This window comes from Podarcis filfolensis (genome assembly GCF_964270895.1).
Source record: "Podarcis filfolensis genome assembly, chromosome: 3".
NCBI lineage: Eukaryota > Metazoa > Chordata > Lepidosauria > Squamata > Lacertidae > Podarcis > Podarcis filfolensis.
This window is the reverse complement of record NC_139606.1, coordinates 122,143,912-122,213,275: the sequence shown is the minus strand read 5'-3', so window position 1 is coordinate 122,213,275 and position 69,364 is coordinate 122,143,912. Positions and strand designations below refer to the sequence as shown.

General features: G+C 51.0%; 3 protein-coding genes across 3 annotated transcripts; all 3 read right to left on the bottom strand.

The window, feature by feature from the left end:
- Positions 1–17,728: 17,728 nt before the first annotated feature.
- On the bottom strand, positions 17,729–45,366 carry LOC310758521 (uncharacterized protein). Its single transcript, XM_083605086.1, has 6 exons — positions 45,269–45,366; positions 22,048–22,928; positions 21,771–21,852; positions 21,227–21,309; positions 20,365–20,491; positions 17,729–19,793 (listed from the first exon to the last, which is right to left on the bottom strand). Exons 2-6 carry the CDS (start codon positions 22,507–22,509, stop codon positions 18,124–18,126), a joined length of 2,424 nt encoding a protein of 807 aa, XP_083461212.1. The 5' UTR covers positions 22,510–22,928; positions 45,269–45,366; the 3' UTR covers positions 17,729–18,123.
- LOC310758559 (uncharacterized protein) lies at positions 37,882–44,745 on the bottom strand. The gene is made up of 6 exons (XM_083605192.1): positions 44,062–44,745; positions 43,785–43,866; positions 43,156–43,238; positions 39,738–39,864; positions 38,540–39,152; positions 37,882–38,455 (listed from the first exon to the last, which is right to left on the bottom strand). Exons 1-6 carry the CDS (start codon positions 44,485–44,487, stop codon positions 37,900–37,902), a joined length of 1,887 nt encoding a protein of 628 aa, XP_083461318.1. The 5' UTR covers positions 44,488–44,745; the 3' UTR covers positions 37,882–37,899.
- A 13,808-nt stretch (positions 45,367–59,174) lies between the features above and the next one.
- On the bottom strand, positions 59,175–66,436 carry LOC310758586 (uncharacterized protein). The gene is made up of 5 exons (XM_083605265.1): positions 65,223–66,436; positions 64,946–65,027; positions 64,320–64,402; positions 60,902–61,028; positions 59,175–60,304 (listed from the first exon to the last, which is right to left on the bottom strand). The coding sequence occupies exons 1-5, from the start codon at positions 65,646–65,648 to the stop codon at positions 59,388–59,390; spliced, it is 1,635 nt and encodes a 544-aa protein (XP_083461391.1). The 5' UTR covers positions 65,649–66,436; the 3' UTR covers positions 59,175–59,387.
- Between the last annotated feature and the right edge of the window lie 2,928 nt (positions 66,437–69,364).

Genomic DNA, 69,364 nt, shown 5'->3' with positions numbered 1-69,364 from the left:
GGCGCCCCCAAGCAGGAGGAGAGCGCCTTTTGCCCTCTAAGGTAGACTGGCTCTGGCCCTGGAGGCTCCATGCAGGAAGAGCTCTGAGGAAGGTGCATCGCGCCAAAGGGACCCATCCGGCCCAGGATCCTGCGCCCACAGTGGCACCCAGGCATCCCCAAGCAGGAGGAGAGCGCCTTTTGCCCTCTAAGGTAGACTGGCTCTGCCCCTGGAGGCTCCATGCAGGAAGAGAGCGCCTTTTGCCCTCTAAGTTAGACTGGCTCTGGCCCTGGAGGCTCCATGCAGGAAGAGCTCTGAGGAAGGTGCATCGCGCCAAAGGGACCCATCCGGCCCAGGATCCTGCGCCCACAGTGGCACCCAGGCGCCCCCAAGCAGGAGGAGAGCGCCTTTTGCCCTCTAAGGTAGACTGGCTCTGGCCCTGGAGGCTCCATGCAGGAAGAGCTCTGAGGAAGGTGCATCGCGCCAAAGGGACCCATCCGGCCCAGGATCCTGCGCCCACAGTGGCACCCAGGCACCCCCAAGCAGGAGGAGAGCGCCTTTTGCCCTCTAAGGTAGACTGGCTCTGCCCCTGGAGGCTCCATGCAGGACTCCTCAGAAACCAGGGAGAGCTCTGAGGCAGCTGCATCATGCCAAAGGGACCCATCCGGCCCAGGATCCTGCGCCCACAGTGGCACCCAGGCATCCCCAAGCAGGAGGAGAGCGCCTTTTGCCCTCTAAGGTAGACTGGCTCTGGCCCTGGAGGCTCCATGCAGGAAGAGCCCTGAGGAAGGTGCATCGCGCCAAAGGGACCCATCCGGCCCAGGATCCTGCGCCCACAGTGGCACCCAGGCGCCCCCAAGCAGGAGGAGAGCGCCTTTTGCCCTCTAAGGTAGACTGGCTCTGGCCCTGGAGGCTCCATGCAGGAAGAGCTCTGAGGAAGGTGCATCGCGCCAAAGGGACCCATCCGGCCCAGGATCCTGCGCCCACAGTGGCACCCAGGCATCCCCAAGCAGGAGGAGAGCGCCTTTTGCCCTCTAAGGTAGACTGGCTCTGCCCCTGGAGGCTCCATGCAGGAAGAGCTCTGAGGAAGGTGCATCGCGCCAAAGGGACCCATCCGGCCCAGGATCCTGCGCCCACAGTGGCACCCAGGCACCCCCAAGCAGGAGGAGAGCGCCTTTTGCCCTCTAAGGTAGACTGGCTCTGGCCCTGGAGGCTCCATGCAGGAAGAGCTCTGAGGAAGGTGCATCATGCCAAAGGAACCCATCCGGCCCAGGATCCTGCGCCCACAGTGGCACCCAGGCACCCCCAAGCAGGAGGAGAGCGCCTTTTGCCCTCTAAGGTAGACTGGCTCTGTCCATGGAGGCTCCATGCAGGACTCCTCAGAAACCAGGAAGAGCTCCGAGGCAGCTGCATCATGCCAAAGGGACCCATCCGGCCCAGGATCCTGCGCCCACAGTGGCACCCAGGCACCCCCAAGCAGGAGGAGAGCGCCTTTTGCCCTCTAAGGTAGACTGGCTCTGGCCCTGGAGGCTCCATGCAGGACTCCTCAGAAACCAGGGAGAGCTCTGAGGAAGGTGCATCGCGCCAAAGGGACCCATCCGGCCCAGGATCCTGCGCCCACAGTGGCACCCAGGCGCCCCCAAGCAGGAGGAGAGCGCCTTTTGCCCTCTAAGGTAGACTGGCTCTGGCCCTGGAGGCTCCATGCAGGAAGAGCTCTGAGGAAGGTGCATCGCGCCAAAGGGGACCCATCCGGCCAAGGATCCTGCGCCCACAGTGGCACCCAGGCATCCCCAAGCAGGAGGAGAGCGCCTTTTGCCCTCTAAGGTAGACTGGCTCTGTCCATGGAGGCTCCATGCAGGACTCCTCAGAAACCAGGGAGAGCTCTGAGGCAGCTGCATTGCACCAAAGGGGACCCATCCGACCCAGGATCCTGCGCCCACAGTGGCACCCAGGCATCCCCAAGCAGGAGGAGAGCGCCTTTTGCCCTCAAAGGTAGACTGGCTCTGGCCCTGGAGGCTCCATGCAGGAAGAGCCCTGAGGAAGGTGCATCGCGCCAAAGGGACCCATCCGGCCCAGGATCCTGTGCCCACAGTGGCACCCAGGCGCCCCAAGCAGGAGGAGAGCGCCTTTGGCCCGCCAAGGTAGACTGGCTCTGGCCCTGGAGGCTCCATGCAGGAAGAGCCCTGGGGCAGGTGCATCGCGCCAAAGGGGACCCATCCGGCCCAGGATCCTGCCATAGCTGTCAACTTTCAGATTTGAAAATAAGGGATCAGCAGCCTCCCCTGTCCCGGGGACAGTCTATAGGTTATCTATCCAGGATAGCAGCCGGAAACGGGGCTGGAATAAGGGAACTTCCCGCAAAAAACGGGAAGGTTGACAACTATGGAGAGGTCTTGGGGCGCAGGGGGTTCTGTGGTCTATAAGCCCCTGAGACTTGGGCTGCCCAGCGGAAGGTCTGTGCTTCCAACCCCCATGACTGAGCTCCCCTTCCTCTGTCCCAGCTCCTGCCAACCTAGCAGTTCAAAAGCACACCAGCGCAAGTAGAGAAATAGGTACCACTGTGGTGTTTCTGTGCGCTCTGGCAGTTGTCACGGTGTCCCGTTGCACCAGAAGCGGTTCAGTCCTGCCGCCTAAAGCTGTCTGCAGACCAACACTGCCGGCTCCCTCAGCCTGAAGCGAGATGGGCTCTGCACCCCACTCGCCTTTGCCGGGACCTGACCGTCCAGGGGTCCTTGCCTCACCAAACAGAGGAAGGGAAGGTCCACATGTTGGTGTGAGCAGGAAAAGGGGGGCTGCCTCCCCTTCCCCTTTAGAGCAAGCGCCTCTGGGGCGCAAGAGGGGGGTGCTGGGTCTGCTACTGCCGCTCTCGCTACCCCTCTCCAACTTCAGCAGGAGCTGTTTATCCAGAGGGGGAAAGAATCCTGGGAGGAGACATTCGACTTATTTATTAAATTTATATACCGCCCTATGCCCACAGGCTTTCAGGGCAATTCACAAAATAAAAACAGGATATAAAACTGCAGAATATTCAAAATAAAAACAACAACCACCTGATAAACCCACCCCCCAAACACATTTTAAAAGGGCATAAGATGCCAATCAAATCAAAGGCCTGGTTAAAAAGGAACATTTTTGCCCAGCGCCTAAAGGTGTATATCGAAGGCGCTTGGGGGAACCTCCCTGGGGAGAGAATTCTTCACATGGGGAGCCACTGCAGTGAAGGCCCCGTTCCTGCCACCCTCCGGACCTCTCAAAGAGGAGGGACACGAAGAAGGGCCTCAGAAGATGATCTCAGGGTCTGGGGAGGTTCATATGGAGAGAGGCGGTCCTTGAGGAATTGCGGTCCTGAGCTGTTTAAGGCTTAATAGGTCAAAACCAGCACACTGAATTGGCAGCCAGACCAGGATTGGTGCAATATACTCAAACTGTCTTGCTCCGGTGAGCAACCTGGCCGCTGAATTCTGCACCAGCTGCAGTTTCCGAACCGTCTTCAGAGGCAGCCCAACGTGTAACGCATTGCAGTAAGCTAACCTTGAGGTTGCCAGAGCATAAACAGCAGTAGTTAGGTGATCCCTGTCCAGACAGAGGCGTAGTTGGGCCACCAGCCGAAGCTGATGGAAGGCACTCTGGGCCACGGAGGCCACCTGAGTCTTGAGTGACAGCAAAGGATCCAGGAGGACCCCCAAGCTATGAAGCTGCTCCTTCAGAGGAAGTGTAACCCCATCAAGAGCAGGAGATCTCCCTAGAATGGTATACTAAAAATGATGAAGTTAGATCAGTGATGGGCAAGAGACTTTGGTTATAATATACAATTTTTATCATGGGAAAAGTCATGGAATGAGGATTTGAAGTTTACGGCTTGCTGTTTGTTGAAAGAAAACTATATGAAAATGATGTACTGTTGGTACGTAACCCTGCAAAAATGTATAGAACCAGCTCAAATGTATAGAACCTTTTATCATATGTGGTGGTCCTGTGGAGTGGTAAAAGCGTTTTGGGAAATGATATATACTGAGTTGAAGAAAGCGTTTAAGAAAACCTTTGTCATCATCAACATGATCAATTTTAATTTGTATACTGTCTTTCTATCTTACAATACTCCAGGCGGTTTACAACCTGAAGAAACAGAAGATGTACATCTTCTAACAATCTAATGCAATGGAAAAATGTGATAATAATACATAACTTTAAAATTGGCAGCCTACATCAAAATAGCAACGTTCAACTATTACTTAGAATAGTATAACATAATGATAACATATAAAAGTTAAACGAAATCCACTCAACGGTTACAATAATATCTAAACTATAACGGCAAGCCACAGTACACAAAACAATACAATACACATTGAGAAGCAGAGGGTTGGGCAAGGCAGGTGGAAGGAGGCCTTGCCTGATGGAGTCTCTCCCCTCACCCTTTGTCAGAAAACCAGAGGCTTTTCTGTTATAATATGTGATGCATTACCAAAGAAAATAAGAGACTGTTTATGTACGCAACGACGGCAGAATGTTTTTGGCCCAGAGATGGAAAGAAGGTGAAGTACCGACTAAAGAAGAGCGGCAGACCAAACTGATGGAATGCGCAGAAATGGCGAGACTAAGGGGAAAGATCAGAAACCAGGAAGAACAAGTATTTTTAAAAGACTGGAATAATTTTACTGTATGCTTGAAAGACCACTGTAGACAGTTAAAATCATGGGCAGGGATACAAGGACACTTGTAATGTGAACTGAACTTTGGTTACTATGGTTACATAATAGATGGATAATGGTAAAAGATGCGGGGAAAAGGGAAAAGAGAACATCTTTAGAACTGGAACCCATGTGGGGGAAGGTCTGAAAGAACCTTGTTACTGTTTATGTTTCGGAAAGGTTACAGTTATTGTGTATAACTTTATGTAAAACCAATTTAAATTTTTTAAGAGCTGGCCATCTCCCAGCCATCTGGTCTAGGGCACCACCCACTAACTGGCCCTTGTGGTCTCTTCCAACTCTATGATTCTATGATTCTATGAAAGAAACCTATATGAAAATGATGTACTGTTGGTACCTAACACTGAGTAAAATTGCACAAATGTATAGAACCAGCTCAAATTTGTGCTGGAACTGTAAAAGGAAAGAAGGTACCTTTTATCATATGTGGTGGTCCTGTGGAGTGGTAAAAGCGTTCTGGGAAATGATATATACTGAATTAAAGAAAGCATTTAAGAAAACTTTTGTCATCATCATCATCATCAATTTTAATTTGTATACACTAACTGCCTGAATCTTAACTGGATTGAGTTTCAGTTTGACATTGAGTTTCAGACATCCACTCCACCTTCCTCCCAGGGAAGGCAAAAAGAGCAGAGACTGCTAGACTACTAAAAATGCTGAAAAACGGAGGCACACATTCCATGCTGGATGCCATCAGACGGTTGACTCATGTTCAGCTTGTGGTCCACTAAGACCATTAGACCTCTACAATTCTATGATTCTATGTAATATTCATAGAATCATAGATTTAAGGAAGTATTTTGAGGCAGCGTGTTGGTGCTGGATAAAAAAATGGATATTATTAAAAGATAATGAAGTCCTAACGTTAGAGGGCTGGGACAAAATATATGGATGGCGCGGTGTGATGGGATGGTGAGCTGCTTGTGCGTAAAATCCTGATCCCTCAGAGTTTGGCTAAGTTCCCAAACCTCTGTCTGTGATGGAGCTCCTTAAGCATGGCTCCATCAATCGCTCGTTGAATCGGACAGTGGGCGTTTACGGAACTTCTTCCAGCATAAAAGCTCCTTAACGGAAACGCGTCTTCTGGACTCTCGGCGTGACAGTTTCCGCCGAGGAGTGGGTGTTCCTACGGGAGGTCCTGAAACCTCTCCACTGTTCTCGCTTGAAGTATCTCTGAGCCCTCCCTCCGACTCACTTTCCCTTGTAACTCCACTTCTCCCCCTGCTGGTCCCCTCCTCCGCTGAGTGGTCTCTCTCACCCTCCATGAGCCCTTTCACCTCCTTCGTCTCAGATGACAGTTCCCTGACACGCGGCTACTTATTCTATGATAAAAAAGAACAACACAAAAAATTTACAAACCACATAGTAAGAAAGGCTCTATTGGATGTCTGGGAAAGAACAAAAGGAAAAATTATTGAGAAAACTCCCCAATGGGTTTCGCCAGTGAAAGCAACTACAACATTAAAGAGTAATGTAAAAGAGACTTGGCCAACATATAAGGAAATATTAGAGGAAGCCGATGGAAATATTAAATTAAAAACTTACAAACAATTACAAACATTTAGAATAAATTGGTTACAATATTATCAATTAAAAGCAACTTATGAAAAAGACATAAAAAGGGGGGGGGATTTGAAAATAAAACCTCAAAATTAGAAAAGGAAATACTACAGAGCGATCAAAAAAATACTTGCAAAAATGTATAGACTATTAATGAAAACCACCCTAGAACAAGAGACGAAAGGGGAAAACATGTTAAAATGGGAGCACGATTTGGGATATGAGATAGATCTGGAAAGATGGAAAACTTTTCGGGAGGAAAATGTAAATTTTACTGCTTGTGATTTATTAAGGGAGAATTTCAGAAAAATGCACCACAGATGGTACCTAACCCCTGACAGATTGTCAAAAATAAATAAAAGGAACAACGACAAATGTTGGAAATGTAACAGAACAAAAGGTACATTATATCACATGTGGTGGACATGCCCAAAGATTAAAATCTTTTGGGACATGATCCATGACGAAATAAAAAAATTGATAAGGACATCACATAAAAAAAAGGCAGAGGCATATTTATTAGGAATCTTAGATAAAGATATCCCCAAAGAGAAAATTAACTTATTTCTATACGCGACAACAGCGGCAAGAATTTTGATTGCTAGTAACTGGAAAGAGGAAAGAGAATGGTTGGGGAAACTTTGCGAGTACCTGGAATTAGCAAAATTGACAGATATAATAAGGAGAAAATCCAAAACTATGGTTATGAAGCAATGGGAGTGTTTAAATGATTATTTACAAAATCAGGGCTCAACTACAAAAATCTGGTTGTGTTTAGAATAATCTTGTGCGTAATATAACAAAAGATACAAAGTGAGACATTAAGGAAACCCAAAGGGAACATATGAAGAACAGAGGCTCTGAAGAACGGATTATTAAAAATGCGTGAGGTAAACGGTGGAAGTCGTTTTTTTCTTTTCTTTTTTTTTCTTTTTTCTTTCAAAAGAAACAATTTCTTTAAGGTAGATAAGGACAAGACGAAATTATACAATTGAATGTAAATATAGATGGGAAATGGCTATGTATTGTGAGTACTTATCTACTTAAAAAAAAAATACCTATATGTCAGGGAACTGACATCGGAGCCAGAAGTGGAGGCAAGGCTCCCAAGCGATGCCGGAGAAGGGCCCAGCAGGGAGAGAGGGAACTCATCAGCTGGGGAAGGAAATCAGCCTAACACCAGGGATAAAGGGGGGCGGATGGGGGAATCGGAGAGGGGGCTCCAGGACTCTTCGCCGGAGACAAGCGGGGAGAGCACAGGTCCTCCGCTACCCACGCCCTCCCTGCGCAGAAGACTTCCGCGCAGGGAAAGTAGGCGTAGACTTGGCGTCAAAGAACTTCTTTGCTGGAAGAAGTTCAAGAAACGCCCCCTGACGGATTCTGCTAGCGACTGAAACAGCCACGAAGTGAAGGGCTGTCCAGCCAGGAAAAGGTTTAACCAGGCAACCTAGCCAGGAGTGGCGGCAACTTACGCACGAGCAACCCCATATAACCATTACAGCAATCCGTCAGTCCCTGACGTTGCTTGTGCACAGCGACAGGCAGGCAGCACCATGAGCCAAACCGGAGGAGCCGGCGCCACGGAGCCAGCAGCAGGAGTGCAAAATCTGGTGGAGAGGAACCAAGATTTGGAACAGCATGTGGCTCTGCTGACGGCGCGGTTAGACGAAAGGCGGAATCAGGATGCACAGGTCAGACACACCCCTGTCGCAAGGAAGGTACCGGGACTGGTGCACAAGTTTGGGGGGAAGCCCCAGGACTATAACGCGTTCCGAACGGAAATAGAGTACGCTTTGGAACTGCAGCATAATGACTTTGCTGATGATGGGGAAAGGGTAGCCTATATTGTCGGGCATCTACAGGATGGGGCCCGGGAATGGATCAGGCCCCTAATGGCGACGCAAAATGCTGCCTTGAAGGACCTTAGGAAATTTTTTGGAGCGATGGATGCAATGTATTCCAGTGAAGTAGAGCAAAATGTGACTCGACGGGAATTGATGGGGTGCAAGCAGGGGAGCCAATCAGTTAGAGACCACTGGTCGCGTTTTGCGATGCTGATCCACCGGCTCGGGTGGGATCTGGACTCTGAACCCATTCAAATGTTGTTTGAGGAGGGGTTGTCCCCAACGGTGAAGGACGAGCTTTCCCGCGCGCCCCGCCCGCAGTCGATGGATCAGCTGACCAAGGCTGTGCTTGCAATAGGAGTAAGACAGGAAGCGCGGGCTCAGGAGAAGCGCGAAGGGAGAGGGGAACGTTGCCATGACTACCGCATTCCTGAAATGCCGAGGCAGCCTTCCCAGCCGGCTGAGCCAATGGAAATAGATGGCGCGCGCGCGCGCGAGGTTTCAAACTCCAGTGAAGGTCACAAGAGGGAGGGAAAGGATTGGAAAACCACCAAGAAGTGTTTCCTCTGCCAACGGCCAGGACATTTTGCCAGGGTCTGCCCTCAAAGAAAGGCATGGCAAGGGATGGTGGGAGATGCTGGCTGTGAGGAGGAGGGGGAAAAGGGGCAGGCGCAGGGAAACGCCAATGCTTGGCTGCCAATCAGCGGGCACAGCAGCCAGGCCAGCAACCAATAGAAGTGCCCCAGCCAGACCCCCCCAAGGCAGTTATAGCCATAGAAGTGGTGCTAGAACTCCCGAATGGGCACCCAGTTAAGGTGAAGGGGCTGCTAGATTCAGGCAGCTCCTGCAATTTCTTCAGCAAGAACTTCGCTCTGGAGCACCAACTCCACCTGCTGCCCCTGGATTTTCCCTTGCAAGTGACCACCATCGATGGCAGAGAACTTCTGGGAGGGGAAGTGACGCACCAGACCTCACCAATGAGAATGAGGGTTTCCAGGCACACAGAGACCATTGCCTTTCACGTAGCCACACTGGCAGGACCCCCACACTGGCAGGGGAAATTTTTTACCAAGCTGGACCTCAGGGGAGCGTACAATTTGATTAGGATGAGGGAGGGGGACGAATGGAAAACCACCATGTTCACCCCCCTGGGGGCCTTTGAGTACTTAGTTATGCCATTTGGATTTCAGTCGGGCTCCGCCCGTTTTCAAGCTTTCATGCACCACGTGTTGGGGCCCCTGCTGTACAAGAACTGCGTAGCCTTTTTGGACGACGTCTTAATCTATTCGGACAATGAGAAACAACATGTCAGAGACGTCAGGGAAGTGCTAAAGAGACTGCAGAAGCACCAGTTGTGGGTCAAGCTGGAAAAATGCCAATTTCACGCCAGTCGAGTTTCTGGGGTACAAGTTGTCAGACAAGGGCCTAGCTATGGACCCCAGCAAGGTGCAGGCAGTGCTGGAATGGAAGACCCCCAAAACCCGGAAGGACGTGCAGAGGTTCCTAGGGTTCAGCAACTTCTACCGGAAGTTCATCAAGAACTTCGCCCACTTGACAGCGCCCATCACAGATTGTCTCATAGCAAAAAGAACAGAAAGTGCCCAGCAATCCTTTGAAAGGGTGAAGAAGGCGTTCGCTTCGGAAGAGCAGCTCCTGCACGTGGATCTGCAGAAGCCAATGAAGCTGGAGACCGACGCGTCAGACCGGGCCATCGGAGCGGTACTGTTGCAGCAGGGGGACCAGCAGAGCTGGAGGCCGTGCGCCTTTTTCTCGAGGAAGCTGAGCAAGTCGGAGCAAAACTACACGGTGTACGACCGCAAACTGCTTGCAATTTATGCAGCATTTCAACGATGGAGACATCAGCTAATAGGGGCGCAGCACAAGATCCAGGTTTGTACGGATCACAAGAACTTGGAATACTGGAGGACTGTGCGAGTACTCAACCAGAGACTGGTTCGATGGGCACAGGAGTTCTCCAAGTTTTTCTTCGAGATCCGGTACGTGCCGGGAGAGGAAAACGTAAGAGCAGATGCTCTCTCCCGGAAGCCGGAGTACATGGAAGGAGAGGGACCGCCAGAAGTCAGACACGTGTTCCCCGAGAACCGATGGGTGTGTGGGGGAGTGTTGGTTGGGAAACGAGAACTAGCCGGGCTTACTAGAAACGACAAATTCGCTCAAACAAAAATCAGGGAACTCCGGGACGGAAGGGAAAACCATGGAGGGTTTGAGGAAAAGGAAGGGCTACTGTACTACAAGGGAGAGCTGTACGTACCGGGGGAGACCTTGAGGGGAAGGGTACTCAAACAACTCCACGACAACCCAACAGCGGGGCATTTTGGTCAACACAAAACCATGTTGCTTGTCACCAGGCAGTTCTGGTGGCCAAGGGTGAGGGAATGTACGGGAATATGTGCGGGGGTGCGACCGCTGCCAGAGGGCAAAGGGGGAGAGGGCGGCCCCTGCAGGGTTACTGGAACCCTTACCCACGCCGGGAAGACCTGGGAGGTGGTATCCATAGATTTTATGACAGATTTGCCCAAGTCAAGGGGGAAGACAGCAGTCATGGTAGTAGTCGACCTGCTAACAAAAATGTGCCATTTCATCGCTTGCTCGCATGCGGTAACGGCAGAGGAAACAGCCAGGTTGTTTGTAGATCACATCTTCAGGCTGCATGGGCTCCCTCGAGGGTTGTCTCGGATCGCGGGTGTCAGAGCTGCCCAAGGTCCCAGCTCACAAAGGACCAACGCTGCTTCGTTGTTAAGTACAAAAGTCTTTATTGAAGTTCATTTTCACTTCCAGAGCCGCAGCGCGCAGCTCTACGTCTCAACTGTCAGACCGCTGATGCTCCGTCTGAATCTCCTCCCCCTGTACACCAGTTTAAGACCCTCGCCTTGCTCCACCTTTTCCGCTGCTCTTTCCTCCTCTGGGTCCGCCTGCCCGCCGGGGTCTCGCCCTTTCTAGACTCTTCTGACGCTGATTCCCCTGAGCCTTCTCCCTCCCTCCGGTGGGCTTTAGGAGCTGGTTCCCCATCCGGGTCTCCTGCTGTCCCCCGCGCCTGCACATTTGAACTTGGCGCGCGCGCCCAGCCAACAGCTTTCCTCATGACCGTTTCACTGCTGCCGTCACTGCTTCCCCCTTCGGGGGGGCTAGCTGCAACTGACCTCCCCTCCATTCCCCCACTCTCCGATGGAGGCGTGGTCAGCCCTGACTCATCTCCTCTCTCCGCTGGAGGAGACGCTGGTCCTGACACATGTGACTCTTCCCCCCCACTACGCTCTGGTGGGGAAACTGGTCCCGATCCCCCACTGCTACTTTGGGGTTCCCCTCTGGATCCTTGTTCCGGGTGCGTCCCCCCTGGGACCCCCCTTGCCCTGACCATCGGCGCCCCCTTCTGGGAATCTTCTGATTCGCTGGAGAAGCTCATGGAATCTCTCGGGCCACTGTCATACTCTCCTACGCTGCCCTCGGATTCTTCCCCTTCGCTCTCCAATTCCTCTCTCCCCAGTGCTCCTGCTCCTGATTCCCTGACATCCATCCCCCCCTCGAAGCCCCCCCTTCCCCCCTCCCCCTCTTCGGGTGTGGGTTCCGGGTGCTCCAGTGCTGTGGGTGTGAGTGCGGGATACCATTCTTCCCCCCCGGTGTGCAGCCGGTCCGCAGGATCCGGCCAGACCGCAACGGGCTTGTCGACATTGATTTCTTCTGCTTCCATCTCCCTGCTGTTGTGCTCGAATCCAGGATCTTCCCCCAACACGTCCATGTCCTCCCCTCCCCCGGGTACCTCTGGTGAGACTGCGTGTAAAGGTCCCCGCAGCAGCTCCCTGCGCCACCCCACCTCCGGTTGAGTGTCCCACCAATAGGAGCGGTCTGTGGCAAACCCCGAGAATGACCCCTCCGGGGAACTTGTTTCCGGCGGCGTCTCTTCAGCTGATGGAAAACCCTGGAACGTACTGGCTGAAAGTGTGGGTGTGAAAAGCCAGTCGTCGAAATACTCTGCCGGCATAGGTCTGTGTGGGAAGAGTGCATGGAACTCGTCTTTGAGGTAGTGCTCCTCCACGGCATAGCACGGTACCCATCTGTTGGCGCTGGCTGGGCTACCTTCCCTGGCTAGGAGATATTCCACCCCCTCTTCCCCCCACCTCGAGTCCAAAATCTCCGTGACCTCATTGAGTGGCGTCGCCCTCCGTGACCCCTCCCTCTTCGGAGATTCGTTAAGTGGGTCTGGCGCGTTCCCTGGCGCCTGAAACCTGTGGGGTGCCCTGTAGGGTGTGAGCACTGGCCTATGAAAGACTGGATGCATTCTGGAACCCTCCGGGAGTGTCAACCGGAAGGCCACTGGATTGATTTGCGCCGCTACCTGGTAAGGCCCCAGCTGCTTGTGTTTGAGCTTCCTCTTAGCTAGCGTCCTGGCCGGCACTGCCTGGGCTGCTAACCAGACCCAGTCCCCCACCTGGATGTCCTCCCCGACCCTCCTGTGCTTGTCTGCCTGCATTTTGTAGGCGTGTTTCGCCAGTTCCAATTGCCTTCGGAGTTGCTCGTGGACCTCCTGTAACTCTGCTGCTAAGTGCTCTGCTCCCCTTGGCTCCCCCTCCCCCTTCGTCTCTAACCCCGGGAAAGTTCTGGGATGCCGCCCATTATTGGCGAAGAACGGTGTCACTCCTGTAGACCCGTGCTTCGTGTCATTGTAGGCAAACTCGGCCAGCGGTAGGTAGTCCACCCAGGTCTAGGGTTGTTGATTGGCATAGCATCGCAGGTACTGCTGCATGATGGCGTTGACCCTCTCCGCTTGTCCGTTGGTCTGCGGGTGTCGTGCCGACGCTAAGTGGATCTTGACGTTCAGGATGCCCAGCAGCTTCTGCCAGAAGCTCGAGACGAATTGGCAACCCCGGTCGGACAGGATGGACCGCGGCAAGCCGTGAGCTTTGAACACGTGGTCTATGAACAGCTTGGCGGTCTGTTCCGCTGTGGCCACCTTCGCGCACGGAATAAAGTGCGCCATCTTGGTGAACATGTCTACGACCACGAGTACCGCTGTTTTGCCTCGCGAACTGGGCAGATCTGTGACAAAGTCCAGGGCCACTTTCTCCCACGGTTCGAGCGGCGTCTGTAGGGGTTCTAGCAGACCCGCCGGCTTCCTGTGTACTGGCTTGGCCCTTTGGCAGGTGTCACACCTGGAGACGTAATCCGCGACTTCTCCCCTCACCTTGGGCCACCAAAAGTCTCTGGTTACTAATTCCGCCGTCTTGTCCTTGCCGAAGTGCCCCGCGCTGGGCGCGTCGTGTAACTGCTGCAGGACTTTTGCGCGGAGGTCGTCTCCGGGTACGTAGAGAGCCCCTTTGCGGATGAGCAGTCCGTCTCGTATCTGGAACTCGTCGTCCTTCGCTGTGCCTCTTCGCACCTCCTCCATCTTGGATTGTGCGAACGAATCCGTCTGCAGCGCTCGACGCACCGCGTCCAGGTCCACGGCGGCTGAAGCGCACGCCCACGCTTTCGGTGCGAAAATGTGTTTGGCCGCCACCGGTGCCGCTTCCTCGAGATACTGCGGCTTCCTGGATAGTGCATCCGCCATGACGTTGTTGTCTCCCGGGATGTATTCTATCCGGAAATCGAAATCCGCAAAGAACTCCGCCCAGCGGATGTGTCTCTGGTTCAGGAACCGCGCCGTGCGCCAGTACTCCAGGTTCTTATGGTCCGTGCGGACTTGCACTGTGTGTCTGGCTCCGACGAGGAAGTGCCGCCACGCCTTGAAAGCTGCATGAATGGCCAGCAACTCCCTGTCCCAGATGGTGTAGTTCTGTTCCGCCTTGCTGAGTTTCCTGGAGTAGAATGCGCACGGCCTCCATTCCCCTTGCGGATCTTGCTGCAACAGGACGGCCCCCACCGCTCTGTCCGAGGCGTCCGTCTCAACCCTCATTGGTCTGCTGGGGTTTACATGTAGCAGCTGTTCTTCGGACGCGAAGAGACGCTTGAGTCTCCGAAAGGACTGCTCCGCCTGGTCCGTCCAGATGAACTTCTTCTTCTTGGAGCTGAGGGTGTCCGTGATGGCCGCCGTCTCCTTTGCGAACCCCTTGATGAACTTGCGATAAAAGTTGGCGAAGCCGACGAACTTCTGGACCTCCTTCCGATTGCGCGGGCTCTACCAGTCCCACACCGCGCGGACCTTGGTGCTGTCCATGGCGAGTCCCTTGTCGGACAGCTTGTAGCCCAGGAAATCCACCTCCGTCATGTCGAACTGGCACTTCTCTAGTTTGGCGTAAAGTCTGTGCTCCCGTAGCCTCTGCAGGACCTCCTTGACGTCCCTCTCGTGAGCCTCCTGCGATTCCGAGAAGACCAGGATGTCGTCCAGGAAGCAGACGCACTTCTTGTAGAGGAGTCCCGCTAACACGTGATGCATGAAAGCTTGGAAGGTATGGGAGCCATTTTGCAGACCAAAAGGCATTACGCGATATTCATAGGTGCCTAAAGGTGTAAACATGGCCGTCTTCCACTCATCGCCCTCTCGCATGCGTATGAGATTGTACGCCCCTCGTAGATCCAACTTGGTGAAGAGTCGTCCCTTCCTCACCGTCGCGAGCAGGTCGTCGATCTTGGGCATGGGGAATGTTGTGGGCTTCGTCCTGGAATTGATGATCCTATAATCAACTATGAGTCTGCGTTGGGGCGTGTCCTTCTTCTTCACGAAAAACACGGGACTGCCCCCCACTGCTTTGGATTCTTGGATGAACCCCCGCTTCAAGTTGTGATCTATGAACTCCCTGAGTTCTTGCAGTTCGTCCTCAGACATGGAATACAGTTTTCCAGTCAAAACAAAAAAAAAATTTCCCCCCCCCTTCCAGTAGCACCTTAAAGACCAACTAAGTTAGTTCTTGGTATGAGCTTTCGTGTGCATGCACACTTTTTCAGATACACTGAAACAGAAGTTGCCAGATCCTTCTATATAGTGAGAAGGTGGGGAGGGGTATTACTCAGAAGGGTGGTGGGAATGGGTGGTTGGCAGATAGCTGTGATGAGCCTGTTGACGACTCTTAACGACTGCAATAGGTCTTACAGGAAAAAGCAAGGGGTGAGAAGGTGAAAAATGGCTTTGTCATGTATAATGAGATAAGAATCCAATGTCTTTGTTCAGACCAGGTCTCTCCATGGTTTTAAGTTTGGTAATGAGTTGCAATTCAGCAGCTTCTCTTTCCAGTCTATTTCTGAAATTCCTTTGTAGTAATACAGCTACTTTGAGATCTTGTATAGAACATGTCCCAGGACATTCTATACAATGTCCCAGGACATGAGCTTGTTGCAGGTCGAGGTGGGCTTCTTGACAGCGAGACACCCGGAAACCAACGGGCAAGCGGAAAGAGCGAACAGTATACTCCAGCAATACCTACGCTGCTACGTCAGCGAGAGACAGAACGATTGGGTAGAGAAACTAGCGCTGGCCGAATTTGCGTACAATAACGCTGAACATGTGTCCACGGGAATGAGCCCGTTCATGGCCAATTATGGGTGTCACCCCAGGGCCTTCCCGGGGAGGGGGGAGGAAGGGTGGAGCGTACCTGCGGCAGAGCAGTTTGTGGAAGAAATGGAGGCCTTGCACCAGCAACTTAAGATGAACTTGGAACGGGCCAAGGAAATTTACAAGAGGCAGGCAGACAAGCACCGTCGGGAAGGGGAGACCATACGGGTGGGAGACCGGGTGTGGTTGTCAACCCAAGGGTTACTTTTTAAGGGCGGGTGCAAGAAGTTGCGGCCAAGGCGGCTGGGACCTTTTTTTTTTTTTAATAAGATATTTATTAAGATTTTTTAAAGTATTACAATAAAGTGAAAAAGAAAAAAAACAGATAAATAACAAAAATACAGAATAAAAATAATTAAAAACACATAAATTTTCAATTGCTTATTTTCCTTTAACTTGTTTCCCGGACCTCCTCGTACCTCCCTTTTTTGTATTCCACCACAAATTGTTGGTTCAGCAAATCCTTACCATTATATTATTACCTATTTATAATCCTTTTTTTTTCATATTCTCTTAAAGCATTACAGCTGGAAACCACTTAATTTCAATCCAACACCATTCTAACATTCATTAATTTTACAATATTTCTGTAGATAGTCTTTAAATTTCTTCCAATCTTCTTCCACCGACTCTTCTCCCTGGTCTAGGATTCTGCCAGTCATTTCTGCCAATCCCATATAGTCCATCACCTTCATCTGCCATTCTTCCAAAGTGGGTAGATCTTGTGTCTTCCAATACTTTGCAATAAGTATTCTTGCTGCTGTTGTAGCGTACTCCTTTTGAGGTAACACAGCAGGTGAACCCCGTGGCATTCAAGCTCAAGTTGCCGGACAGCATGAAAATACACCCGGTGTTCCATAGGTCCCTACTCTCACCGTACAGGGAGGGGCGGGAATTTCCGGGGCGAGAGGGAGAAGTCACCACCCACCCGCAGGTAGAGGAGAGGGAACACCACAACTGAGCCACGGAAATACTCGATTCAAGATGGCGAGGGCGCCAGGTGGAGTACTTGGTAGCTTGGGAGGGAGAACCCAAGTCAGAAAACACGTGGGTCCCCGCGGAGGCTATCAATGATGGGTATCTTATGGAGGAGTTCCACAGCCTGTTCCCAGATAAACCTAAACCACTAGCGAGATTCTGGGAGGAGCAATTTGGAACCACAGATGATGAAGAGGATTTTGTGGGTTTTCCTGCCTCTGAAGAGGAGGGAGGAGAGGCGTCAGAGGAAGAAGAATCGGACTGGGAGGGCCACCCCGCGGGAAGAGATCGGAGCGGGTGGGAAGCGGAGTTTGAATCCTCAGAGGATGGCGACAGCTCCTTCCGGGGATTCCCCGCATCGTCGGCCGAGGAAAGGGACGAAGTTGGGTCAAAAGGTCGGGCCGGGGGTGGAGGGGGTCCTGGGGGGGAGGTGGATGTCAGGGAACTGACATCGGAGCCAGAAGTGGAGGCAAGGCTCCCAAGCGATGCCGGAGAAGGGCCCAGCAGGGAGAGAGGGAACTCATCAGCTGGGGAAGGAAATCAGCCTAACACCAGGGATAAAGGGGGGCGGATGGGGGAATCGGAGAGGGGGCTCCAGGACTCTTCGCCGGAGACCAGCGGGGAGAGCACAGGTCCTCCGCTACCCACACCCACCCTGCGCAGAAGACTTCCGCGCAGGGAAAGTAGGCGTAGACATGGCGTCAAAGAACTTCTTTGCTGGAAGAAGTTCAAGAAACGCCCACTGACGGATTCTGCTAGCGACTGAACAGCCACGAAGTGAAGGGCTGTCCAGCCAGGAAAAGGTTTAACCAGGCAACCTAGCCAGGAGTGGCGGCAACTTACGCACGAGCAACCCCATATAACCATTACAATATATGACCTGTTTTTTTTTTTACTTTTTTATTCTCCTTTTGTTCCCTTTTTCTTTATTCTGATATCTTACATTTCATTTCACTGTGTTATCATGAATAGCATTTTACAGAGGTATAAATAACTGTAAATATGAAAAGAGACAAAATATTCTCTAATTCCTTTTCCTTGGATAGATGTATTTGTTTTTCTCTTTTGTATTTTCTTTTGTCGTGATTATGTATGTATTTTAATGCGTATTGAATAAAAATTTATTAAAAGTTAAAAAAAAATACAATTCTATGATTCTATGTAAAACACCACGTTTGCCAGCAGCACATGTGAAAAGGATCTAAGGCTCTTAGGACACCAAAAGCTTAACGTGAGTCAACAAGGTGAGTCAGTAGCAAAATAAGCTAATGCTATTTCAGGCTATCTCAACAGACGTCTAATGTCCAGGTCATGGGAAGTAATACTATGTTCCCGTCTGCCTTGGTCAGACCACACCTGGGGTCCTGTGCTCAATTCTGGATGTCACAATCAAAGGAGGATATTGAGAAGTTGGAATCTGTGCAGAGAAGGGTGACCAGTATAATCAAGCATTTGGAAACCAAGCCTTTTAAGGAACGAGAGAAGGAGCTGGGTAGGCTTAGACTGGAAAAGAGGAGATTGAGAGGACATAGGAGACCCATCTTCAAATACCATGATTATCCCTGCTGTGAGTTCCTTGATGGTAAGTGAGACTTTTCTTCCATTTGAAGCTCTTTCCACATTCCAAGCACTGATATGGTCTCTCCTCACGGTGAATTGTTTGATGGGTCCTAAGGGTATCCTTCTGACTGAAGCTCTTTCCACATTCCAAGCATTGATATGGTTTCTCCCCTGTATGAATTCTTTGATGGGAAGTGAGACTATTCTGTCGACTAAAGCTCTTCCCACATTCCAAGCACTGATATGGTTTCTCCACACGGTGAATTCTTTCATGTGAAGTAAGGGTATCCTTCCGACTAAAATTCTTTCCACATTCCAAGCACTGATATGGTTTCTCCCCTGTATGAATTCTTTGATGGGAAGTGAGACTATTTTTGTGATTAAAGCTTTTCCCACATTCCAAGCACTGATATGGTTTCTCCCCTGTATGAATTCTTTGATGGGATATGAGATGGTACTTCTGACTGAAGCTCTTTCCACATTCCAAGCACTGATATGGTTTCTCCCCTGTATGAATTCTTTGATGGGAAGTGAGACTATTTTTGCGACTAAAGCTCTTTCCACATTCCAAGCACTGATATGTTTTCTCCCCTGTATGAATTATTTGATGATCTGTGAGCTTAGCTTTCTGCCTGAAGCTCTTTCCACATTCCAAGCACTGATACGGTTTCTCCCCTGTATGAATTATTTGATGGGAAGTGAGTTGGCAGCCCCTAACGAAGCCCCTTCCACATTCAAAGCATTTATATGGTTTCTCCACTCTGTGAATTCTTTCATGTGAAGTAAGGGTATCCTTCCGACTAAAATTCTTTCCACATTCCAAGCACTGATATGGTTTCTCCCCTGTATGAATACTTTGATGGGAAGTGAGATGACCCCTCTGGCTGAAGCTCTTCCCACATTCCAAGCACTGATATGGTTTCTCCCCTGTATGAATACTTTGATGGGAAGCGAGATGACCCCTGTGGTTGAAGCTCTTCCCACATTCCAAGCACTGATATAGTTTCTCCCCTGTATGAATTCTTTGATGGGAAGTAAGATGGACCCTTTTCCTGAAGCCCCTTCCACATTCAAAGCATTTATATGGCTTCTCCCCTATATGAATCCTTTGATGGTATATGAGACGGTCCTTCCAACTGAAGCTCTTCCCACACTCCAAGCACTGATATGGTCTCTCCCGACTGTGAATTGCTTGATGATAAGTGAGATGTCTCTTCAGTTTGAAGCTCTTTTCACATTCCAAGCACTTGTATGGTTTCTCCCCTGTATGACTTCTTTGATGGGCCTTGAGCACAGCCCTGTGACTAAAGCTCTTCCCACATTCTAAGCACTGATGGGGTTTCTCCCCTGTATGAATTCTTTTATGGAAAGTGAGACTATTCTTGCGAGTGAAGCTCTTCCCACATTCCAAACACTGATGGGGTTTCTCCCTGCCGTGAGTTCTTTTAGGGAAAGTGAGAAATGTGTTCTGACGAAACGTCTTACCATCTTCCAAGTACCGATAACGATTTTTCCCAATAGGATATATTTTATGGGAAGTAGAATGGGAGCTCAGACTATAACTCTCTCCACACTCCAAATATTTATACAACTTCCCCACTGTGTGAATGTTGTCACGGTTCCCCTTGTTCATAATTTCCAATCCATCAGCACCTGCATCAAAGAGAGAAACTGATTAGAGCCTCAGGAAGAAATGGAGCCCCAAATTATGGAAGACTGCTAATGAAAGTTTGTGATAGATGAAGAACGGAAGGGAGTTAGATCTGAGGTCTTACTACAGGGTTCACTGCCTTTGTTGACTCTCAATGACACACAGATTGATGGGAACCTGAGATTCAAACAGCCTGGCATCTTCCGGAAAAGATCTTGTTTGGCCTAATCATGGAATCTCCTCCATCTGCAAGGCCAGTTGTCTCTTTGGTCAACCAGAAAGCGACAGAAGCAAAAACAGAAAACCACACAGAAGCCGCTACTCCTGCCAACACATGGAAGGTTACATTCAAGAAGGTCTGGGCAGCTCAGACCAGCCTGGTCATGGTTTAAAAAGGCATATGTGGGGCAAGAATATTCGCAGACAGAACTGTAGATTCAAGGTGAGCTGTGGGGAATGAGAATCCCAGATGCTGTCAAGCGCCAGCAAAATATTGCAGGATTCTCACAGGTGTAGGTAGGGGTGTGTGTGTGTATTTCAAAACATATATTAAAGTCCAGCAGGAATCCTTACTGAGAGAATCCACAATCCTACAATTCTCCTCCATGACTTCCTTATGCAGAGCTCTCTGGTCAGGATCCAGCAACGCCCACTCCTCCTCTGTGAAATACACAGCGACATCTTCAAAGCACAGAGGACCCTGAAGGAAAAGGAAAAAGGTCCTCTTCTGAGACAGCATAAAGATTATCTACTACACATTGCTCAGTTGTTTTCTGCCCATTCATTGTTGTGTTGTTTTAATGGGATTATTTTGCTGCACGTTTTAGGTCTGGATGCTTATTTTAGCATTTCAGTTGATTTATTTTACTGTGCATTTCAATGATGGGTATTAATCTTTGTGTGAATGGGTGTGAATGGGTGTAACTTCAAATTATTCTGTCTGTGGAAGTATTCCTGTCTGCCAGACAGAATGCTCCCTTCTCTACTCCTGCTGTGCGATGCTTGGGGGGCGATGGGACCCTCCCTCTGCCCTACAGCCAACTTCAAGGGGCTCATGGGGGCACAGAGAGGGGGAGGAGGGGGATTCCCCTTCTACAGCTGATGGGGCTGCTGAGGTGAATCCCAGCCACTGTTTGTTACGGCTTCTCAACTTCTTGGAAGCTTCTCAACTGCTTAGAAGCCTGATTAGATCAATATAGAAATATAGCTGCAGCTACTGATAAATCATATAAATAGTGACATTCCGAAGCCCAGCTAAGGAGAGATGGCTGTTCATTCCTGTCAGCACATAAACCTTCTTGAATGGGATTGTCCATCTTTGTTCAGGACCGAGGCTTTGACAGAAGCCAAGAGGAGGAGAAATTCTTTCCGGCCCAGAGGCTCCCTGGCTGCCCCACTCCTCTGACTCTTTCCCCACAAAGCTCTTTCCCCATACCAGATCTGTTTCCACAGCTGCTGCTTCTCCTCCGTTCTCATGAAAAGATGGATGAGGAGGTCTGGGGGGCATCCATCTCTCACCTGCAAAAGACAAAAGTCAATGGCAAGCCATCAGCTCCTGCGTCTCTCACTTCTTCAGATACATTGAAACAGAAGTCTCTTTCAGAAGTCTGTTTCAGTGTATCTGAAGAAGTGTGCATGCACATGAAAGCTCATACCAATAACAAACTTAGTTGGTCTCTAAGGTGATACTGGAAGGGATTTTTTTTCTTTTTCCAACCACGGCAGACCAACACGGCTACCTACCTATAACTAGAGGTTCGGCACTTGGAGATAAGTGCCATAGATGTGCCATAGAAAAGGTCTTGCTTGTTGAGTGCATTTTGACATTGTACCCATTTCAAATTTTTGTTCTGTCAAAATATATCTCTCCCCCCCCTTTGGGCTCTTGGCCCCAAGTGCCTCCCCCCCCAAATGTGAACAGAACCCAAAGATTAGTTTCAAGATCCACAGAATGAGAAGAAAGACGAGTTCCTCCTTACCCAGTGGCCTCCCTCTGGCGTCCAACGGAGTCTTTTCTGCCTCACAGGAATCCAGGCCCATTTCCGCAAAGAGACCTTTTTCCTAAAAGAGTAACAAGGATTTAAAACAGAGAATGGGGAGAAGGATTAGAAAAAGAAAGATCGGAGCAAACACTTTAGGGGAGCAGATCTCATCCCTTGCTTCTCCAAAGAGGGCGAGCCGTTAGGAGAGCGTCTTGGAAGGCTCCCTGTCTTGCCTGGAGCCCCTTGGGAGTTTCCAGAGGAAAGTCTCTCTCACCTGCTGCTCTGCTTGCTTTCTCTCCTCTGCCTGACTCAGGAGGAAACCTTCAGCCAGGGCTACAGCCTGGGAACTGGTCTCCGCTCCACATTCCCTCACCCAGCTCTCCATCTCCAGCGGAAGGACAGCCAGGAACTGCTCCAAGATCACCAGGTCCAGCATCTCAGCTTTCGTATGACTTTCTGGCTTCAGCCACTGACAGTCAAGGTGGTGGAGTCGGCCGCAAGCCTCTCGGGGTCCTTTGGTCTCCTGAGAGCCGGACTGCGTCAACTGCTGGCTCTGCACCTCTGAGCAGAGGGTGTCCTCCTCACCTGGGATCTTCTGCTCTGAGTTTTCCCATAATCTCCCACTGCTCCCAGTTTGGAGGGCAGGGCCTCCTCCCGCTTCAGGGTCAGCTGAGTCTTGCTCATCCATCTGGGCTCTCATGAAGCCTCCAAGAGATCGGAAGGAATCCTTTTGCATTCTGCCAAGTTCTGATGGTCCGATTTAGAGGTACTAGCAAAGCCTACAAAGCAAACATATTGGTCTGTTATCAGACTGATACTTGGTCAGGAGAAGAGAAATGTTTCCTGAGCAAGCGTGGCTGAGTCTTGCTAGGAGCCAGGGCTGGACTGCACTATATCCCTGACTGAACTTTCATCCAAGGTACTGAAGGAGCTTGGGGATGTAAGCTCAGAGCCTTCATCTAGAGCTCTGAGGATTCTTGGAGAACAGGAGAGGTTCCTGCAGACTGGAGGGGGGCAAATGTTGTCCCCATCTTCAAAAACAGGAAAAACTACCGACCGGTGAGCTTGAGATTGATACCAGGCAACCAGGGAAGGTCCTAGAACAGATAATTAAACCGTCAGTCTGTGAGGACTGAGAAAAGGATGCTGTGATTACTAAGACCCAGATGACTGGCTGGGCTGCCTTTCTTTATTAATGGCATTTCTATCCCACCTTTTTCTCCAAGGATCTCCGGGGGCATCCATGCGTCTACCCCTCCCCATGGAGTCCCCACAACAATGGGGCTCCGTTCAAGGTGCTGACATGAGGGGTTCACTTGGACCCCAATCTCTGAAGAGCCTCTGGAGCAGAGCCCACCGCTAAGCACCAACTAATATGTCGCAGACTCATTATCGTTGACCCACCAAATTCCTACCGTTTGCCACAGGCTGTCGGGGGTGCGGGTCTTGTGTGAGGGAAAACCTAGTGATTTGCAGTCTGAAGCAGGAGTTGGTCAAACCAGAAAAGCTTTTTTTTTTAACACAAAAAGTTGGTGAGAGAAAGTTGGGTCAGGAGAGGCATTCTTTCAGGCAGAAGTTAAGTTATTATTAAACTAAACAGAAAGCTGTCACAGGCCTAAACAGAGTAGTACATGTTGAATGGTCTCTGTAAATTTGAATGTTCATTATTGTTCCACAATATTGTTTCGTCCTTGACCCGGTTCTCTGAGCAATGCCACTGCGGAGGTCTTTCCAAAGAAGCTCACCGACCTCGGGGTCCCCTTCTCCCCTCCAGACGGGAAGGAGACCCCGGTCAGAGCATAGCTGTCAACCTTTCCTTTTTTTGCAGGAAATGCCCTTATTCCAGCGCCGCTTCCCGCTGCGATCCCGGATTGTTAGATCTCCCGTCGACTGTCCCCGGGACAGGGGAGGCTGCGGATCCCTTCTTTTCCAATCTGAAAGTGGACAGCTCTGGTTCAGAGGGTCTTCCCACGGCTTCTCCCTCTCCTGCCCCAGACTCAGCCCCCCATGTGCCGCCCGTCTGTCCATCCGTCTGCCTGTCTGCCTGCCTTCCCCAGAGGCTCCACCGGCTCTTCCTCTGGCCAGAGACCAGCTTCTCCTCAGAGAGGCTCCATCCAGAGCCACTTCTCCTCCCTCAGTCCAGGCCTCTCCAGATCCCTATTTCTGCTTCTATCTCTCCAAAGGAGCCCTGTCTCACTTTAAGGCCCTCTTTGGGGAAGCTTCGCTTTTCAGGGTCGACGTTTTACTATGGCTTTATATGTGCTGGAAGCTGCCCAGAGTGGCTGGGGGAGCCCAGCCGGATGGGAGGGGTATAAATGATAAAATAATCATAATAATGATCAATAATTTGCTCTTCTCTGTCCCTGACTAAAAACTCCCTCAGAAAGGGCTCCTTTTATTTTCCCGCCCAAAGTGCTGGCTCCGCCCCCTTTGACTGGCTGGGCAGCCAATCAGAGAGAGAGAGAGAGGCTCCGGCCCCTGGTGGCCTTTCGGAGGAACTGCACCCCCACTCCGGCCTGGCTCTGCTGTCAATCACAGGCTCCTCCCGCCTTCACCCAGAGACTTCAGATGGAAGAGGAGGAAAATGACTCTCGAGGAGGCTGAATCCCAGCCCAGCCAGAGGCGCTCCTGACCTGGCGCATGGGGGGTCACAGGGACCGCTCTCACTCACTTCTGTCCTCCTTCCTCTTTGTTCCTGGTTTAAACCGATTCACGAACCAAGAGCCCACATCCTGACCCCGGGCTGCGGACATCTCTGCCCATTTTGTGATGCAGTAAAGAAACAAGAAGACAGCCTATTTATTTGGGCCTATTATTCCTAAGATCCTTGTTTCTAAAGGCAACCTTGTTTAGGGAAGTTTTGAATCACTAATGTTTTAAAGTATTTTTACTCTTTTGTTGGAAGCCGCCCAGAGTGGCTGGGGAAACCCAGCCAGGTGGGTATAACTAATAAATTATTATTATTATTATAAAGGCCAATAAGAAGACCCCGGACCCGTGGTGCATCTGCCAAGCAGGACCAGAGCCCTTTCAAGAGCTACGGCTTCCTCCCAAGAATCCTGGGAACCGTAGTTTGTTCAGGATGCGGTGAGTGGATAGGAGAGCGCTCTGTCCCGCAATTCCTAGAGTGCTTTAACAACCCAGCCTCCTTGCCAGGGGACTAGGGGAATTTGGCGCTGTGGGTAAAACCTCAGTGCCTAGGACTTGCCGATCATCAGGTCGGCGGTTCGAATCCCCACAGCGGGGTGCGCTCCCGCTGCTCGGTCCCAGCGCCTGCCAACCTAGCAGTTCGAAAGCACCCCCGGGTGCAAGTAGATAAATAGGGACCGCTTACTAGCGGGAAGGTAAACGGCGTTTCCGTGGGCTGCGCTGGCTCGCCAGATGCAGCTTGTCACGCTGGCCACGTGACCTGGAAGTGTCCTCGGACAGCGCTGGCCCCCGGCCTCTTAAGCGAGATGGGCACGAAACCCCAGAGTCGGACACGACTGGCCCGTACGGGCAGGGGTACCTTTACCTTTTAGCTTGAGCAGAGGGGGCTGTTGAGAGAGGGTCTACCACTTACTCTCAGCACGTGGAGGGGGCTGCCTCTTTCACCCCACTCGCACCCTGGGATTTATTTATTACACGTACAGACCACTTTCATCTTCCCAGGATCTCAAGGTGGAATACGTGATTCTCCTCCTCCCTATTTCACCCTGTGAGGAAGGCGAGGCGAAGAGATGGTGACTGACCCAAGGTCCCCCAGGGAGCTTCATGGCTGAGTGGCGAACCGAACCCTGTCTCAGTCCGGCACTCCAACCATTAGACCACCCTGCCCCTCCTTCCCACCATGGCCTCTCCTCTTGGATGCAAGACCTCCTGAGCCCCCCTCCTGGAGAAAGGAGATCCCGACTAAGCTCTTGGGCCCTGTCACCCCCAGGAGAGATGGCGGCCTCTCCTTCCTTGGAGGTTTCTGAGCAGAAGGTGGATGGCGCCTGCAATGGGGAACTGAGCTGAGATTCCTGCATTGCAGGGATGGACTAGATGTCCTTTGGGTCCCCTCCGAGTCCCCAAGGCTTCCTCTTCAGTCTGGGGGAGGCAGATCTGAGCGATTTCGGTCTGGGCTGCAGTTTCATGGCGGAGCTGGAAAGGGGGGCCCCGCGGGGTCCTCAGTCCAGCATCTGGACCAGCCTTTCTCCAGCTGGGGGTCCCCAGATGTGGCTGGACTACAACTCCCATCACCCCCCGCTAGCCAGGCCAGGGCTCAGGGATGATGGGAGTTGTAGTCCAAGACCATCTGGGGACCCCCAGCTGGAGAAACCCCCTCGCTGCCCCCCTTGGCCAAGCCCTGCCTGCCCCTCCCTGCAGGAGCCCCCCCTAGAGGACCCGAGGGGAGAGAGGAGACTCACCGGAGGAGGCCAGAGGGGCCAGGGAGGGGCTCCGGAAGACCCGCCTCCGCCATTTCCCCTCCTCTCTAGGAGGCCGGCTCAGCTGCTCTTAACCCTTGCCTAGCCGGGCGCGCCCAGCTGGTCTCCTTTGGGGGGAGCCTGGGGGCCGGAGGGGGAAAGAGGAGCCCCCTGCCCCCCCGGGATGGGCAGGGCAGAAGGCAGGGCGGGGGGGCCTGGAGGGCTGGCACTTTCTGGCCTCTGGGGCCAGGGCTCAAGGCAGGCAGGGCCAGAGCTGTCAAGGGACCAGCAGCCTCCCCTGTCCCGGGGACAGTCGACGGGATGTCTAACAATCTGGGAGAGCAGTGGGAGGCTCCATGCAGGAGGAGAGCGCCTTTGGCCCTCTAAGGTAGACTGGCTCTGGCCCTGGAGGCTCCATGCAGGAAGAGCCCTGAGGAAGGTGCATCGCGCCAAAGGGACCCATCCGGCCCAGGATCCTGCGCCCACAGTGGCACCCAGGCATCCCCAAGCAGGAGGAGAGCGCCTTTTGCCCTCTAAGGTAGACTGGCTCTGCCCCTGGAGGCTCCATGCAGGAAGAGCTCTGAGGAAGGTGCATCGCGCCAAAGGGACCCATCCGGCCCAGGATCCTGTGCCCACAGTGGCACCCAGGCGCCCCAAGCAGGAGGAGAGCGCCTTTGGCCCTCTAAGGTAGACTGGCTCTGGCTCTGGAGGCTCCATGCAAGAAGAGCTCTGAGGAAGGTGCATCGCGCCAAAGTGGACCCCCCCCCCGGCCCAGGATCCTGCCATAGCTGTCACGTTTCAGATTTGAAAAGAAGGGATCAGCAGCTTCCCCTGTCCCGGGGACAGTCTATGGGAGATCGAACAATCTGGGATAGCAGAGGGAAATGGCGCTGGAATAAGGGAATTTGCCGCAAAAAAAGGGAAGGTCGTGGGGCGCAGGGGGTTCTGTGGTCTATAAGCCCCTGAGACTTGGGCTGCCCAGCGGAAGGTCTGTGCTTCCAACCCCCATGACTGAGCTCCCCTTCCTCTGTCCCAGCTCCTGCCAACCTAGCAGTTCGAAAGCACACCAGCGCAAGTAGAGAAATAGGTACCACTGTGGTGTTTCTGTGCGCTCTGGCACTTCTCATGGTGTCCCATTGCACCAGAAGCGGTTCAGTCCTGCCGCCTAAAGCTGTCTGCGGACCAACATGGGCTCCCTCAGCCTGAAGCGAGTTGGGCTCTGCACCCCACTCGCCTTTGCCGGGACCTGACCTTCCAGGGGTCCTTGCCTCACCAAATAGGGGAAGGGAAGGTCCACGTGTCGGACTGAGCAGGAAAAGGGGGGCTGCCTCCCCTTCCCCTTTAGAGCAAGCGCCTCTGGGGCGCAAGAGGGGGGTGCTGGGTCTGCTACTGCCGCTCTCGCTACCCCTCTCCAACTTCAGCAGGAGCTGTTTATCCAGAGGGGGAAAGAATCCTGGGAGGAGACATTCTACTTATTTACAGTGGTACCTCAGGTTAAGACCTTAATTCGTTCCGGAGGTCCGTTCTTAACCTGAAAATGTTCTTAACCTGAAGCAGCACTTTAGCTAATGGGGCCTCCTATTTATCCAGAGGAAGAAACAATCCTGGAAGGAGACATTTTACTTATTTATTAAATTTACATACCACCCTATGCCCACAGGCTTTCAGGACAATTCACAAAATAAAACCAGAATATAAAACCACAGAGTCATCAAAATAAAAACAACAACAACCCAATAAACCCTCCCCCCAACTACATTTTAAAAGGACATAGGATGTCAATCAAATCAACCAAAGGTCTAGTTAAAAAGGAATGTTTTTGCCCAGTGCCTAAAGGTGTATAACAAAAGGCACCCGGCAAACGTCACTGGGGAGAGCATTCTTCAAATGGGGAGCCACTGCAGAGAAGGCCCCGTTCCTGTGCTGCCGCCCTCTGGACCTCTCAGAGAGGAGGGACATGAAGAAGGGCCTCAGATGATCTCAGGGTCCGGGTAGGTTCATATGGAGAGAGGAGGTCCTTGAGGAATTCCGGTCCTCAGCTGTTTAAGGCTTAATAGGTCCCGCCCCCGCCATTTCCCCTCCTCTCTAGGAGGGCGGCTCAGCTGCTCGTAACCCTTGCCTAGCCGGGCGCGCCCAGCTGGTCTCCTTTGGGGGGAGCCTGGGGGCCGGAGGGGGAAAGAGGGCAGGGCAGAAGGCAGGGCGGGGGGGCCTGGAGGGCTGGCACTTTCTGGCCTCTGGGGCCAGGGCTCAAGGCAGGCAGGGCCAGAGCTGTCAAGGGACCAGCAGCCTCCCCTGTCCCGGGGACAGTCGACGGGATGTCTAACAATCTGGGAGAGCAGTGGGAGGCTGCATGCAGGAGGAGAGCGCCTTTTGCCCTCTAAGGTAGACTGGCTCTGGCCCTGGAGGCTCCATGCAGGACTCCTCAGAAACCAGGAAGAGCTCTGAGGAAGGTGCATCGCGCCAAAGGGACCCATCCGGCCCAGGATCCTGCGCCCACAGTGGCACCCAGGCATCCCCAAGCAGGAGGAGAGCGCCTTTTGCCCTCTAAGGTAGACTGGCTCTGCCCCTGGAGGCTCCATGCAGGAAGAGCTCTGAGGAAGGTGCATCGCGCCAAAGGGACCCATCCGGCCCAGGATCCTGCGCCCACAGTGGCACCCAGGCACCCCCTAGCAGGAGGAGAGCGCCTTTTGCCCTCTAAGGTAGACTGGCTCTGCCCCTGGAGGCTCCATGCAGGAGGAGAGCGCCTTTTGCCATCTAAGGTAGACTGGCTCTGGCCCTGGAGGCTCCATGCAGGACTCCTCAGAAACCAGGGAGAGCTCTGAGGAAGGTGCATCATGCCAAAGGGACCCATCCGGCCCAGGATCCTGCGCCCACAGTGGCACCCAGGCATCCCCAAGCAGGAGGAGAGCGCCTTTTGCCCTCTAAGGTAGACTGGCTCTGGCCCTGGAGGCTCCATGCAGGACTCCTCGGAAACCAGGGAGAGCTCTGAGGCAGCTGCATCATGCCAAAGGGACGCATCCGGCCCAGGATCCTGCGCCCACAGTGGCACCCAGGCACCCCCTAGCAGGAGGAGAGCGCCTTTTGCCCTCTAAGGTAGACTGGCTCTGGCCCTGGAGGCTCCATGCAGGAGGAGAGCGCCTTTTGCCCTCTAAGGTAGACTGGCTCTGGCCCTGGAGGCTCCATGCAGGAGGAGAGCGCCTTTTGCCCTCTAAGGTAGACTGGCTCTGGCCCTGGAGGCTCCATGCAGGAGGAGAGCGCCTTTTGCCCTCTAAGGTAGACTGGCTCTGGCCCTGGAGGCTCCATGCAGGACTCCTCAGAAACCAGGGAGAGCTCTGAGGCAGCTGCATCATGCCAAAGGGACCCATCCGGCCCAGGATCCTGCGCCCACAGTGGCACCCAGGCATCCCCAAGCAGGAGGAGAGCGCCTTTTGCCCGCTAAGGTAGACTGGCTCTGCCCCTGGAGGCTCCATGCAGGAAGAGCTCTGAGGAAGGTGCATCGCGCCAAAGGGACCCATCCGGCCCAGGATCCTGCGCCCACAGTGGCACCCAGGCACCCCCAAGCAGGAGGAGAGCGCCTTTTGCCCTCTAAGGTAGACTGGCTCTGGCCCTGGAGGCTCCATGCAGGACTCCTCAGAAACCAGGGAGAGCTCTGAGGAAGGTGCATCATGCCAAAGGGACCCATCCGGCCCAGGATCCTGCGCCCACAGTGGCACCCAGGCGCCCCCAAGCAGGAGGAGAGCGCCTTTTGCCCTCTAAGGTAGACTGGCTCTGGCCCTGGAGGCTCCGTGCAGGAATAGCCCTGAGGCAGGTGCATCGCGCCAAAGGGGCCCATCCGGCCCAGGATCCTGCGCCCACAGTGGCACCCAGGCGCCCCAAGCAGGAGGAGAGCGCCTTTTGCCCTCTAAGGTAGACTGGCTCTGCCCCTGGAGGCTCCATGCAGGAAGAGCTCTGAGGAAGGTGCATCATGCCAAAGGGACCCATCCGGCCCAGGATCCTGTGCCCACAGTGGCACCCAGGCGCCCCCAAGCAGGAGGAGAGCGCCTTTTGACCTCTAAGGTAGACTGGCTCTGGCCCTGGAGGCTCCATGCAGGAAGAGCTCTGAGGAAGGTGCATCGCGCCAAAGGGACCCATCCGGCCCAGGATCCTGCGCCCACAGTGGCACCCAGGCACCCCCAAGAAGGAGGAGAGCACCTTTTGCCCTCTAAGGTAGACTGGCTCCGTCCATGGAGGCTCCATACAGGAAGAGCTCTGAGGAAGGTGCATCGCGCCAAAGGGACCTATGCGGCCCAGGATCCTGCGCCCACAGTGGCACCCAGGCACCCCCAAGCAGGAGGAGAGCGCCTTTTGCCCTCTAAGGTAGACTGGCTCTGGCCCTGGAGGCTCCATGCAGGACTCCTCAGAAACCAGGGAGAGCTCTGAGGCAGCTGCATCATGCCAAAGGGACCCATCCGGCCCAGGATCCTGCGCCCACAGTGGCACCCAGGCACCCCCAAGCAGGAGGAGAGCGCCTTTTGCCCTCTAAGGTAGACTGGCTCTGTCCATGGAGGCTCCATGCAGGACTCCTCAGAAACCAGGGAGAGCTCTGAGGAAGGTGCATCGCGCCAAAGGGACCCATCCGGCCCAGGATCCTGCGCCCACAGTGGCACCCAGGCACCCCCAAGCAGGAGGAGAGCGCCTTTTGCCCTCTAAGGTAGACTGGCTCTGGCCCTGGAGGCTCCATGCAGGAAGAGCTCTGAGGAAGGTGCATCATGCCAAAGGGACCCATCCGGCCCAGGATCCTGCGCCCACAGTGGCACCCAGGCGCCCCCAAGCAGGAGGAGAGCGCCTTTTGCCCTCTAAGGTAGACTGGCTCTGGCCCTGGAGGCTCCATGCAGGAAGAGCTCTGAGGAAGGTGCATCGCGCCAAAGGGACCCATCCGGCCCAGGATCCTGCGCCCACAGTGGCACCCAGGCACCCCCAAGCAGGAGGAGAGCGCCTTTTGCCCTCTAAGGTAGACTGGCTCTGGCCCTGGAGGCTCCATGCAGGAAGAGCTCTGAGGAAGGTGCATCGCGCCAAAGGGACCCATCCGGCCCAGGATCCTGCGCCCACAGTGGCACCCAGGCGCCCCCAAGCAGGAGGAGAGCGCCTTTTGCCCTCTAAGGTAGACTGGCTCTGGCCCTGGAGGCTCCGTGCAGGAATAGCCCTGAGGCAGGTGCATCGCGCCAAAGGGGCCCATCCGGCCCAGGATCCTGCGCCCACAGTGGCACCCAGGCGCCCCAAGCAGGAGGAGAGCGCCTTTTGCCCTCTAAGGTAGACTGGCTCTGCCCCTGGAGGCTCCATGCAGGAAGAGCTCTGAGGAAGGTGCATAATGCCAAAGGGACCCATCCGGCCCAGGATCCTGTGCCCACAGTGGCACCCAGGCGCCCCCAAGCAGGAGGAGAGCGCCTTTTGACCTCTAAGGTAGACTGGCTCTGGCCCTGGAGGCTCCATGCAGGAAGAGCTCTGAGGAAGGTGCATCGCGCCAAAGGGACCCATCCGGCCCAGGATCCTGCGCCCACAGTGGCACCCAGGCACCCCCAAGCAGGAGGAGAGCGCCTTTTGCCCTCTAAGGTAGACTGGCTCCGTCCATGGAGGCTCCATGCAGGAAGAGCTCTGAGGAAGGTGCATCGCGCCAAAGGGACCTATGCGGCCCAGGATCCTGCGCCCACAGTGGCACCCAGGCACCCCCAAGCAGGAGGAGAGCGCCTTTTGCCCTCTAAGGTAGACTGGCTCTGGCCCTGGAGGCTCCATGCAGGACTCCTCAGAAACCAGGGAGAGCTCTGAGGCAGCTGCATCATGCCAAAGGGACCCATCCGGCCCAGGATCCTGCGCCCACAGTGGCACCCAGGCACCCCCAAGCAGGAGGAGAGCGCCTTTTGCCCTCTAAGGTAGACTGGCTCTGTCCATGGAGGCTCCATGCAGGACTCCTCAGAAACCAGGGAGAGCTCTGAGGAAGGTGCATCGCGCCAAAGGGACCCATCCGGCCCAGGATCCTGCGCCCACAGTGGCACCCAGGCACCCCCAAGCAGGAGGAGAGCGCCTTTTGCCCTCTAAGGTAGACTGGCTCTGGCCCTGGAGGCTCCATGCAGGAAGAGCTCTGAGGAAGGTGCATCGCGCCAAAGGGACCCATCCGGCCCAGGATCCTGCGCCCACAGTGGCACCCAGGCACCCCCAAGCAGGAGGAGAGCGCCTTTTGCCCTCTAAGGTAGACTGGCTCTGGCCCTGGAGGCTCCATGCAGGAAGAGCTCTGAGGAAGGTGCATCATGCCAAAGGGACCCATCCGGCCCAGGATCCTGCGCCCACAGTGGCACCCAGGCGCCCCCAAGCAGGAGGAGAGCGCCTTTTGCCCTCTAAGGTAGACTGGCTCTGGCCCTGGAGGCTCCATGCAGGAAGAGCTCTGAGGAAGGTGCATCGCGCCAAAGGGACCCATCCGGCCCAGGATCCTGCCATAGCTGTCCACTTCCAGATTTGAAAATAAGGGATCAGCAGCTTCCCCTGTCCCAGGGACAGTCTATGGGATGTCTAACAATCTGGGATAGCAGCGGGAAATGGCACTGGAATAAGGGAATTTCCTGCCAAAGAAGGGAAGGTTGACAACTATGGATCGTACGCCCACAGTGGCACCCAGGCACCCCCAAGCAGGAGGAGAGCGCCTTTTGCCCTCTAAGGTAGACTGGCTCTGTCCATGGAGGCTCCATGCAGGAAGAGCTCTGAGGAAGGTGCATCGCGCCAAAGGGGACCCCCCCCCCCGGCCCAGGATCCTGCCATAGCTGTCACGTTTCAGATTTGAAAAGAAGGGATCAGCAGCCTCACCTGTCCCAGGGACAGTCTATGGGATATCTAACAATCTGGGATAGCAGCGGGAAATGGCGCTGGAATAAGGGAATTTCCCGCCAAAAAAGGGAAGGTCTTGGGGCGCAGGGGGTTCTGTGGTCTATAAGCCACTGAGACTTGGGCTGCCCAGCGGAAGGTCTGTGGTTCCAACCCCCATGATTGAGCTCCCCTTGCTCTCTCCCAGCTCCTGCCAACCTAGCAGTTCGAAAGCACACCAGCGCAAGTAGAGAAATAGGTACCACTGTGGTGTTTCTGTGCGCTCTGGCACTTCTCATGGTGTCCCATTGCACCAGAAGCGGTTCAGTCCTGCCGCCTAAAGCTGTCTGCGGACCAACATGGGCTCCCTCAGCCTGAAGCGAGATGGGCTCTGCACCCCACTCGCCTTTGACGGGACCTGACCTTCCAGGGGTCCTTGCCTCACCAAATAGGGGAAGGGAAGGTCCACATGTTGGTGTGAGCAGGAAAAGGGGGGCTGCCTCCCCTTCCCCTTTAGAGCAAGCGCCTCTGGGGCGCAAGAGGGGGGTGCTGGGTCTGCTACTGCCGCTCTCGCTACCCCTCTCCAACTTCAGCAGGAGCTGTTTATCCAGAGGGGGAAAGAATCCTGGGAGGAGGCATTTTACTTCTTTATTAAATTTATATACCGCCCTATGCCCACAGGCTTTCAGGGCAATTCACAAAATAAAACCAACCACGCAATAAAACCTCCCGCCAAACACATTTTAAAAGGGCATAGGATGTCAATCAAATCAACCAAAGGCCTGGTTAAAAAGGAACATTTTTGCCCGGTGCCTAAAGGTGTGTAACAAAGGCGCTTGGGGGCACTTCCCTGGGGAGAGCATTCTTCATATGGGGAGCCACTGCAGAGAAGGCCCCGTTCCTGTGCTGCCGCGCTCTGGACCTCTCAAGGCGGAGGGACATGAAGAAGGGCCTCAGATGATCTCAGGGTCCGGGTAGGTTCATAGGGAGAGAGGCGGTCCTTGAGGAATTCCGGTCCACAGCTGTTTAAGGCTTAATAGGTCAAAACCAGCACACTGAATTGGCAGCCAGTGCTGTCGGACCAGGATTGGTGCAATATGTTCAAACCGTCTTGCTCCGGTGAGCAACCTGGCCGCTGAATTCTGCACCAGCTGCAGTTTCCGAACCGTCTTCAGAGGCAGCCCAACGTGTAACGCATTGCAGTAAGCTAACCTTGAGGTTGCCAGAGCATAAACAGCAGTAGTTAGGTGATCCCTGTCCAGACAGAGGCGTAGTTGGGCCACCAGCCGAAGCTGATGGAAGGCACTCTGGGCCACGGAGGCCACCTGAGTCTTGAGTGACAGCAAAGGATCCAGGAGAACCCCCAAGCTATGAAGCTGCTCCTTCAGAGGAAGTGTAACCCCATCAAGAGCAGGCCATCTCTCTAGAATGGTATACTAAAAATGATGAAGTTAGATCAGTGATGGGCAGTGATGGTTATAATATACAATTTTTATCATGGGAAAAGTTATGGAATGAGGATTTGAAGTTTACGGCTTGCTGTTCTGTTGAAAGAAACCTATATGAAAATGATGTATTGTTGGTATCTAAAACTGAATAAAATTGCAAAAATGTATAGAACCAGCTCAAATTTGTGCTGGAAATGTAAAAGGAAAGAAGGTACCTTTTATCATATGTGGTGGTCCTGTGGAGTGGTAAAAGCGTTCTGGGAAATAATATGCACTGAGTTGAAGAAAGTGTTTAAGAGGCTTTTCTGTTAGGTATAATATGTGATGAATTACCAAAGAAAATAAGGGACTGTTAATATGAGAGGTAATTGGATTACATATGGCCAATTGTTATTTAAAGAAGGAGGAAAATGGAAAATGAAACCATATGAACAGGTTAAAGAACATGTATATGACTGGTTGCATTATTTTCAAATAAATGAAATGTTTAGGAAAGATATCAAATAATGTGGTTATGCAGACAAGGATTCAAAATTTCAGATAGAAATAATAAATAACGACTTCAACATTTTATCCAAAATGTATAAGTTGTTGCTAGAATGGAATTTGAAGGATGAAGAAGCTAAGTCGGTAATGATACATTGGGCCAGAGATTTTGGTTACAACATACAATTTGAGGATTGGGAAAGATTATGGAAAGAAAATTTAAAATTTACAGCATGTATGGCGTTAAAAGAAAATGTTATGAAAATGTTTTACAGATGGTACATAACACCGGTAAAATTAGCGAAAATGTATAATCCATGTAATAGGTGTTGGAAATGTAAAGATAAAGAAGGTTCTTTTTACCATATGTGGTGGGAATGTAAGAAAGTGAAAGGCTTCTGGGAAAGGATATATAATGAAATGAAGAAGATATTAAAATATACATTTATAAAGAAACCAGAGGCTTTTCTGTTAGGAATATTAGGAAATGAGATAAAGAGAAAGGACTGTAAATTTTTCCAATATGCAGTGACAGCTGCAAGAGTGTTACTGGCCCAGAAATGGAAACAACAGGAAATACCGACGATGGAAGAATGGAGAATGAAGCTGTTAGACTATGCTGAGTTGGATAAATTGACTGGGAAGATTAGATATTTAAGAGACCAAAAGTTCATCGAGGACTGGGGAAAATTTGTGGAATATCTGGAAAGTATAAGTGAGGGACAGATAACGCTAGAGGGATTTAAAGAAGCACTGTGATAATTTGTGAAAAATTGGATGTGAAATTATTATGTGTTTTTGTTTTTGTTGTAAGCCAATAAAAATTATTTAATAGAAAATAAAGGACTGTTTATGTATGCAATGACGGCAGTGAGAATGTTTTTGGCCCAGAGATGGAAAGAAGACTAAAGAAGACTAAAGAAGAGCGGCAGACCAAACTAATGGAATACGCAGAAATGGCGAGACTAAGGGGAAAGATCAGAAACCAGGAAGAACAAGTATTTTTAAAAGACTAGAATAATTTTATTGTATACTTGAAAGACCACTGTAGACAGTTAAAATCATGGGCAGGGATACAAGGACACTTGTAATGTGAACTCAGCTTTGGTTACTATGATTACATAATACAGTGGTACCTCGGGTTAAGTACTTAATTCGTTCCGGAGGTCCGTTCTTAACCTGAAGCTAACCTGAAGCTAAACCTTTAGCTAATGGGGCCTCCTGCTGCCACCTCGCCGCCGGAGCACGATTTCTGTTCTCATCCTGAAGCAAAGTTCTTAACCCGAGATACGATTTCTGGGTTAACGGAGTCTGTAACCTGAAGTGTATGTAACCTGAAGCATATGTAACCCGAGGTACCACTGTAGATGGGTAATGGTAAAAGATGCAGGAAAAAAGGAAAAGGTAGAATCTTTAGAACTGGAACCCATGACGGGGAGGTCTGAAGGTCTGAACCTTGATATTTTTTATGTTTTGGAAAGGTTAAAGTTATCGTGTATTTAATTTTTTAAAAGAATTTTTAAGAGCTGGCCATCTCCCAGCCATCTGGTCTAGGGCACCACCCACTAACTGCCTCAATCTTATCTGGATTGAGTTTCAGTTTGACATTGAGTTTCAGACATCCACTCCACCTTCCTCAAAGAGCAGAGACTGCTAAACTACTAAAAATGCTGAAAAACGGAGGGACACATTCCATGCTGGATGCCATCAGACGGTTGACTCATGTTCAGCTTGTGGTCCAGTAAGACCATTGTTGTTGTTGTTTAGTCGTTTAGTGTTGTCCGACTCTTTGTGACCCCCTGGACCAGAGCACGCCAGGCCCTCCTGTCTTCCACTGCCTCCCGCACTTTGGTCAAACTCATGCTGGTAGCTTTGAGAACACTGTCCCACCATCTCATCCTCTGTCGTCCCCTTCTCCTTGGGCCCTCCATCTTTCCCAACATCAGGGTCTTTTCCAGGGAGTCTTCTCTTCTCATGAGGTGGCCAAAGTCTTGGAGCCTCAGCTTCAGGATCTGTCCTTCCAGTGAGCACTCAGGGCTGATTTCCTTCAGAATGGAGAGGTTTGATCTTCTTGCAGTCCAGGGGACTCTCTAGAGTCTCCTCCAGCACCAGAATTCAAAAGCATCCATTCTTCGGCGATCAGCCTTCTTTATGATCCATCTCCCACTTCCATACATCACTACTGGGAAAACCATAGCTTTTACTATACGGACCTTTGTTGGCAAGGTGATGTCTCTAAGTCCATTAGACCTCTACAATTCTATGGGAAACACTACGCTTGCCAGCAGCATATGTGAAAAGGATCTAAGGGTCTTAGGACACCAAAAGCTTAACATGAGTCAACAAGGTGAGTCCGTAGCAAAATAAGCTAATGCTATTTCAGGCTATCTCAACAGACGTCTAATGTCCAGGTCATGGGAAGTAATGCTATGTTCCTTTCTACCTTGGTCAGACCACACCTGGAGTCCTGTGCTCAATTCTGGATGTCACAATCAAAGGAGGATATTGAGAAGTTGGAATCTGTGCAGAGAAGGGTGACCAATATAATCAAGCATTTGGAAACCAAGCCTTTTAAGGAACGAGAGAAGGAGCTGGGTAGGCTTAGCCCAGAAAAGAGGAGATTGAGAGGAGATAGGAGACCCATCTTCAAATACCATGATTCTCCCTGCTGTGAGTTCCTTGATGGAAAGTGAGATTTTTCTTCCATCTGAAGCTCATTCCACATTCCAAGTATTGATATAGGCTCTCCTCACGGTGAACTGTTTGATGGGAAGTAAGATGTCCCTTCTGACTGAAGTTCTTTCCACATTCCAAGCACTGATATAGTTTCTCCCCTGTATGAATTCTTCGATGGGAAGTGAGACTATTCTTGCGAGTGAAGCTCTTCCCACATTCTGTGCACTGATATGGTTTCTCCCCTGTATGAATTCTCTGATGGGAAATGAGAAAGGACCTCCGATTGAAGCTCTTTCCACACTCCTAGCATTTATAGGGTTCATACCTTGTATGACTTCTTTGATGGCAAGTGAGAGGTCTCTTCCTACTGAAGCTCTTTCCACATTCCAAGCATTGATATGGCTTCTCCCCTGTATGAATTCTTTGATGGGAAGTGAGACTATTTTTGCGACTAAAGCTTTTTCCACATTCCAAGCACTGATATGGTTTCTCCCCTGTATGAATTCTTTGATGGAAAGTGAGACTATTCTTGCGAGTGAAGCTCTTCCCACATTCTAAGCACTGATGGGGTTTCTCCCCAGTGTGAATTGTTTGATGGGAAGTGAGCTGCCAGCCCTTAATGAACCCCCTTCCACATTCCAAGCATTTATATGGTTTCTCCACTCTGTGAATTCTTTCATGTGAAGTAAGGGCATCCTTCCGACTAAAATTCTTTCCACATTCCAAGCACTGATATGGTTTCTCCCCTGTATGAATTCTTTGATGATCTGTGAGCTTAGCTTTCTGCCTGAAGCTCTTTCCACATTCCAAGCACTTATAGGGTTTCTCCCCTGTATGAATTCTTTGATGGGAAGTGAGACTATTCTTGCGAGTGAAGCTCTTCCCACATTCTAAGCATTGATGGGGTTTCTCCCCAGTGTGAATTGTTTGATGGGAAGTGAGCTGCCAGCCCTTAATGAACCCCCTTCCACATTCCAAGCATTTATATGGTTTCTCCACTCTGTGAATTCTTTCATGTGAAGTAAGGGTATCTTTCCGACTAAAATTCTTTCCACATTCCAAGCACTGATATGGTTTCTCCCCTGTATGAATACTTTGATGGGATATGAGATGGTCCTTCCGACTGAAGCTCTTCCCACATTCCAAGCACTGGTATGGTTTCTCCCCTGTATGAATTCTTTGATGATCTGTGAGCTTAGCTTTCTGCCGGAAGCTCTTTCCACATTCCAAGCACTTATAGCGTTTCTCTCCTGTATGAATTCTTTGATGGGCCTTGAGCACAGCCTTGTGACTGAAGCTCTTCCCACATTTCAAACACTGATGGGGTTTCTCCCTGCTTTGAGTTGTTTTAGGGAAAGTGAGAAATGTCTTCTGACGAACCGTCTTACCATCTTCCAAGTACCGATAATGATTTGTCCCAATAGGATATATTTTATGGGAAGTAGAATGGGAGCTCAGACTATAACTCTCTCCACACTCCAAATATTTATACAACTTCCCCACTGTGTGAATGTTGTCACGGTTCCCCTTGTTCATAATTTCCAATCCATCAGCACCTGCAACAAAGAGAGAAACTGATTAGAGCCTCAGGAAGAAATGGAGCCCCAAATTATGGAAGACTGCTAATGAATGTTTGTGATAGATGAAGAACGTAAGGAAGTTAGATCTGAGGTCTTACTACAGGGTTCACTGCCTTTGTTGACTGTCAGTGACACACAGATTGATGGGAACCTGAGATTCAAACAGCCTGGCATCTTCCAGGGTGGATTTTGTTTGACCTAATCGTGGAATCTCCTCCATCTGCAAGGCCAGTTGTCTCTTTGGTCAACCAGAAAGTGACAGAAGCAAAAGCAGAAAACCTCACAGAAGCTGCTACTTCTGCCAACACATGGAAGGTTACATTCAAGAAGGTCTGGGCAGCTCAGACCAGCCTGGTCATAGTTTAAAAAGGCATATGTGGGGCAAGAATATTCGCAGACAGAACAGTAGATTCAAGGTGAGCTGTGGGGAAGGAGAATCCCAGATGCTGTCAAGCGCCAGCAAAATATTGCAGGATTCTCACAGGTGGAGGTAGGGGTGTGTGTGTGTGTGTGTGTGTGTGTATTTCAAAACAGATACTATGATCCAGCAGGAAGCCTTACTGAGAGAGTCCACAATCCTACGATTCTCCTCCATGACTTCCTTATGCAGAGCTCTCTGGTCAGGATCCAGCAACGCCCACTCCTCCTCTGTGAAATACACAGCGACATCTTCAAAGCACAGAGGACCCTGAAGGAAAAGGAAAAAGGTCCTCTTCTGAGATAGCATAAAGATTATCTACTACACATTGCTCAGTTGTTTTCTGCCCGTTCATTGTTGTGTTCTTTTAATGGGATTATTTTGCTGCACGTTTTAGGTCTGGATGCCTATTTTAGCATTTCAATCATTTATTTTACTGTGCATTTTAATGATGGGTATTAATCTTTGTGTGAATGGGTGGAACTCCACATGCTGTTCTTCAAATTATTCTGTCTGTGGAAGTATTCCTGTCTGCCAGACAGAACGATCCCTTCCCTACTCCCGCTGTGCGATGCTTGGGCGGTGATGGGACCCTCCCTCTGCCCTACAGCCAACTTCAAGGGGCTCATGGGGGCACAGAGACAGGGAGGGGGGGAATCCCCACTTCCAGGTTAGCGCCTCCGGTAATGGCTGAATTCCTCTGATCGGGAGGAATTTGCTTCGTGGAAATTAGGGTCTGGCTGCCACGGCAAAGGCGGGGACCCACAAAAAATCACAGGCGGGAGAAGCCTGTGAACGTGGGATTCGGCTGGCACCTTTTGCGCCTCCCCTACTCGCGGGGAAACCTGGTTTCAGGGATCCGGAGCGACGTGGGGTGAGCGGCACGGTGCTTCGAATTGACTGCTTCTTTCACGGAGTGAAGCCGCATTGCTGTTGCCAGAGAGTGCTGACTTTTTCCTGTGGACAATTTGATCTTAAAACAACTACCCGTGAGTAGAACGGAAAATTGGATTTTTAAACGTCTTAATTTGGAACCGAAACGGGGAGGTTTCAAACAGGAAGTCCGCCTTCCCCTTTTGTAAATAGACTGAAGCAAAGAGGCTGCAAGCTAAAGTCTTGGAAAGCCTTCCGTAAAGGATTAAACTTCCATCGGCTAAAATTATTAAACCCCCCTTGGAAGCAGGAGAAGAGGGGGGAAATTTTGGATCGTGTAAGCCTGCAGGAGAGAGTGAAGAAAGTCAAATTACCACCGCTCTGAACCTGGAAATGGGCTGCTAGTAAGACTGACATTTTGGAAATGCTCATTGACTGTGAATAGATCGTTTGTTGACAGCTAGTTAAATAAGAGAAATACATTGTTTCCATTGTCTTCTTCTGCGTTTAGAAAGGAGTAAAAGTAACTGAAAATTGAAACTAAATTTATTGCTTGAACTGTGCTTAAAAGGATTGATACAAATAGAAATTGTTTCCCCCTAGAGGAAGCCTTTGAAATTGTTACATGAGCTGAGCTGGGGGAATTTCCAGCTGCAAGATAAAAAACTGTGAGAATCTGGGATTGACCTTGGAGCGTTAAGAATGTTGACAGAAGAAGCCTTAGTGGTTGCATTATGTAAGATAAATGATTCACTGGAACAGCTCCATAAGAAGATGGATGCGATGACTATAAAAATTGATAACTTGGAACAAAAAGTGACTAATTTGGGACAAAAAGTGAATATTAATACAGAAACTATTCAGGAATCGATACAGGGATCTACTTTGACATGGCAAATTGTGGAGAAGGCGGGGGAGAAAGTTGTTGTTGTTGAACCTAAAGTAGCACAAGTGGAGAGGGAGAGAGCCCCAGCCTTACAGATGCAATTTGATGACTATAAGTTGATGCTTTTTATGATTGAATTTAGAGAAAGTCAGATTTTGAGGATTGGAGCCCCACTTGGACTGGAGAAGGAAAGTTGGATAGATCCCTTCATGCAGGGATTTACTGACCTTTGGGACCTGGACTTGGGTCAGGAGGAGACTGGAGTTGTGGGGACCGCCAGATTTGGAGGAACTTTGAAATACGTCCTGAAATATCTTTTGAATCTTAGTTTTAACTATGGAGATTTGGCTGACTTGTCGAGAAGGAATAAAAACATTGCTAGGTGGGAATTTCCCCGAGATCTATTCTTCAGCATCAAAGGAAGGAAAATAAGAACAAGATCAGGAGAAGACAAAGTAAAGTGCATGTATAAATATGAAGAAGACCTGCAGAAGGGACTTGGAGAAGTGTTAAGAGCCTCGGACAGAAGATCACCAGGTTGATGGACTAGATGGAATGGACGGAAATGACTGGCAGAATCCAAGACCAGGGAGAAGAGACGGTGGAAGAATATTGGAAAAAGTTTAAAGTCTATATATGGAAATAATGTAAAATTAATGAGTGTTAGAAAAATGTTGGAATGGAATTATACGGCTTTAGTAGAAATGTTATAAGGAATTACAGTGGTGCCTCACAAGACAATAAGAATCCGTTCCGCGATTCTCTTCGTCTAGCGGTTTTTTCGTCTTGCGAAGCAACCCCATTAGCGGCTAAGAGGATTAGCGCTATTAGCGATTTAGCGGATTAGCGGCTATTAAAGGATTAGCGGCTAAGCTGCTAAAAGGCTATTAGTGGCTTAGCGCCTTTGAAAAAGGGGGGGAAAGCGGAAAAAAAATGGCGAGACTCGCAAGACGTTTTCGTCTTGCGAAGCAAGCCCATAGGGAAATTCGTCTTGCGAAGCACATCGCAAACGGAAAACCCTTTCGTCTAGCGGGTTTTCCGTCTTGCGAGGCATTCGTCTTGCGGGGCACCACTGTAAGCATAAATAAGTACTATAGCATTAATGGAAAATAAGGTTAAAATATGTTCAGATAACCAGATGACAGAAAATAGAGAAAGATGGAAAGGATTTGCTGAAATAATTAATAGAAATGGAATACAAAAAGGGAGGTGAGAGGAGGTCGATGAAACAAGGAAATGAAAGAGAGGGTATTGAGATGGTATGATGTGTGTTTTTTGAATTGTTTTTGCTTTCGTTTTGTTTAATGTGTTAATGTTGTGTTGAGTATTGTTTATATATTGAACTGTATTGTTTTTTCTTTCTTTTGCTTTTGCTTTTTTTCTTTTCTTTTCTCCTTTTTGTAAGGTTTAAAAGTAATAAATATTATTTTATAAAAAAAGGGAGGAGGGGAATCCCCTTGTACAGCTGATGGGGCTGCTGAGGTGAATCCCGGCCACTGTTTGCTATGGCTTCTCAACTGCTTAAAAGCCTGATTAGATTTTGGCATCTAACGATCAATATAGAAATATACCTGCAGCTAATGATAAATCATAATAATAAAAGTGACATTCCGAAGCCCAGTTAAGGAGAGATGGCTGTTCATTCCTGTCAGCACATAGAGCTTCTCGAATGGCATTGTCCATCTTTGTTCAGGACCGAGGCTTTGACAGAAGCCAAGAGGAGGAGAAATTCTTTCCGGCCCAGAGGCTCCCTGGCTGCCCCACTCCTCTGACTCTTTCCCCACAAAGCTCTTTCCCCATACCAGATCTGTTTCCACAGCTGCTGCTTCTCCTCCGTTCTCATGAAAAGATGGATGAGGAGGTCTGGGGGGCATCCATCTCTCACCTGCAAAAGACAAAAGTCAATGGCAAGCCATCAGCTCCTGCGTCTCTCAGAGGTTCACCATAAAAAAATTCCTTCTAGTAGCACCTTAGAGACCAACTAAGTTTGTTATTGGTATGGGCTTTTGTGTGAATGTACACTTCTTCAGATACACTGAAACAGAAGTCTCTTTCAGAAGTCTGGTTCAGTGTATCTAAAGAAGTGTGCATGCACACGAAAGCTCATACCAATAACAAACTGGTCTCTAAGGTGCTACAGGAAGGAATTTTTTAATATTGTTTCGCCTATGGCAGACCAACACGGCTACCTACCTGTAACTAGAGGTTCAGCACTTAGAGATAAGTGCCATAGATGTGCCATGGAAAAGGTCTTGCTTGTTGAGTGCATTTTGACATTGTACCCATTTCAAATTTTTGTTCTGTCAAAATATATCTCTCCCCCCCCTTTGGGCTCTTGGCCCCAAGTGCCTCCCCCCCCCCAAATGTGAACAGAACCCAAAGATTAGTTTCAAGATCCACAGAATGAGAAGAAAGACGAGTTCCTCCTTACCCAGTGGCCTCCCTCTGGCGTCCAACGGAGTCTTTTCTGCCTCACAGGAATCCAGGCCCATTTCCGCAAAGAGACCCTTTTCCTAAAAGAGTAACAAGGATTTAAAACAGAGAATGGGGAGAAGGATTAGAAAAGGAAAGATCGGAGCAAACACTTTAGGGGAGCAGATCTCATCCCTTGCTTCTCCAAAGAGGGCGAGCCGTTAGGAGAGCATCTTGGAAGGCTCCCTGTCTTGCCTGGAGCCCCTTGGGAGTTTCCAGAGGAAAGTCTCTCTCACCTGCTGCTCTGCTTGCTTCCTCTCCTCCGCCTGACTCAGGAGGAAACCTTCAGCCAGGGCTACAGCCTGGGAAGTGGTCTCCGCTCCACATTCCCTCACCCAGCTCTCCATCTCCAGCGGAAGGACAGCCAGGAACTGCTCCAAGATCACCAGGTCCAGCATCTGAGCTTTCGTATGACTTTCTGGCTTCAGCCACCAACAGTTGAGGTGGTGGAGTCGGCCGCAAGCCTCTCGGGGTCCTTTGGCCTCCTGGGAGCAGAACTGTCTCAACTGCTGGCTCTGCACCTCTGAGCAGAGGGTGTCCTCCTCACTTGGGATCTTCTGCTCTGAATTTCCCCCAAATCTCCCACTGCTCCCAGTTTGGAGGGCAGGGCCTCCTCCTGCTTCAGGGCCAGCTGAGGCTTGCTCATCCATCTGGGCTCTCATGAAGCCTCCAAGAGATCGGAAGGAATCCTTTCGTTTTCTGCCAAGTTCTGATGGTCCAATCTAGAGGTGCTAGCAAAGCCTACCAAGCAAACATATTGGTCTGTTATCAGACTGATACATGGTCAGGAGAAGAGAAATGTTTCCTGAGCAAGCGTGGCTGAGTCTTGCTAGGAGCCAGGGCTGGACTGCAGCACAGCCCCGACTCTGAACTTCCATTAACAGGAAAAAAGGAAGAAGAAAGAGATGGAAGCCTCTAGCCCTGGTCTATGGAAAGAGACCATGCGGAATTGCCTCACTGACAATTTCATGACCCAGAAGGCGGAAGAAACAAGAAGGGGATCATCTCTCTTGGACCTGGTCCTCACCAACAGATGGGAACTGATCAACAAAGTGGAAGTACTGGGAAACTCGGAAGTGATCATGTCCTCTTGAGGTTTCCTGAGACAGAGGGAAACGAAAGCTGAGTGTAGTCAGGAATTCACTTTAAGGTGGCCAATTTTAAAAGGCTTAAGGAGATACTGGGCGAGATCCTATGTTCTGAAATGCTAAAAGAAATGGGAGCTTCTTCAAGGTGAAATATTGAAGGCCCAAATGCAGGCAGTCCCAACAGGAAAGAAAAGTGAGAGGCATCTAAGGAAAACAGTGTGGCTGCATAAGGAAAGTGATGCCCAACCTAGTAATCAAAGAATAAATGATGTAAGGAGGGCGCTGAAGTCCAGGATCGGAAAAGTGGGAGTAACTGGACACCTGGCTTCTTCAAGTGAATTCCGATCTCCAGGACCTGCTGAGCTGCAGGGGTTTCTCGAAAACAAGTCATGCCAGACCCATCTGGCAGCTCCCAGATTATTGGCTGGGCTGCCTTTATTATGGCATTTCTGTCCCACCTTTTTCTCCAAGGATCTCCCGGGGGCATCCATGCGTCTACCCCTCCTCACTGAGTCCCCACAACAATGGGGCTCTGTTCAAGGTGCTGCCATGAGGGGTTCACTTGGACCCCAATCTCTGAGGAGCCTCTGGGGCAGAGCCCACCGCTAAGCACCAACTAATATGTCGCAGACTCACTCATTATCGGTGACCCACCAAATTTCTACCTTTTGCCACAGGCTGGGGGGGGGGGCTTTTGTGTGAGGGAAAACCTAGTGATTTGCAGTCTGAGGCAGGAGTTGGTCAAACCAGAAAAGCTTTTTTTTTAACACAAAATGTTGGTGAAAGAAGGTTGGGTCAGGAGAGGCATTCTTTCAGGTAGAAGTTAAGTTATTCTTAAACTAAACTCAAAGATGTCAAAGGCCTAAACACAGCGTCTCTCCAGATCGGTTCTTCCACTTGAGGGAGACGTTGAGGTGGACAGAAGAGGGGGCCATATGCTTCCCGGCCTTGCTGCTCCTTTCCCTAGTAATGGCAGAAGTTTCCGTGAAAAGCTTTGGGCGCAGCCTCATTCTTTGCCTCCAGAGAAGGGAGCTTTTCGTCCTTGACCCGGTTCTCTGAGCAATGCCACTGCGGAGGTCTTTCCAAAGAAGCTCACCGACCTCGGGGTCCCCTTCTCCCCTCCAGACGGGAAGGAGACCCCGGTCAGAGCACAGCTGTCAACCTTTCCTTTTTTTGCAGGAAATGCCCTGATTCCAGCGCCGCTTCCCGCTGCAATCCCGGATTGTTAGATATCCCGTCGACTGTCCCCGGGACAGGGGAGGCTGCGGATCCCTTCTTTTCCAATCTGAAAGTGGACAGCTCTGGTTCAGAGGGTCTTCCCACGGCTTCTCCTCTCCTGCCCCAGACTCAGCCCCCCATGTGCCGCCTGTCTGTCCATCCGTCTGCCTGCCTGCCTGCCTTCCCCAGAGGCTCCACCGGCTCTTCCTCTGGCCAGAGACCAGCTTCTCCTCAGAGAGGCTCCATCCAGAGCCACTTCTCCCTCAGTCCAGGCCTCTCCAGATCCCTCTTTCTGCTTCTATCTCTCCAAAGGAGCCCTGTCTCACTTTAAGGCCCTCTTTGGGGAAGCTTCGCTTTTCAGGGTCGACGTTTTACTATGGCTTTATATGTGCTGGAAGCTGCCCAGAGTGGCTGGGGGAGCCCAGCCGGATGGGAGGGGTATAAATGATAAAATAATCATAATAATGATCAATAATTTGCTCTTCTCTGTCCCTGACTAAAAACTCCCTCAGAAAGGGCTCCTTTTATTTTCCCGCCCAAAGTGCTGGCTCCGCCCCTTTGACTGGTTGCTGAGCAGCCAATCAGAGAGAGGGGGGGGCTGCAGCCCCCTGGTGGCGTTTGAGGGGAACTGCACCCCGACTCCGCCTGGCTCTGCTGTCAATCACAGGCTCCTTCCTCCTTCACCCAGAGACTTCAGATGGCAGAGGAGGAAAATGACTCTCGAGGAGGCTGAATCCCAGCCCAGCCAGAGGCGCTCCTGACCTGGCGCTTGGGGGGCCACGGGGACTGATCTGTTCGGTCCTCTTTCCCCTTTGTTCCTGGTTTGGTTTAAATCCATTCACGAACCAAGAAGCCACAAACTGTACTGACCCCCGGCTGCGGACATCTCTGCCCATTTTGTGATGCACAAATGAAACAAGAAGACAGCCTATTTATTTGGGCCTATTATTCCTAAGATCCTTGTTTCTAAAGGCAGGCCTGTTTAGGGAAGTTTTTACTCACTAATGTTTTAAAGTATTCTTAATCTTTTGTTGGAAGCCGCCCAGAGTGGCTGGGGAAACCCGGCCAGATGGGCTGGGTATAAATTAATATTATTATTATAAAGCCCATAAGAAGACCCCGGACCCCGTCGCGCATCTGCCAAGCAGGACCAGAGCCCTTTAAATTATTATTATTATTATATTATGAAGCATAAGAAGACGACGACCCCGGACCCCCACCCAGGCTCCACCTGTGGGGCATCTGCCAAGCAGGACCAGAGCCCTTTAAATTATTATTATTATTATATTATGAAGCATAAGAAGACGACGACCCCGGACCCCCACCCAGGCTCCACCTGTGGGGCATCTGCCAAGCAGGACCAGAGCCCTTTCCAGAGCTACGGCTTCCTCCCCAGAATCCTGGGAACCGTAGTTTCTTCAGGATGCGGTGAGTGGATAGGAGAGCGCTCTGTCCCGCAATTCCTAGAGTGCTTTAACAACCCAGCCTCCTTGCCAGGGGACTTGGGGAATTTGGCGCTGTGGGTAAAACCTCAGTGTCGGCGGTTCGAATCCCCACAGCGGGGTGCGCTCCCGCTGCTCGGTCCCAGCGCCTGCCAACCTAGCAGTTCGAAAGCACCCCCGGGTGCAAGTAGATAAATAGGGACCGCTTACTAGCGGGAAGGTAAACGGCGTTTCCGTGGGCTGCGCTGGCTCGCCAGATGCAGCTTGTCACGCTGGCCACGTGACCCGGAAGTGTCTTCGGACAGCGCTGGCCCCCGGCCTCTTAAGCGAGATGGGCACGCAACCCCAGAGTCGGACACGACTGGCCCGTACGGGCAGGGGTACCTTTACCTTTTAGCTTGAGCAGAGGGGGCTGTTGAGAGAGGGTCTACCACTTACTCTCAGCACGTGGAGGGGGCTGCCTCTTTCACCCCACTCGCACCCTGGGATTTATTTATTACACGTACAGACCACTTTCATCTTCCCAGGATCTCAAGGTGGAATACGTGATTCTCCTCCTCCCTATTTCACCCTGTGAGGAAGGCGAGGCGAAGAGATGGTGACTGACCCAAGGTCCCCCAGGGAGCTTCATGGCTGAGTGGCGAACCGAACCCTGTCTCAGTCCGGCACTCCAACCATTAGACCACCCTGCCCCTCCTTCCCACCATGGCCTCTCCTCTTGGATGCAAGACCTCCTGAGCCCCCCTCCTGGAGAAAGGAGATCCCAACTAAGCTCTTGGGCCCTGTCACCCCCAGGAGAGATGGCGGCCTCTCCTTCCTTGGAGGTTTCTGAGCAGAAGGTGGATGGCGCCTGCAATGGGGAACTGAGCTGAGATTCCTGCATTGCAGGGCTGGACTAGATGTCCTTTGGGTCCCCTCCGAGTCCCCAAGGCTTCCTCCTCAGTCTGGGGGAGGCAGATCTGAGCGATTTCGGTCTGGGCTGCAGTTTCATTGCGGAGCTGGAAGGGGGGGCCCCGCGGGGTCCTCAGTCCAGCATCTGGACCAGCCTTTCTCCAGCTGGGGGTCCCCAGATGTGGCTGGACTACAACTCCCATCACCCCCCGCTAGCCAGGCCAGGGCTCAGGGATGATGGGAGTTGTAGTCCAAGACCATCTGGGGACCCCCAGCTGGAGAAACCCCCTCGCTGCCCCCCTTGGCCAAGCCCTGCCTGCCCCTCCCTGCAGGAGCCCCCCCTAGAGGACCCGAGGGGAGAGAGGAGACTCACCGGAGGAGGCCAGAGGGGCCAGGGAGGGGCTCCGGAAGACCCGCCTCCGCCATTTCCCCTCCTCTCTAGGAGGCCGGCTCAGCTGCTCTTAACCCTTGCCTAGCCGGGCGCGCCCAGCTGGTCTCCTTTGGGGGGAGCCTGGGGGCCGGAGGGGGAAAGAGGAGCCCCCTGCCCCCCCGGGATGGGCAGGGCAGAAGGCAGGGCGGGGGGGCCTGGAGGGCTGGCACTTTCTGGCCTCTGGGGCCAGGGCTCAAGGCAGGCAGGGCCAGAGCTGTCAAGGGACCAGCAGCCTCCCCTGTCCCGGGGACAGTCGACGGGATGTCTAACAATCTGGGAGAGCAGTGGGAGGCTGCATGCAGGAGGAGAGCGCCTTTGGCCCTCTAAGGTAGACTGGCTCTGGCCCTGGAGGCTCCATGCAGGAAGAGCTCCGAGGAAGGTGCATCGCGCCAAAGGGACCCATCCGGCCCAGGATCCTGCGCCCACAGTGGCACCCAGGCATCCCCAAGCAGGAGGAGAGCGCCTTTTGCCCTCTAAGGTAGACTGGCTCTGCCCTTGGAGGCTCCATGCAGGAAGAGCTCCAAGGAAGGTGCATCGCGCCAAAGGGACCCATCCGGCCCAGGATCCTGCGCCCACAGTGGCACCCAGGCACCCCCAAGCAGGAGGAGAGCGCCTTTTGCCCTCTAAGGTAGACTGGCTCTGCCCCTGGAGGCTCCATGCAGGAGGAGAGCGCCTTTTGCCCTCTAAGGTAGACTGGCTCTGGCCCTGGAGGCTCCATGCAGGAAGAGCTCTGAGGAAGGTGCATCGCGCCAAAGGGACCCATCCGGCCCAGGATCCTGCGCCCACAGTGGCACCCAGGCACCCCCAAGCAGGAGGAGAGCGCCTTTTGCCCTCTAAGGTAGACTGGCTCTGCCCCTGGAGGCTCCATGCAGGAAGAGCTCTGAGGAAGGTGCATCGCGCCAAAGGGACCCATCCGGCCCAGGATCCTGCGCCCACAGTGGCACCCAGGCACCCACAAGCAGGAGGAGAGCGCCTTTTGCCCTCTAAGGTAGACTGGCTCTGGCCCTGGAGGCTCCATGCAGGAAGAGCTCTGAGGAAGGTGCATCGCGCCAAAGGGACCCATCCGGCCCAGGATCCTGCGCCCACAGTGGCACCCAGGCGCCCCAAGCAGGAGGAGAGCGCCTTTTGCCCTCTAAGGTAGACTGGCTCTGCCCCTGGAGGCTCCATGCAGGAAGAGAGCGCCTTTTGCCCTCTAAGGTAGACTGGCTCCGTCCATGGAGGCTCCATGCAGGAAGAGCTCTGAGGAAGGTGCAACATGCCAAAGGGACCCATCCGGCCCAGGATCCTGCGCCCACAGTGGCACCCAGGCGCCCCAAGCAGGAGGAGAGCGCCTTTTGCCCTCTAAGGTAGACTGGCTCTGCCCTTGGAGGCTCCATGCAGGAAGAGCTCCAAGGAAGGTGCATCGCGCCAAAGGGACCCATCCGGCCCAGGATCCTGCGCCCACAGTGGCACCCAGGCATCCCCAAGCAGGAGGAGAGCGCCTTTTGCCCTCTAAGGTAGACTGGCTCTGCCCCTGGAGGCTCCATGCAGGAAGAGCTCTGAGGAAGGTGCATCGCGCCAAAGGGACCCATCCGGCCCAGGATCCTGCGCCCACAGTGGCACCCAGGCACCCCCAAGCAGGAGGAGAGCGCCTTTTGCCCTCTAAGGTAGACTGGCTCTGGCCCTGGAGGCTCCATGCAGGAAGAGCTCTGAGGAAGGTGCAACATGCCAAAGGGACCCATCCGGCCCAGGATCCTGCGCCCACAGTGGCACCCAGGCACCCCCTAGCAGGAGGAGAGCGCCTTTTGCCCTCTAAGGTAGACTGGCTCTGCCCCTGGAGGCTCCATGCAGGAGGAGAGCGCCTTTTGCCATCTAAGGTAGACTGGCTCTGCCCCTGGAGGCTCCATGCAGGAGGAGAGCGCCTTTTGCCCTCTAAGGTAGACTGGCTCTGGCCCTGGAGGCTCCATGCAGGAAGAACTCTGAGGAAGGTGCATCGCGCCAAAGGGACTCATCCAGCCCAGGATCCTGCGCCCACAGTGGCACCCAGGCGCCCCCAAGCAGGAGGAGAGCGCCTTTTGCCCTCTAAGGTAGACTGGCTCTGGCCCTGGAGGCTCCATGCAGGAAGAGCCCTGAGGAAGGTGCATCGCGCCAAAGGGACTCATCCAGCCCAGGATCCTGCGCCCACAGTGGCACCCAGGCGCCCCCAAGCAGGAGGAGAGCGCCTTTTGCCCTCTAAGGTAGACTGGCTCTGGCCCTGGAGGCTCCATGCAGGAAGAGCCCTGAGGAAGGTGCATCACGCCAAAGGGACCCATCCGGCCCAGGATCCTGCGCCCACAGTGGCACCCAGGCGCCCCCAAGCAGGAGGAGAGCGCCTTTTGCCCTCTAAGGTAGACTGGCTCTGCCCCTGGAGGCTCCATGCAGGAGGAGAGCGCCTTTTGCCATCTAAGGTAGACTGGCTCTGCCCCTGGAGGCTCCATGCAGGAGGAGAGCGCCTTTTGCCCTCTAAGGTAGACTGGCTCTGCCCCTGGAGGCTCCATGCAGGAAGAGCCCTGGGGCAGGTGCATCGCGCCAAAGGGGCCCATCCGGCCCAGGATCCTGCGCCCACAGTGGCACCCAGGCATCCCCAAGCAGGAGGAGAGCGCCTTTTGCCCTCTAAGGTAGACTGGCTCTGGCCCTGGAGGCTCCATGCAGGAAGAGCTCCGAGGAAGGTGCATCGCGCCAAAGGGACCCATCCGGCCCAGGATCCTGCGCCCACAGTGGCACCCAGGCACCCCCAAGCAGGAGGAGAGCGCCTTTTGCCCTCTAAGGTAGACTGGCTCTGCCCCTGGAGGCTCCATGCAGGAGGAGAGCGCCTTTTGCCATCTAAGGTAGACTGGCTCTGGCCCTGGAGGCTCCATGCAGGAGGAGAGCGCCTTTTGCCATCTAAGGTAGACTGGCTCTGGCCCTGGAGGCTCCATGCAGGAGGAGAGCGCCTTTTGCCCTCTAAGGTAGACTGGCTCGGGCCCTGGAGGCTCCATGCAGGAGGAGAGCGCCTTTTGCCATCTAAGGTAGACTGGCTCTGGCCCTGGAGGCTCCATGCAGGAGGAGAGCGCCTTTTGCCATCTAAGGTAGACTGGCTCTGGCCCTGGAGGCTCCATGCAGGAGGAGAGCGCCTTTTGCCCTCTAAGGTAGACTGGCTCTGGCCCTGGAGGCTCCATGCAGGAAGAGCTCTGAGGAAGGTGCATCGCACCAAAGGGACCCATCCGGCCCAGGATCCTGCGCCCACAGTGGCACCCAGGCACCCCCAAGCAGGAGGAGAGCGCCTTTTGCCCTCTAAGGTAGACTGGCTCTGGCCCTGGAGGCTCCATGCAGGACTCCTCAGAAACCAGGGAGAGCTCTGAGGCAGCTGCATCATGCCAAAGGGACCCATCCGGCCCAGGATCCTGCGCCCACAGTGGCACCCAGGCGCCCCCAAGCAGGAGGAGAGCGCCTTTTGCCCTCTAAGGTAGACTGGCTCTGGCCCTGGAGGCTCCATGCAGGAAGAGCTCTGAGGAAGGTGCATCGCGCCAAAGGGACCCATCCGGCCCAGGATCCTGCGCCCACAGTGGCACCCAGGCACCCCCTAGCAGGAGGAGAGCGCCTTTTGCCCTCTAAGGTAGACTGGCTCTGGCCCTGGAGGCTCCATGCAGGAATAGCCCTGAGGCAGGTGCATCGCGCCAAAGGGGCCCATCCGGCCCAGGATCCTGCGCCCACAGTGGCACCCAGGCATCCCCAAGCAGGAGGAGAGCGCCTTTTGCCCTCTAAGGTAGACTGGCTCCGTCCATGGAGGCTCCATGCAGGAAGAGCTCTGAGGCAGCTGCATCGCGCCAAAGGGACCCATCCGGCCCAGGATCCTGCGCCCACAGTGGCACCCAGGCGCCCCAAGCAGGAGGAGAGCGCCTTTTGCCCTCTAAGGTAGACTGGCTCTGCCCCTGGAGGCTCCATGCAGGAAGAGCTCTGAGGAAGGTGCATCGCGCCAAAGGGACCCATCCGGCCCAGGATCCTGCGCCCACAGTGGCACCCAGGCACCCCCAAGCAGGAGGAGAGCGCCTTTTGCCCTCTAAGGTAGACTGGCTCTGTCCATGGAGGCTCCATGCAGGAAGAGCTCTGAGGAAGGTGCATCGCGCCAAAGGGACCCATCCGGCCCAGGATCCTGCGCCCACAGTGGCACCCAGGCACCCCCAAGCAGGAGGAGAGCGCCTTTTGCCCTCTAAGGTAGACTGGCTCCGTCCATGGAGGCTCCATGCAGGAAGAGCTCTGAGGAAGGTGCATCGCGCCAAAGGGACCCATGCGGCCCAGGATCCTGCGCCCACAGTGGCACCCAGGCACCCCCAAGCAGGAGGAGAGCGCCTTTTGCCCTCTAAGGTAGACTGGCTCTGGCCCTGGAGGCTCCATGCAGGACTCCTCAGAAACCAGGGAGAGCTCTGAGGAAGGTGCATCGCGCCAAAGGGACGCATCCGGCCCAGGATCCTGCGCCCACAGTGGCACCCAGGCACCCCCAAGCAGGAGGAGAGCGCCTTTTGCCCTCTAAGGTAGACTGGCTCTGTCCATGGAGGCTCCATGCAGGACTCCTCAGAAACCAGGGAGAGCTCTGAGGAAGGTGCATCGCGCCAAAGGGACCCATCCGGCCCAGGATCCTGCGCCCACAGTGGCACCCAGGCACCCCCAAGCAGGAGGAGAGCGCCTTTTGCCCTCTAAGGTAGACTGGCTCTGGCCCTGGAGGCTCCATGCAGGAAGAGCTCTGAGGAAGGTGCATCGCGCCAAAGGGACCCATCCGGCCCAGGATCCTGCGCCCACAGTGGCACCCAGGCATCCCCAAGCAGGAGGAGAGCGCCTTTTGCCCTCTAAGGTAGACTGGCTCTGTCCATGGAGGCTCCATGCAGGAAGAGCTCTGAAGAAGGTGCATCGCGCCAAAGGGGACCCCCCCCCGGCCCAGGATCCTGCCATAGCTGTCACGTTTCAGATTTGAAAAGAAGGGATCAGCAGCCTCACCTGTCCCAGGGACAGTCTATGGGATATCTAACAATCAGCGATAGCAGAGGGAAATGGCGCTGGAATAAGGGAATTTCCCACAAAAAAAGGGAAGGTCTTGGGGCGCAGGGGGTTCTGTGGTCTATAATCCCCTGAGACTTGGGCTGCCCAGCGGAAGGTCTGTGCTTCCAACCCCCATGACTGAGCTCCCCTTCCTCTGTCCCAGCTCCTGCCAACCTAGCAGTTCGAAAGCACACCAGCGCAAGTAGAGAAATAGGTACCACTGTGGTGTTTCTGTGCGCTCTGGCACTTCTCATGGTGTCCCATTGCACCAGAAGCGGTTCAGTCCTGCCGCCTAAAGCTGTCTGCGGACCAACATGGGCTCCCTCAGCCTGAAGCGAGATGGGCTCTGCACCCCAGTCGCCTTTGCCGGGACCTGACCTTCCAGGGGTCCTTGCCTCACCAAATAGGGGAAGGGAAGGTCCACCTGTTGGTGTGAGCAGGAAAAGGGGGGCTGCCTCCCCTTCCCCTTTAGAGCAAGCGCCTCTGGGGCGCAAGAGGGGGGTGCTGGGTCTGCTACTGCCGCTCTCGCTACCCCTCTCCAACTTCAGCAGGAGCTGTTTATCCAGAGGGGGAAAGAATCCTGGGAGGAGACATTCTACTTCTTTATTAAATTTATATACCGCCCTATGCCCACAGGCTTTCAGGGCAATTCACAAAATAAAACCAACCACGCAATAAAACCTCCCGCCAAACACATTTTAAAAGGGCATAGGATGTCAATCAAATCAACCAAAGGCCTGGTTAAAAAGGAACATTTTTGCCCGGTGCCTAAAGGTGTGTAACAAAGGCGCTTGGGGGAACTTCCCTGGGGAGAGCATTCTTCATATGGGGAGCCACTGCAGAGAAGGCCCCGTTCCTGTGCTGCCGCCCTCTGGACCTCTCAGAGAGGAGGGACATGAAGAAGGGCCTCAGATGATCTCAGGGTCCTGGTAGGTTCATAGGGAGAGAGGCGGTCCTTGAGGAATTCCGGTCCACAGCTGTTTAAGGCTTAATAGGTCAAAACCAGCACACTGAATTGGCAGCCAGTGCTGTCGGACCAGGATTGGTGCAATATGTTCAAACCGTCTTGCTCCGGTGAGCAACCTGGCCGCTGAATTCTGTACCAGCTGCAGTTTCCGAACCGTCTTCAGAGGCAGCCCAACGTGTAACGCATTGCAGTAAGCTAACCTTGAGGTTGCCAGAGCATAAACAGCAGTAGTTAGGTGATCCCTGTCCAGACAGAGGCGTAGTTGGGCCACCAGCCGAAGCTGATGGAAGGCACTCTGGGCCACGGAGGCCACCTGAGTCTTGAGTGACAGCAAAGGATCCAGGAGGACCCCCAAGCTATGAAGCTGCTCCTTCAGAGGAAGTGTAACCCCATCAAGAGCAGGCCATCTCTCTAGAATGGTATACTAAAAATGATGAAGTTAGATCAGTGATGGGCAGTGATGGTTATAATATACAATTTTTATCATGGGAAAAGTTATGGAATGAGGATTTGAAGTTTACGGCTTGCTGTTTGTTGAAAGAAACCTATATGAAAATGATGTATTGTTGGTATCTAAAACTGAATAAAATTGCAAAAATGTATAGAACCAGCTCAAATTTGTGCTGGAAATGTAAAAGGAAAGAAGGTACCTTTTATCATATGTGGTGGTCCTGTGGAGTGGTAAAAGCGTTCTGGGAAATAATATGCACTGAGTTGAAGAAAGTTTTTAAGAGGCTTTTCTGTTAGGTATAATATGTGATGAATTACCAAAGAAAATAAGGGACTGTTAATATGAGAGGTAATTGGATTACATATGGCCAATTGTTATTTAAAGAAGGAGGAAAATGGAAAATGAAACCATATGAACAGGTTAAAGAACATGTATATGACTGGTTGCATTATTTTCAAATAAATGAAATGTTTAGGAAAGATATCAAATAATGTGGTTATGCAGACAAGGATTCAAAATTTCAGATAGAAATAATAAATAACGACTTCAACATTTTATCCAAAATGTATAAGTTGTTGCTAGAATGGAATTTGAAGGATGAAGAAGCTAAGTCGGTAATGATACATTGGGCCAGAGATTTTGGTTACAACATACAATTTGAGGATTGGGAAAGATTATGGAAAGAAAATTTAAAATTTACAGCATGTATGGCGTTAAAAGAAAATGTTATGAAAATGTTTTACAGATGGTACATAACACCGGTAAAATTAGCGAAAATGTATAATCCATGTAATAGGTGTTGGAAATGTAAAGATAAAGAAGGTTCTTTTTACCATATGTGGTGGGAATGTAAGAAAGTGAAAGGCTTCTGGGAAAGGATATATAATGAAATGAAGAAGATATTAAAATATACATTTATAAAGAAACCAGAGGCTTTTCTGTTAGGAATATTAGGAAATGAGATAAAGAGAAAGGACTGTAAATTTTTCCAATATGCAGTGACAGCTGCAAGAGTGTTACTGGCCCAGAAATGGAAACAACAGGAAATACCGACGATGGAAGAATGGAGAATGAAGCTGTTAGACTATGCTGAGTTGGATAAATTGACTGGGAAGATTAGATATTTAAGAGACCAAAAGTTCATCGAGGACTGGGGAAAATTTGTGGAATATCTGGAAAGTATAAGTGAGGGACAGATAACGCTAGAGGGATTTAAAGAAGCACTGTGATAATTTGTGAAAAATTGGATGTGAAATTATTATGTGTTTTTGTTTTTGTTGTAAGCCAATAAAAATTATTTAATAGAAAATAAAGGACTGTTTATGTATGCAATGACGGCAGTGAGAATGTTTTTGGCCCAGAGATGGAAAGAAGACTAAAGAAGAGCGGCAGACCAAACTAATGGAATACGCAGAAATGGCGAGACTAAGGGGAAAGATCAGAAACCAGGAAGAACAAGTATTTTTAAAAGACTAGAATAATTTTATTGTATACTTGAAAGACCACTGTAGACAGTTAAAATCATGGGCAGGGATACAAGGACACTTGTAATGTGAACTCAGCTTTGGTTACTATGATTACATAATACAGTGGTACCTCGGGTTAAGTACTTAATTCGTTCCGGAGGTCCGTTCTTAACCTGAAGCTAACCTGAAGCTAAACCTTTAGCTAATGGGGCCTCCTGCTGCCACCTCGCCGCCGGAGCACGATTTCTGTTCTCATCCTGAAGCAAAGTTCTTAACCCGAGATACGATTTCTGGGTTAACGGAGTCTGTAACCTGAAGTGTATGTAACCTGAAGCATATGTAACCCGAGGTACCACTGTAGATGGGTAATGGTAAAAGATGCAGGAAAAAAGGAAAAGGTAGAATCTTTAGAACTGGAACCCATGACGGGGAGGTCTGAAGGTCTGAACCTTGATATTTTTTATGTTTTGGAAAGGTTAAAGTTATCGTGTATTTAATTTTTTTAAAGAATTTTTAAGAGCTGGCCATCTCCCAGCCATCTGGTCTAGGGCACCACCCACTAACTGCCTCAATCTTATCTGGATTGAGTTTCAGTTTGACATTGAGTTTCAGACATCCACTCCACCTTCCTCCCAGGGAAGGCAAAAAGAGCAGAGACTGCTAAACTACTAAAAATGCTGAAAAACGGAGGGACACATTCCATGCTGGATGCCATCAGACAGTTGACTCATGTTCAGCTTGTGGTCCAGTAAGACCATTGTTGTTGTTGTTTAGTCGTTTAGTGTTGTCCGACTCTTTGTGACCCCCTGGACCAGAGCACGCCAGGCCCTCCTGTCTTCCACTGCCTCCCGCACTTTGGTCAAACTCATGCTGGTAGCTTCGAGAACACTGTCCCACCATCTCATCCTCTGTCGTCCCCTTCTCCTTGGGCCCTCCATCTTTCCCAACATCAGGGTCTTTTCCAGGGAGTCTTCTCTTCTCATGAGGTGGCCAAAGTCTTGGAGCCTCAGCTTCAGGATCTGTCCTTCCAGTGAGCACTCAGGGCTGATTTCCTTCAGAATGGAGAGGTTTGATCTTCTTGCAGTCCAGGGGACTCTCTAGAGTCTCCTCCAGCACCAGAATTCAAAAGCATCCATTCTTCGGCGATCAGCCTTCTTTATGATCCATCTCCCACTTCCATACATCACTACTGGGAAAACCATAGCTTTTACTATACGGACCTTTGTTGGCAAGGTGATGTCTCTAAGTCCATTAGACCTCTACAATTCTATGGGAAACACTACGCTTGCCAGCAGCATATGTGAAAAGGATCTAAGGGTCTTAGGACACCAAAAGCTTAACATGAGTCAACAAGGTGAGTCCGTAGCAAAATAAGCTAATGCTATTTCAGGCTATCTCAACAGACATCTAATGTCCAGGTCATGGGAAGTAATGCTATGTTCCTTTCTACCTTGGTCAGACCACACCTGGAGTCCTGTGCTCAATTCTGGATGTCACAATCAAAGGAGGATATTGAGAAGTTGGAATCTGTGCAGAGAAGGGTGACCAATATAATCAAGCATTTGGAAACCAAGCCTTTTAAGGAACGAGAGAAGGAGCTGGGTAGGCTTAGCCCAGAAAAGAGGAGATTGAGAGGAGATAGGAGACCCATCTTCAAATACCATGATTCTCCCTGCTGTGAGTTCCTTGATGGAAAGTGAGATTTTTCTTCCATCTGAAGCTCATTCCACATTCCAAGTATTGATATAGGCTCTCCTCACGGTGAACTGTTTGATGGGAAGTTACAGAAAGGTAGCCGTGTTGGTCTGCCATAGTCAAAACAAAAAAAAAATTTTTTTATTTTTTTTTTCTTTCTTTCCAGTAGCACCTTAAAGACCAACTAAGTTAGTTCTTGGTATGAGCTTTCGTGTGCATGCACACTTCGTCAGATACACTGAAATAGAAGTTGCCAGATCCTTCTATATAGTGAGAAGGTGGGGAGGGGTATTACTCAGAAGGGTGGTGGGAATGGGTGGTTGGCAGATAGCTGAGATGAGCCTGTTGACGGCTCTTAACGACTGCAATAGGTCTTACAGGAAAAAGCAAGGGGTGAGAAGGTGAAAAATGGCTTTGTCATGTATAATGAGATAAGAATCCAATGTCTTTGTTCAGACCAGGTCTCTCCATGGTTTTAAGTTTGGTAATGAGTTGCAATTCAGCAGCTTCTCTTTCCAGTCTATTTCTGAAATTCCTTTGTAGTAATACAGCTACTTTGAGATCTTGTATAGAATGTCCTGGGAGATTGAAGTGTTCTCCTACTGGTTTCTCTGTCTTGTGATTCTTGATGTCCGATTTATGTCCGTTTATTCTTTGGCGTAAATGTTTGATGGGAAGTAAGATGTCCCTTCTGACTGAAGTTCTTTCCACATTCCAAGCACTGATATAGTTTCTCCCCTGTATGAATTCTTCGATGGGAAGTGAGACTATTCTTGCGAGTGAAGCTCTTCCCACATTCTGTGCACTGATATGGTTTCTCCCCTGTATGAATTCTCTGATGGGAAATGAGAAAGGACCTCCGATTGAAGCTCTTTCCACACTCCTAGCATTTATAGGGTTCATACCTTGTATGACTTCTTTGATGGCAAGTGAGAGGTCTCTTCCTACTGAAGCTCTTTCCACATTCCAAGCATTGATATGGCTTCTCCCCTGTATGAATTCTTTGATGGGAAGTGAGACTATTTTTGCGACTAAAGCTTTTTCCACATTCCAAGCACTGATATGGTTTCTCCCCTGTATGAATTCTTTGATGGAAAGTGAGACTATTCTTGCGAGTGAAGCTCTTCCCACATTCTAAGCACTGATGGGGTTTCTCCCCAGTGTGAATTGTTTGATGGGAAGTGAGCTGCCAGCCCTTAATGAACCCCCTTCCACATTCCAAGCATTTATATGGTTTCCCCACTCTGTGAATTCTTTCATGTGAAGTAAGGGTATCCCTCCGACTAAAATTCTTTCCACATTCCAAGCACTGATATGGTTTCTCCCCTGTATGAATACTTTGATGGGGTATGAGATGGTCCTTCCGACTGAAGCTCTTCCCACATTCCAAGCACTGGTATGGTTTCTCCCCTGTATGAATTCTTTGATGATCTGTGAGCTTAGCTTTCTGCCGGAAGCTCTTTCCACATTCCAAGCACTTATAGCGTTTCTCTCCTGTATGAATTCTTTGATGGGCCTTGAGCACAGCCTTGTGACTGAAGCTCTTCCCACATTTCAAACACTGATGGGGTTTCTCCCTGCTTTGAGTTGTTTTAGGGAAAGTGAGAAATGTCTTCTGACGAACCGTCTTACCATCTTCCAAGTACCGATAATGATTTTTCCCAATAGGATATATTTTATGGGAAGTAGAATGGGAGCTCAGACTATAACTCTCTCCACACTCCAAATATTTATACAACTTCCCCACTGTGTGAATGTTGTCACGGTTCCCCTTGTTCATAATTTCCAATCCATCAGCACCTGCAACAAAGAGAGAAACTGATTAGAGCCTCAGGAAGAAATGGAGCCCCAAATTATGGAAGACTGCTAATGAATGTTTGTGATAGATGAAGAACGGAAGGGAGTTAGATCTGAGGTCTTACTACAGGGTTCACTGCCTTTGTTGACTCTCATTGACGCCCAGATTGATGGGAACCTGAGATTCAAACAGCCTGGCATCTTCCAGGGTGGATTTTGTTTGACCTAATCGTGGAATCTCCTCCATCTATCTGCAAGGCCAGTTGTCTCTTTGGTCAACCAGAAAGTGACAGAAGCAAAAGCAGAAAACCTCACAGAAGCTGCTACTTCTGCCAACACATGGAAGGTTACATTCAAGAAGGTCTGGGCAGCTCAGACCAGCCTGGTCATAGTTTAAAAAGGCATATGTGGGGCAAGAATATTCGCAGACAGAACAGTAGATTCAAGGTGAGCTGTGGGGAAGGAGAATCCCAGATGCTGTCAAGCGCCATCAAAATATTGCAGGATTCTCACAGGTGGAGGTAGGGGTGTGTGTGTGTGTGTGTGTGTGTGTGTGTGTGTATTTCAAAACAGATACTATGATCCAGCAGGAAGCCTTACTGAGAGAGTCCACAATCCTACGATTCTCCTCCATGACTTCCTTATGCAGAGCTCTCTGGTCAGGATCCAGCAACGCCCACTCCTCCTCGGTGAAATACACAGCGACATCTTCAAAGCACAGAGGACCCTGAAGGAAAAGGAAAAAGGTCCTCTTCTGAGATAGCATAAAGATTATCTACTACACATTGCTCAGTTGTTTTCTGCCCGTTCATTGTTGTGTTCTTTTAATGGGATTATTTTGCTGCACGTTTTAGGTCTGGATGCCTATTTTAGCATTTCAATCATTTATTTTACTGTGCATTTTAATGATGGGTATTAATCTTTGTGTGAATGGGTGGAACTCCACATGCTGTTCTTCAAATTATTCTGTCTGTGGAAGTATTCCTGTCTGCCAGACAGAACGATCCCTTCCCTACTCCCGCTGTGCGATGCTTGGGCGGTGATGGGACCCTCCCTCTGCCCTACAGCCAACTTCAAGGGGCTCATGGGGGCACAGAGACAGGGAGGGGGGGAATCCCCACTTCCAGGTTAGCGCCTCCGGTAATGGCTGAATTCCTCTGATCGGGAGGAATTTGCTTCGTGGAAATTAGGGTCTGGCTGCCACGGCAAAGGCGGGGACCCACAAAAAATCACAGGCGGGAGAAGCCTGTGAACGTGGGATTCGGCTGGCACCTTTTGCGCCTCCCCTACTCGCGGGGAAACCTGGTTTCAGGGATCCGGAGCGACGTGGGGTGAGCGGCACGGTGCTTCGAATTGACTGCTTCTTTCACGGAGTGAAGCCGCATTGCTGTTGCCAGAGAGTGCTGACTTTTTCCTGTGGACAATTTGATCTTAAAACAACTACCCGTGAGTAGAACGGAAAATTGGATTTTTAAACGTCTTAATTTGGAACCGAAACGGGGAGGTTTCAAACAGGAAGTCCGCCTTCCCCTTTTGTAAATAGACTGAAGCAAAGAGGCTGCAAGCTAAAGTCTTGGAAAGCCTTCCGTAAAGGATTAAACTTCCATCGGCTAAAATTATCAAACCCCCCTTGGAAGCAGGAGAAGAGGGGGGAAATTTTGGATCGTGTAAGCCTGCAGGAGAGAGTGAAGAAAGTCAAATTACCACCGCTCTGAACCTGGAAATGGGCTGCTAGTAAGACTGACATTTTGGAAATGCTCATTGACTGTGAATAGATCGTTTGTTGACAGCTAGTTAAATAAGAGAAATACATTGTTTCCATTGTCTCCTTCTGCGTTTAAAAAGGAGTAAAAGTAACTGAAAATTGAAACTAAATTTATTGCTTGAACTGTGCTTAAAAGGATTGATACAAATAGAAATTGTTTCCCCCTAGAGGAAGCCTTTGAAATTGTTACATGAGCTGAGCTGGGGGAATTTCCAGCTGCAAGATAAAAAACTGTGAGAATCTGGGATTGACCTTGGAGCGTTAAGAATGTTGACAGAAGAAGCCTTAGTGGTTGCATTATGTAAGATAAATGATTCACTGGAACAGCTCCATAAGAAGATGGATGCGATGACTATAAAAATTGATAACTTGGAACAAAAAGTGACTAATTTGGGACAAAAAGTGAATATTAATACAGAAACTATTCAGGAATCGATACAGGGATCTACTTTGACATGGCAAATTGTGGAGAAGGCGGGGGAGAAAGTTGTTGTTGTTGAACCTAAAGTAGCACAAGTGGAGAGGGAGAGAGCCCCAGCCTTACAGATGCAATTTGATGACTATAAGTTGATGCTTTTTATGATTGAATTTAGAGAAAGTCAGATTTTGAGGATTGGAGCCCCACTTGGACTGGAGAAGGAAAGTTGGATAGATCCCTTCATGCAGGGATTTACTGACCTTTGGGACCTGGACTTGGGTCAGGAGGAGCCTGGAGTTGTGGGGACCGCCAGATTTGGAGGAACTTTGAAATACGTCCTGAAATATCTTTTGAATCTTAGTTTTAACTATGGAGATTTGGCTGACTTGTCGAGAAGGAATAAAAACATTGCTAGGTGGGAATTTCCCCGAGATCTATTCTTCAGCATCAAAGGAAGGAAAATAAGAACAAGATCAGGAGAAGACAAAGTAAAGTGCATGTATAAATATGAAGAAGACCTGCAGAAGGGACTTGGAGAAGTGTTAAGAGCCTCGGACAGAAGATCACCAGGTTGATGGACTAGATGGAATGGACGGAAATGACTGGCAGAATCCAAGACCAGGGAGAAGAGACGGTGGAAGAATATTGGAAAAAGTTTAAAGTCTATATATGGAAATAATGTAAAATTAATGAGTGTTAGAAAAATGTTGGAATGGAATTATACGGCTTTAGTAGAAATGTTATAAGGAATTACAGTGGTGCCTCACAAGACAATAAGAATCCGTTCCGTGATTCTCTTCGTCTAGCGGTTTTTTCGTCTTGCGAAGCAACCCCATTAGCGGCTAAGAGGATTAGCGCTATTAGCGATTTAGCGGCTTAGCGGCTATTAAAGGATTAGCGGCTAAGCTGCTAAAAGGCTATTAGTGGCTTAGCGCCTTTGAAAAAGGGGGGGAAAGTGGAAAAAAAATGGCGAGACTCGCAAGACGTTTTCGTCTTGCGAAGCAAGCCCATAGGGAAATTCGTCTTGCGAAGCACATCGCAAACGGAAAACCCTTTCGTCTAGCGGGTTTTCCGTCTTGCGAGGCATTCGTCTTGCGGGGCACCACTGTAAGCATAAATAAGTACTATAGCATTAATGGAAAATAAGGTTAAAATATGTTCAGATAACCAGATGACAGAAAATAGAGAAAGATGGAAAGGATTTGCTGAAATAATTAATAGAAATGGAATACAAAAAGGGAGGTGAGAGGAGGTCGATGAAACAAGGAAATGAAAGAGAGGGTATTGAGATGGTATGATGTGTGTTTTTTGAATTGTTTTTGCTTTCGTTTTGTTTAATGTGTTAATGTTGTGTTGAGTATTGTTTATATATTGAACTGTATTGTTTTTTCTTTCTTTTGCTTTTGCTTTTTTTCTTTTCTTTTCTCCTTTTTGTAAGGTTTAAAAGTAATAAATATTATTTTATAAAAAAAGGGAGGAGGGGAATCCCCTTGTACAGCTGATGGGGCTGCTGAGGTGAATCCCGGCCACTGTTTGCTATGGCTTCTCAACTGCTTAAAAGCCTGATTAGATTTTGGCATCTAACGATCAATATAGAAATATACCTGCAGCTAATGATAAATCATAATAATAAAAGTGACATTCCGAAGCCCAGTTAAGGAGAGATGGCTGTTCATTCCTGTCAGCACATAGAGCTTCTCGAATGGCATTGTCCATCTTTGTTCAGGACCGAGGCTTTGACAGAAGCCAAGAGGAGGAGAAATTCTTTCCGGCCCAGAGGCTCCCTGGCTGCCCCACTCCTCTGACTCTTTCCCCACAAAGCTCTTTCCCCATACCAGATCTGTTTCCACAGCTGCTGCTTCTCCTCCATTCTCATGAAAAGATGGATGAGGAGGTCTGGGGGGCATCCATCTCTCACCTGCAAGAGACAAAGGTCAATGGCAAGCCATCAGCTCCTGCGTCTCTCAGAGGTTCACCATAAAAAAAATTCCTTCTAGTAGCACCTTAGAGACCAACTAAGTTTGTTATTGGTATGGGCTTTTGTGTGAATGTACACTTCTTCAGATACACTGAAACAGAAGTCTCTTTCAGAAGTCTGGTTCAGTGTATCTAAAGAAGTGTGCATGCACACGAAAGCTCATACCAATAACAAACTGGTCTCTAAGGTGCTACAGGAAGGAATTTTTTAATATTGTTTCGCCTATGGCAGACCAACACGGCTACCTACCTGTAACTAGAGGTTCAGCACTTAGAGATAAGTGCCATAGATGTGCCATGGAAAAGGTCTTGCTTGTTGAGTGCATTTTGACATTGTACCCATTTCAAATTTTTGTTCTGTCAAAATACATCTCCCCTCCTTTGGGCTCTTGGCCCCAAGTGCTCCCCCCCCCTAAAGATGAACAGAACCCAAAGATTAGTTTCAAGATCCACAGAATGAGAAGAAAGACGAGTTCCTCCTTACCCAGTGGCCTCCCTCTGGCGTCCAACGGAGTCTTTTCTGCCTCACAGGAATCCAGGCCCATTTCCGCAAAGAGATCCTTTCCCTGAAAGAGTAACAAGGATTTAAAACAGAGAATGGGGAGAAGGATTAGAAAAGGAATGATCGGAGCAAACACTTTAGGGGAGCAGATTTCATCCCTTGCTTCTCCAAAGAGGGCGAGCCGTTAGGAGAGCGTCTTGGAAGGCTCCCTGTCTTGCCTGGAGCCCCTTGGGAGTTTCCAGAGGAAAGTCTCTCTCACCTGCTGCTCTGCTTGCTTCCTCTCCTCTGCCTGACTCAGGAGGAAACCTTCAGCCAGGGCTACAGCCTGGGAAGTGGTCTCCGCTCCACATTCCCTCACCCAGCTCTCCATCTCCAGCGGAAGGACAGCCAGGAACTGCTCCAAGATCACCAGGTCCAGCATCTGAGCTTTCGTATGACTTTCTGGCTTCAGCCACCGACAGTTGAGGTGGTGGAGTCGGCCGCAAGCCTCTCGGGGTCCTTTGGCCTCCTGGGAGCAGAACTGTCTCAACTGCTGGCTCTGCACCTCTGAGCAGAGGGTGTCCTCCTCACTTGGGATCTTCTGCTCTGAATTTCCCCCAAATCTCCCACTGCTCCCAGTTTGGAGGGCAGGGCCTCCTCCTGCTTCAGGGCCAGCTGAGGCTTGCTCATCCATCTGGGCTCTCATGAAGCCTCCAAGAGATCGGAAGGAATCCTTTCGCTTTCTGCCAAGTTCTGATGGTCCAATCTAGAGGTGCTAGCAAATCCTACAAAGCAAACATATTGGTCTGTTATCAGACTGATACATGGTCAGGAGAAGAGAAATGTTTCCTGAGCAAGCGTGGCTGAGTCTTGCTAGGAGCCAGGGCTGGACTGCACCACAGCCCCGACTCTGAACTTCCATTAACAGGAAAAAAGGAAGAAGAAAGAGATGGAAGCCTCTAGCCCTGGTCTATGGAAAGAGACCATGCGGAATTGCCTCACTGACAATTTCATGACCCAGAAGGCGGAAGAAACAAGAAGGGGATCATCTCTCTTGGACCTGGTCCTCACCAACAGATGGGAACTGATCAACAAAGTGGAAGTACTGGGAAACTCGGAAGTGATCATGTCCTCTTGAGGTTTCCTGAGACAGAGGGAAACGAAAGCTGAGTGTAGTCAGGAATTCACTTTAAGGTGGCCAATTTTAAAAGGCTTAAGGAGATACTGGGCGAGATCCTATGTTCTGAAATGCTAAAAGAAATGGGAGCTTCTTCAAGGTGAAATATTGAAGGCCCAAATGCAGGCAGTCCCAACAGGAAAGAAAAGTGAGAGGCATCTAAGGAAAACAGTGTGGCTGCATAAGGAAAGTGATGCCCAACCTAGTAATCAAAGAATAAATGATGTAAGGAGGGAGCTGAAGTCCAGGATCGGAAAAGTGGGAGTAACTGGACACCTGGCTTCTTCAAGTGAATTCCGATCTCCAGGACCTGCTGAGCTGCAGGGGTTTCTCGAAAACAAGTCATGCCAGACCCATCTGGCAGCTCCCAGATTATTGGCTGGGCTGCCTTTATTATGGCATTTCTGTCCCACCTTTTTCTCCAAGGATCTCCCGGGGGCATCCATGCGTCTACCCCTCCTCACTGAGTCCCCACAACAATGGGGCTCCGTTCAAGGTGCTGCCATGAGGGGTTCACTTGGACCCCAATCTCTGAGGAGCCTCTGGAGCAGAGCCCACCGCTAAGCACCAACTGTTATGTCACAGACTCACTCATTATCGGTGACCCACCAAATTTCTACCTTTTGCCACAGGCTGGGGGGGGGGGGCTTTTGTGTGAGGGAAAACCTAGTGATTTGCAGTCTGAGGCAGGAGTTGGTCAAACCAGAAAAGCTTTTTTTTTAACACAAAATGTTGGTGAAAGAAGGTTGGGTCAGGAGAGGCATTCTTTCAGGTAGAAGTTAAGTTATTCTTAAACTAAACTCAAAGATGTCAAAGGCCTAAACACAGCGTCTCTCCAGATCGGTTCTTCCACTTGAGGGAGACGTTGAGGTGGACAGAAGAGGGGGCCATATGCTTCCCGGCCTTGCTGCTCCTTTCCCTAGTAATGGCAGAAGTTTCCGTGAAAAGCTTTGGGCGCAGCCTCATTCTTTGCCTCCAGAGAAGGGAGCTTTTCGTCCTTGACCCGGTTCTCTGAGCAATGCCACTGCGGAGGTCTTTCCAAAGAAGCTCACCGACCTCGGGGTCCCCTTCTCCCCTCCAGACGGGAAGGAGACCCCGGTCAGAGCATAGCTGTCAAGCTTTCCTTTTTTTGCAGGAAATTCCCTGATTCCAGCGCCGCTTCCCGCTGCGATCCCGGATTGTTAGATATCCCGTCGACTGTCCCCGGGACAGGGGAGGCTGCGGATCCCTTCTTTTCCAATCTGAAAGTGGACAGCTCTGGTTCAGAGGGTCTTCCCACGGCTTCTCCCTCTCCTGCCCCAGACTCAGCCCCCCATGTGCCGCCCGTCTGTCCATCCGTCTGCCTGCCTGCCTGCCTGCCTTCCCCAGAGGCTCCACCGGCTCTTCCTCTGGCCAGAGACCAGATTCCCCTCAGAGAGGCTCCATCCAGAGCCACTTCTCCTCCCTCAGTCCAGGCCTCTCCGGATCCCTCTTTCTGCTTCTATCTCTCCAAAGGAGCCCTATCTCACTTTAAGGCCTCTTTGGGGAAACTTCGCTTTTCAGGGTTTTATTATGGCTTTATATGTGCTGGAAGCCGCCCAGAGTGGCTGAGGGAGCCCAGCCGGATGGGAGGGGTATAAATGATAAAATCATCATCATAATAATCCCTGACTAAAAACTCCCTCAGAAACGGCTCCTTTTCTTTTCCCGCCCAAAGTGCTGGCTCCGCCCCTTTGACTGGTTGCTGAGCAGCCAATCAGAGAGAGGGGGGGCTCCAGCCCCCTGGTGGCGTTTGAGGAGAACTGCACCCCGACTCCGGCCTGGCTCTGCTGTCAATCACAGGCTCCTCCCGCCTTCACCCAGAGACTTCAGATGGCAGAGGAGGAAACTGACTCTCGAGGAAACTCATCTCAGCCCAGCCAGAGGCGCTCCTGACCTGGCGCTTGGGGGGCCACGGGGACTGATCTCCTGTTCGGTCCTCTTTCCCCTTTGTTCCTGGTTTGGTTTAAATCCATTCACGAACCAAGAGCCCACAAACTGTACTGACCCCCGGCTGCGGACATCTCTGCCCATTTTGTGATGCACAAATGAAACAAGAAGACAGCCTATTTATTTGGGCCTATTATTCCAAAGATCCTTGTTTCTAAAGGCAGGCCTGTTTAGGGAAGTTTTTACTCACTAATGTTTTAAAGTATTCTTAATCTTTTGTTGGAAGCCGCCCAGAGTGGCTGGGGAAACCCGGCCAGATGGGCTGGGTATAAATTAATATTATTATTATAAAGCCCATAAGAAGACCCCGGACCCCGTCGCGCATCTGCCAAGCAGGACCAGAGCCCTTTAAATTATTATTATTATTATATTATAAAGCAGGAGAAGAAGACGACCCCGGACCCCCACCCAGGCTCCACCTGTGGGGCATCTGCCAAGCAGGACCAGAGCCCTTTAAATTATTATTATTATTATATTATAAAGCAGGAGAAGAAGACGACCCCGGACCCCCACCCAGGCTCCACCTGTGGGGCATCCGCCAAGCAGGACCAGAGCCCTTTAAATTATTATTATATTATAAAGCAGGAGAAGAAGACGACCCCGGACCCCCACCCAGGCTCCACCTGTGGGGCATCTGCCAAGCACGACCAGAGCCCTTTAAATTATTATTATTATTATATTATAAAGCAGGAGAAGAAGACGACCCCGGACCCCCACCCAGGCTCCACCTGTGGGGCATCTGCCAAGCAGGACCAGAGCCCTTTAAATTATTATTATTATTATATTATAAAGCAGGAGAAGAAGACGACCCCGGACCCCCACCCAGGCTCCACCTGTGGGGCATCTGCCAAGCAGGACCAGAGCCCTTTAAATTATTATTATTATTATATTATAAAGCAGAAGAAGAAGACGACCCCGGACCCCCACCCAGGCTCCACCTGTGGGGCATCCGCCAAGCAGGACCAGAGCCCTTTAAATTATTATTATTATTATATTATAAAGCAGAAGAAGAAGACGACCCCGGACCCCCACCCAGGCTCCACCTGTGGGGCATCTGCCAAGCAGGACCAGAGCCCTTTCCAGAGCTACGGCTTCCTCCCCAGAATCCTGGGAACCGTCGTTTCTTCAGGATGCGGTGAGTGGACAGGAGAGCGCTCTGTCCCGCAATTCCTAGAGTGCTTTAACAACCCAGCCTCCTTGCCAGGGGACTTGGGGAACTGGAGCTTGAGCAGAGGGGGCCGAGAGAGGGTCCCCCGATTGCTCTCAGCCCTCGGAGG

Excerpts from the sequence above, each read along its gene's own strand:
- LOC310758521 (XM_083605086.1), bottom strand. The coding sequence starts at position 22,509 with ATGCAAAAGGATTCCTTCCGATCTCTTGGAGGCTTCATGAGAGCCCAG. Across the intron at positions 21,853-22,047 it reads GAAAGCAAGCAGAGCAGCAG|GAAAAAGGTCTCTTTGCGGA; the intron begins GTGAGAGAGACT and ends TTACTCTTTTAG. Across the intron at positions 20,492-21,226 it reads CAGCTGTGGAAACAGATCTG|GGTCCTCTGTGCTTTGAAGA; the intron begins GTATGGGGAAAG and ends CTTTTCCTTCAG.
- LOC310758559 (XM_083605192.1), bottom strand. The coding sequence starts at position 44,487 with ATGAGAGCCCAGATGGATGAGCAAGCCTCAGCTGGCCCTGAAGCAGGA. Across the intron at positions 43,867-44,061 it reads GGAAGCAAGCAGAGCAGCAG|GAAAAGGGTCTCTTTGCGGA; the intron begins GTGAGAGAGACT and ends TTACTCTTTTAG. Across the intron at positions 39,153-39,737 it reads TAGGATTGTGGACTCTCTCA|GTGCTGATGGATTGGAAATT; the intron begins GTAAGGCTTCCT and ends TCTTTGTTGCAG.
- LOC310758586 (XM_083605265.1), bottom strand. The coding sequence starts at position 65,648 with ATGAGAGCCCAGATGGATGAGCAAGCCTCAGCTGGCCCTGAAGCAGGA. Across the intron at positions 65,028-65,222 it reads GGAAGCAAGCAGAGCAGCAG|GGAAAGGATCTCTTTGCGGA; the intron begins GTGAGAGAGACT and ends TTACTCTTTCAG. Across the intron at positions 64,403-64,945 it reads CGCCAGAGGGAGGCCACTGG|GTGAGAGATGGATGCCCCCC; the intron begins GTAAGGAGGAAC and ends TGTCTCTTGCAG.